The following is a 71,159-nucleotide window of genomic DNA, read 5'->3' on the forward strand; positions in this document are numbered from 1 at the left end:
TGCTTTGAATTTTCTGTTTCAATTTTTTTGATTAAAAACTGCAATCTGTTGAAGTCACAGTCGCTTATATGGTCTGCCCATTATGAAGCAGACAGCAGCAGCTCCAGAGCTGCGTGTTGTTTTCTCACTAATTGACACTACCTCCATGCTGTGTTCAGAGGTCGCTCTTCACAACAGAACAACACCTGGTGCAGCATTCAAAGACTCAGAAAACCCACCATAGGGAATGTGGGAACTCTCACCTGTCTATTCAGAGTGGAATGAAAGAACATCTGAAGAGATGCAGAAATATAAACTTTGACATATACGGAGATGTGCAGGCATCAGAATAAAGTTTGTTGACTGGAACACACTTGAAGATTAAATTTCTACTGACTTTACAGATCTAATATGCAGTTAATACTCATTTCATTGTGTGACCTTAGCTTTTTGCTGTGCTAAAGTGGACTGGGACTCACTTTTAGTTCACAAAAAATTTCTCATTTTTGAGACGTTCTGGTTTGTACGGTTCGTGTTCTCAGTTTAACCGTTTTGGTCGAAAAGATTCCATGTCACGTCTCCTAGACTCGTGAGAAAGAAAAGGAATTTAGAGAACTGAACAAAAAAGACAGAAGTACAATCTTTTTCAGCTATGTCAGCCTGACAGTTGTTTTTACTGTCATGCTTCATTCAATGCAAAACAAGTTGCACATTAAAGCATGAAAAATATGTTAATGTCCTGGAGACACTGAATGATGAAATCTGCACAGTTTCAAGCAAATTCAAGAAAAATTTTCACCGGCTTAAAAGAGGCTTTTTAGCTGGGTACTGAGTAGACAGGCCCCGTCAGGTCCGTCCTGATCCGGCTGTTCTGCTGGAGGGCAAGAGTCATGTTCACAGCTGCTCCGTCACGCTGCACCTGCTCCCCGAAGGCAACTGGACTGGCCTAAAAATGTCAGGTGTGAAAACATCCAAGTCTTACCTACTGTATTTTCACCAGATGCGTCAGGAGTGTGCCTGGGACATGGTGGTATGTTTGACAAGGTTGTATTCACCCACAAGCATCTTTTCTCTTGTTGACCTTCCCTGCTTTACCCTGTGGAGTGTGAGCAGGTGATACTGTGGAGGCAATCGCCATCGACTTCAGGAAAACCAGACACAATGCCAAACTTTCTTTATTCAGTAGTTTTAAAGAAAACCAGTGCTCAGTTTGACTTGAGGTTCTGCAGCACGTTTTTTTTTTATTTACCATTATTTCATGCGTTTTGCAGCAGCCTTTCTGAAACACCAGAGAAAAGCTGTATTCTGCAGCGGCCCAGAACGGTCAACGCCACAACACAACCGCAGAAATCCACAACACAATGGCAAAAAGCCACAATGCGACTGCAAAGTCCACAACTCCACAAACTCCACAATGGAAGTATGCAGCAGTCTTTGTTTCTGGGGGGCAATATTTTCTGACGGAACCAAAGCCGAACGGCTTCATCAAACTCCTCTGTAATCAAAAAGTTTATGATAACCAAGAAGTTGAAGCAAACCGTGAGTGAATGACTGAGTGAGTGAGTGAGGGAGCGAGCGAGCGAGCGAGTGCACATGAAGTATGGAGTCAGCAGGCAGTCATTTTGCTGTGCCAACTGATGACTCTAACCAAAGTCAAATCCAGCATTTCAACTGAGGATCACTGTCTTTTTTTAGTTGTAGTCAAGGAGAGATATTTTTGCAACCAGTCTAAGAAAAAAAGAACCTCTCAGTGAAAAAAAATGTAAATACAGTGAGCGATCCATCTGTTATGTGCATTTACTTTGCAAGTCAAATCCACGTTTCCTCTTCTCTTTGTCTTAGAGACCCTGTCACATGGCTGAATTGGGAACGTGAACCTCTCTGACTTGAAAAGAAAAGAATTTCTTGCTACATATTGTCATCTGGAGCTCTGAGACCTGCTCCACGTGTCCAAACCTTCACAGCAGAGCTGAACAGTGATCAGCAGCAGCAGATCACTGACCGGCAGAACATGAGCAGGTATTCCATCCAAGGACTTCAAGGCAATCCTCACTTCATCAATTTATAACATACAGTAACTTAAACAAGTCAAGGTATAGCAGGAAATGTCTCCTTGTGTGTGTTTCTTCTTTACCCGAAAGGTCTTTTGAGACAACCGATCTCTGTAATGACGACAGACTGGCTGCCAGACTGGCTCTCCTTAGAGCCTCTCACATACTAACACATGTACACACACCGAAAGACACTGAATTATGCATTATTACATGTAGTGCATCAAGAGAGGACATTAAAGACATGCATGTTTGTACTTTCAAGGCGCATCATTGATTTTTTTTTTTCTTCCAAATCTGAAAATGCTCATTATCACTGTTTTCCTTGAAGTGAAAAAGGACGAGCTGCAGCCAACCATCTTTGCTCATTGACCATGTTGAATGCACCATCTCATTCTGTGAGAGCACGTTGAATATGGTCACCATGTTTAATTAGTCCATGTGTCCCCTGGCCTTCTTGACAAATTAGCAGTGGATTCACATGCAAGTGGAGTGGACAGACTCGGTTCTGATCAAGAAATTATTTAACAGTCTGAAACGAAGACATGCAGTCAGAAAATATATGATGAAAAGACCCTCTGGGTTTGTTGCATATGTGTCATTAGGACATGTATGTGAAGATGTGTTGAATTATTACTCAGAATACGATTGCAATGGTTGGTTCATGACGATCCAGCAGCTGTCCCATCAAAAGAATTAGATGCTAAGAAAAAAATAAATCTGGCCCTGGGTTCATGTTATATTCGACACTAGGTTTAGATTCAACAAGTGCATGTTTTAGGAGAAGAAGCACAATGAGACAGAAATCATTAAACTCCACATGAAAGGTCCCCAATCTCTACACTGCACTCGCCTGGGCAAATTCTCATTTTGGGATGAGATTGCTCACAGCTTAACTACAAAGCCCTGATCCTCAAAACATTCACGTTATCACTTGACTTGAAATATTTTGATACAGTTGGTTGATCATTTTTGTGTGTTAATCACAGTTATTTAGTGATATTTTCAGTGTTATCACCTTATTTATCTTTACGTATAGCAACAAGGCATATTGTGAGGTTGTTTGCCCTCTAAATTGAAATAAAGCTACCCAGGAGTGGCAGGAGGCTTCTACATCTGATTTCTCTTGTTTTTTTTCTGTGCTGTAGAAAAATGACGTCTAATGAGGGGATCCTGTTGCTCATTATAAACACAATTAGCAAGTCATTTTCATTATCTGTTATGTTACGCACACACATCAACTTGTTGCTACACCCCCGCCCTGCACAAACACTTCATTCACGTTCTCATGAATGTACAGTAGATTTGTAGACAATCACTTACAAATTGTAATCAAGGACAATTACCACGGGAAAACTGCATCAGAAATGGTAAAAATAAAGCAAAAAAAAAAAAAAAAACCCTCCTCTGCTGTGGCTCATTATTCCACCATTATTAGCAGTCTTTCTCGTAGGATGCAGAGAGCCTTGTTCAGTCTTTCTGCAGAGTCACAAACTTTGACAAAAAGTCACAAAGGAACCCCACTGACGCTCTTCACAGCAAGGGAAGGGGGTTCAAGAGGAGAAACACACAGTTATATGGAAATGAGGTCATACATAACTGAATTGCAAATACATAACATGAATCTGAAAGCTCCCAATGGGAGTAACATCCTTTAAGAATCTTTACAATTTGAATTAAACTTTGTAACGTGGCATAAAAAGCGAGTGTATCATCAACATACGTGTGCTGCACGTGTTATCATTTACTGTGATATAGCATAAAACATGTGCACATGATTGAAAATATATGCTTCTGCAATGTGATTAAAGTTTTTTTTTTTTGTTTTTTTTTTTTTGTCATTATTGTTTTCAGGATCCTGATTTGAAACCTGTCACTTCAAGATACACTGAACACTCCCTGCCACATCAAACTGAACTCTTACAATATAGATATATAATATAAGTCACCAGAAAAGATCAAGAAGTGTAAAATTGTAAAGAAAACTTCTGATGTTTACTTGTCGAATCAAAGCCAACCTGAAGAACGGATCTATGCAGTATTCAGGAGAACTGTTCTTTCAGCCCTTGGTATTTCTCCAGCTCTTTATGTTCCTTCTTTCTGATGTTGCTGTCACTGGGAATTGCTACATCGATCATCACTATTCTCTTCTCATGTTTGTCCATCACCACTCTGTCAGGCTTATTGGCCATCACCAGTCCGTCAGTCTGAATCTTGAAGTGCCACAGGATCTTGGCTTGGTTGTTCTCCACCACTTTCGGGGGTTTTGCTCCATCTAGACTCTGGGGTCTCCAGTCCGTACTCGGCACAGATGTTTCTGCATACTATGCCTACAGCCTGGCTATGGCGTTCCATGTATGCCTTTCCTGCCAGCATCTTGTTTCTTGTTTCTTCTTTCTATGTGAGCTGCTTCTTCAGTTTGTTGGCGGTGCACGTCGTGCAGGGGCTTGTCTTTCCATGATCCCACCTCTTGCTCCTCTTTCTCACGGGGTTTCACTTGTCTGAGACATTCGTGAGCAGGTTGTCATTGGGGGCCATTTTCTGGATGTATTCTTGCAGGGATGTTGGATTTGACGCTCACCAGTCCTCGGCGTCCCTCACTGTGGTTCGTGTACAGCCTGAGGATGCTGGACTTAAGGTGAAACCCTCTGTGCATTGTGAGGAGTTTCCTTGTCTTGATATCTATAGCTTGCAAGATCGGATTACTGGTAGGGCATATATGTTAATGAGTTGGAATACATATATATATATATATATATATATATATGTGTGTGTGTGTGTGTGTGTGTGTGTGTGTATATATATATATATACACGCAACTGTAAACCAGTAAGAGTACAGAAAAACCAAAGAGTGTCGTGAAGCTTAACAGCACAGCTTGGAAATCAATTTTCTCGTAAGTATCAACAAAGTCACAATACAGGACAGGGTTCTCGCACTGCTGGAAGCTTCAGAGTGAAAGAGCTGTGCTTGATGAGTTTTTTTTGTATGCCTGGCCTGGCTTCACGAGGTGTGAAGTGGGGCGCAAAGGGAAATAAATAGAAAGTAAGGAAGAGTTGGATGTTGTCTTTGACAAAACAAGGAGGACATATTGAAGTGACTTCACTGTGGCTTCACTGCTCAGTGCTTTGGTAGAAGGACAGATAATGAAGATTGCCGATATCGGTCTTGTCTGTGGTTCAATAACAGGCGTACATCATTTTTCAGGACAACTTGACTGAAAGGAAGAGTAAAATGGCCAAAGAAGAAAAGAATCGAGCCCACACAATGAAAGGACACTTCCAATTTGGAATTTTTTTATGTTATTATATTTTTATTTTTCAACTAACTGTTGCATGAGATGTTACTAGTTTTGCCAACGCACAGACTACTGTCGTTCTCCATCACTTTTTTGGAAATTACAACAATGAAATTATCTTCAATTTCAATTCATGTGGCAAGTCTCGCGAGATAATTTTTTGTTTTGTAAAACTGCTACTGTACTGGGAATAAAACCCCTGATTTTGGCCGTGTTAAACCCATTTCGTGGATGTTTAGGTTAGAAACATTTTACCACATGAAAACCAACAATGTGTGCTGCCTCCCACACTGGATATATTGATTATCAAGGGATGCAAGGGAGTAAGAGGGCAGAGACGCATGATGGTGGGTGGCATATTTAATACAGAGAGGAGACATGAAAGGATGTGGAACATGGGTGAAAATCTCTGGGGGGAAAATTGGACAAATGAGTCTGATGCGACCACATTTCTTTCACTACCTGCATGTCTTGAGAGGCTGAGCACATGAAATGTGTGGTGAGCAGTGTGCAGGTTTAGCCGAATATTTGAGAGTCACGAAAAACCCTTTCAGGTAATTTGTGACTCATGAACAGAGGTGAGAGGGCTGTGCTGGTGTCGACCTCTATAAAAGCTCCAAAGCAGACTGCTGACTTCTTAAAAAACAGATAAGCCACGACGCAGAGGGGAGTGAAAGATGGAAAAGATTTGGGCTTTGAGAAGTTCACACCGGCAACTTTCGCTCTGATCACAATGACAGTTGTTTCTTTGGGAGCCTTTGGGGGATTTCACCTCAGGCCTCTGCAGAAGCCATCAGATACCCTGTTTATGTGTGTCTTTGGAGGGGTGCACTTTAGAGGAGAGGTTTTCCAGCCATACAATGCGATTCATCAGGGAACAGAACAAGAACTGGAGATAAGAAAGGCCACGTCGACAGTGGTCTACATTTAAGATGGCTTCGCAGCAGAAGCTCCTTTTTTTTCTCTCCAAAACACTCTTCACTGATTATACCATCTCATCTCCGATGTACGTAGCATAAAACAACTCTTTCCCCTTTTTCTCTCTCCTGACCTCATTGACTGTTGATCTATTGATGTTGATGATAGGCTCAATCATGTCAATAGAAGTCTGATTGAACCTTATATATTGCTTGAAGAGACAATCATTGTTCTTACAAATACCCTTTAACAGTGTGCTTAGTGCTTTAAAGTTAAATTTGCACACACTTACTGTGAGCATGACACAAATGTAAAGCTTCCATGTGTTAATCCCGCTGGGATTTTTTAATTATTTCTATTCTACTCTAAAATGCACATTCTTCTCATGTTTTCCAGCTTAGATTAAACAGTGATCAGATTTAAAGAAAAAGTTCTTTCCATGTGGATTTTTGAGACACGCCCTCTATCTTCACATTTACTGTGTGTGTGCATTTGGATCATCCAAGCAGTGGAGCTGATCGTACGTCTTCTTTCCCGATATATCTGAAGACCAGCATGTTCTAAAGGACCATTGAAAATAATGGCTATCCCCCAGCACCCCTCTTGACACCTCGTGCACTTTGCCATCTTAGAGGAGACTGTAGCGCGGAGTGGCAGCACAGGGCGTGCAGGATTCTGATTTTTTACCAGAAACTATCAAGACATCAAATTCCCTCAGTTTCCTGTCCTCTCTTCATGAAGAAACTGTGAGAACAACGAAACTCATCAAACCACTACTGAGAATGTTTAGACATTAGACTACAGTAGCCTGGGGAAGCCATAATAATATTGGTCCTTTCGTCATTAGCGGTGATATTGTAACTAGTATTTTAAGATTGACTGATGAAGACTTTGAAGGCTATGGATACATTTATATGCACTCAATATTGGGGTTAAGGTCAAAATTGTGGTTTCCGACGCATTGGGAATAACCAGTGTGCATGCATGAGCAGACAGAGTGACTCCTGTATACATGGTAATTGTACTCAACTGGAATATCCTCATCTAAACCAATGATGCACAGAGAGCGTTATGAAAATCCCACAACAAAAACACCAACAGGAGCAGCAGCATGGCAGATCCACCAGCAGTCCTCAACATTACAGTTCCTCACGGTCTTCATTCACACAAGGAGAGAACGTGAAGAAGAAACTGGAAACGGAGCCGGAGCTGTGCCATGCACATCTGTTTCTGTTGGTTCTGTCCTCCAGTGACGACAAACAGGACGTTTAAGCTTTACCCCCGTTCACAGGGAACGTTCATTGACAACACTTCTCAGACAGCAGGTTACATTTTGACCTGTCGTCGTAAAAACCCACACCGAGCAGGTCCCATTGCTTCAACATGCATACATCTCTTTCCTCCATTGCTCGCTGTGCTGCGTCTTGCCACGTTTGTTTACCTCTGTGTGTGTTTTTCCAGTGGGTTTGGCACCAGACGCCACATTGAACATGTGCGGAACACAAATGAACATTCCTTTCAATCAGAATATTCCGATACACGTTTATATAGCCAAATATTCGGGTTAGAAAAGGAGTAACCCAGGGGTCTTATGCGGGATTTTAAAAACCAGAATATGAGCATATTTGGGTTTTTGGCAGTGTTCACATGGCCGTGTTTCACTGGATTATTGCCAATATTCCATTTATGAAAGGGTTTTTGACTGCATGTAAACGTAGTCAATCACTCATCAGGCACAGGTGAAAGACAAGAGGGCAGAGAGCAGCAGTCAGACACGAGGAGGGGAAACCAAAGAATTTTAATCAAGAGTCAGAATCTCAAACTAAATGTGAACCATGACAATAATGCAATGAATGAAGATTGTTTTTTTGGGGGGGGTATTAACTCAAAAACAGGCCTATTATTGCAACAAAATTACAAACCCTCTGGAAAATTCATTTCTAACTATTAGAACTTTAATGTGTTTTGAATGACATCGGCATTCAATTAGTCTTCTCCGTCTCAGACATTGACAAAGTCCACACTTTAGTCCACAATTGTGCTCCCTCTAATCTGCTGGATGTGGGTTTTTGTCTGCCTGATATCTAATTATGTTCACTCGGCAGTGGAGATATAATCACACTCCGATTAAATGGAAAAATGGCCCACCACTTCACCGATTCATTGAGATTCACTGAAGCTGTGTTTCAGGACCACCTGATAACTCAGCAACTGCTGATTGTCACGATCATCGCAAAGAAAATTATGAATGCAGTGATCATATCCTCTTTATCATGAGTGTGGGAATGCAGGTGCAAAGCCAAGACACAATTACAACTTTTTTAATTCATATTCTTGAGATTGACTGCAAAAAATTGTGTTGTGTGCCACTAAAACCATGTATAGTTATCTGCACACTTAAAAGGCAATATTTATTAATTCACAAATTAAGGATCTTGACTTCCCTCTTGTACATTTCAAAACCTGCATTTTTTTTGTTCTTTTTTTAACTAACAAAAAAAAAAAAAAAAAAAAAAAAAAAACAGGATTAGTACCTTGATTTTTTTTAAGCACTGAAACCAAAGCTGTATATCAGAGTATTGGAAAAGCAATATTACTTACACAGTTGCACAGCCATTGACTTAAATTTTAATATTGTACTTTCCCAGCACTGTCTATGAAGCTGCCATGAAAAACAGCAGCCTCGGTATGATAACTGCTTAGTTTCATGCAATATTAGACATTCTAATCATACATGCTCTGGATCACAACAAAGAAAAACTTTGTAGTTCAAATCTAATGGTTAAAATGACATAATTATACCGGCCCAGCTCACTCAAGATGAAACTGGGGTGTACGTGGCCCCTGAAATCAAATGTCTTTGACACCCCTGGTGTACAGTGTGGCTCTGTTGACAAAAACGAACCATAAATATTCCTCTTATCCGAAGTAAACATATCTGTAAACTGCTCATAGCTAATCAGGTTAGCCTCTGTTGTTGTATGATCAGACTGATTATAGTGGATATGCTCTGAGAGCTCATTTAGTCCACACTGTGAAAGCTTTGAGAAGCCGCTTTCTACTCGCTGAGCAGAAAGAGGAGCATCAATCACAATCACTATTTTCTAATGATTTCGGTGCTTTCAGATTCATGAACCCTTCTTTGCTTTATGTCCTATAAAATGGACGGATGCATCAACAGGCAGCAGCTGAGATGGATGTAAACAACCTCAAAATTGATGCTTAGCATCATTCGAGTCATTGTGACCGTGTGCTCTTCATATCTCTTACGTACACTTCAACAGCAGCCAGATGCTTTCTGCTTGCTGATTAAAGTACTTCCTTCTTGTTGTGGTTTCTTTTTATACATATATACCACAGCCTTTTGAAGCTGAGAAGGTTGTGGTCTTTTATGACCTCCACACTCACCATTCCTCATCATCAGCTGTAAACCACGTCCCGGTCGTCAATTTCAGTCACACAGTTGGATGCAAATTGATGCTCAGAGAGGTTATCAGTCTTGAGTTAGTGCTGCTTGTTGCACAAGAGGATATGACCCTGCAGAATTGTTGAAAGCTGCTCAGATTATGAGGAAACCCATTGCAGTTGTCTTCGTATTAACATCTTGCTGAATTTTTGTGATGCCAGTGATGCAATTAGGCAGAGTATGAAAGGTAGTGGTGCTCAGCGAGATAAGAGGGTTGGCGAAAGATCAAGGAAGGCTGTAATTGAAGAAGGTGTTGCCAGAGCTGTTCTTCATCTACTTCGGTGGATAAAAGAATTACGTCCAAGAAAGTGTCGGTGTGAACTCACTCAGATACGTGCAAACCAAGGAAAATTAATGAAACTACATAGAAAAATGTGTGTCCAACCTTTCTTTGAGCTGATTGATTTTCCTGCTCCTTTTGTTGAAGGGTGTTTTTTCATCTGTATCCACTTTAAAATAAAAAGGGGGGAAAAAAAACATAAGTTCATTTTTTCAGTCTTTTCATGACGTCTCCACATTGTATCATGTTTGCATTACGGGACATGATTCATGTAAGAAGAACGTTTGTTATCAGGGATTATGTAGTGAAGCATGTTTGTCAGTGAGAACAACAGCTCTGAGAGCCAGCGGCTCTAGCAGCTCGGGAATGCAACTTTTTCCAGAATTAATTGTTTGTGTTCATTCAGCTGTACACAAACTCTGAACAGGCATGAAACCGCGTAGGAGCTGATTGAAAACAAACGTCAGTGTCTGGTGATATCGAGCATGGAAGCTGATCTAGTCAGTAAGAGCAATTTATTACAAAAAAAAAAACACTTCACTGGTGAAAAAAATACAAAGAGCTTTGTAATCAAACACAATAAAAGGTAAAACTCAGTTAATTAAAAGCTTCTCTATATCAAACTGTCTTTAGCTGCTTTTTAAAAGAGGCGATGGAGTCTGGGATACTGACAGAAATCCAGCCTGAAATGTCCGACCTGCACAAGTTGTGAAGTTGGTTCGATTCCACATCTTCCCATGTCCACCTGTCGAAGAGTCCTTGAGCAAGACGCTGAACCCAGAGTTCCCAACATGGCAGCTCTCACCACTGGCTTGGGGCAGCTGAGACTTCTTCCAGTGGTTTGAAGGACTTCCCTCTGGCTTAAACAGGATTTCTGTACTTTTCTGACCAAACGTCTGACCTGTTGATCTTCAACAGCTTTAAGTGCTGAAACTATTCAGGTTGTCATTAAAATGCACAGTATGTATGACCAGGTGTTCTGTTAAAGCAGGGATGAAACTAAAAACAGCAAATTGTTTTGAAACCATCATGAAACTTTATGAATGAATGTCACAGGCTATCAATCGGTCTAAAAAAACTTTTCTGAGCTCTGCAGACAGAGACAGTTTCAACCTTGGCAACAAAAAATGAAGATTGCAAGAATCTTCACTGCTGTCACTTAAACTATTTCTCCCCCATGAAAATGAATGACGAATCAATGTCGGAGTGTATTTATCTAACTCAGTGTCACCTCAACACACCCATGACAGCAACAAACATCCAAAGCAACATATAACATATGAGACACAAGAATGTGGTTTTCCTTTTAATTCTGGTATTTACAGTTGAACAATTGCAAAAGAAAAACCTTGCAGGGACTGAAGCACCGGCTTCCTTTCTTTATTTTATTTCATTCTTCTTTTGTCTGTCCTCAGTTCCATTTTTACTGAAAAGGACGGTGACTGTTGTTGTGTAAAACTTAGAAAAGCTTTTTTTTTTAACAAAGTAAAGACCCTGAAAATCAAGTAGCTAACGTGATCCCTGACCTTTCATGTGAGTTTGTTGAAGACTGATATTGGCATATTGTAACTAACTTAGTGGACCTACAGCTGTGAAGAAGCTCCAAGTGTTTTAAAAATGATGCCAGACAAGAAAAGAGCGCTCACATCAAGATCGATTTGAAATTTGTGATTTGTCGATTTGTGTCCAGACTAAAGCTCTCTGACCTCTGACCATGCACATTGGAAAAAAACATCCAGAGAGCAAAAAGAGCAAATCTGTTGGGCGCATTACAGCAGCCAGACCTCCATTCTGCTGCTTGTTGACATGTTAAAAAAAAGACAACATATATGGTTCCTTTTGCATTCACTATCATCTAACACTGACACAAAATATCTCATTATAGCACTGCAGCTAAATTTCCAAACTTGTGGTAGCATTATGCTTTGTTTTCACAAACCTGGGGGGAAACTGCAATTATTAAGAAAACAAGCAAAACATTGGAAAATTAAGGTTTTCAGGAGGTCCAGGAGACAAATTGCATGAGTTATAGGTCCTTCGACAAAAACGTGTTGCAGCCATGTCAGGTCTGTCTAACTTTACTTTATTAGTGTGGACCAGAACATAACACAAACAGAAAGGACAGGTCACTGAGAACAGTACATGCTGTGCTGAAGTACTGCTCAATGACGCTGTTATGTTATTATTCAGTGCTTCTATTTATTGCCTCTGTGCTTCTTGGTTCAGTTTAGCATTCTGAAATATCCATTTTTCCATTTATGCCGTCTGGCACCTTACATGAAAGCAAGATAAACTTCTCGGCCTGCATCAGTCAACATACATACATCGGCTTGGAGAAGTATGTATTTCAGTGCAGAGCGTGCATTACTCTGCAGGTGCATGGGTTTTCTCCAGGTGCTCCAGGTTTGTGTCACAGTCCAGAAACAGGTATCTGGGCTCACGTGGTGACTCTAAAATAGTCCCAGAGCATGAATGAGAGCATGGCTTTTCTGTCCATAGTCAGCTGGGATTATCATATTGGCTCAACAAAAACAGTTACTGCATAATTATATGAAGTATAAATGATAAACACATGTATCTATCAATTAAACAAAATGTATTTCTTCAATTCAGTTACAGGAGATTGCAGTCATGTTTGAACGGTAATGACAAAATTAGTGGAAATTCAGGTTTCTCGTCAGTCATCCTGGAAATTATCATTTCTCTTGGTGGATTTAGCTCCATCGTCTGGTGCCTGCAGTGCAGTCGGGAAAAAGAACGTTTCTCTGCAGCATTCAAGTCCATAAGCTCAAGATCCAGCATGAATAATAGAAACAGTAAATAAGATGTCCCCACGCTGCCGAGTACAGCCATGCTGGAGGTGAAGGTTTTGCATTATTTATCATAACTAACTGTTTCATGGTACATGTTGATTTTCACATCGTGACAGTTTCTCGGTACTTGTTAATAAATGTTCATTAGCTTGCAATGACATTTGACTTGTCTCTGTGTTTCTCCTATTAAGACTGAAAGACATGTAATCATATACGATTTACTATACTGTCATTCCCAATGCGGTAAAGCCGGTCTCATAAATGTGAAAACAGCCAGAAGGAGCACGCTTGAGGGAAAACATGGCTGTTCAAAGCAAAACAAAGGTTATTACATTTATGATTTATTTCTATATAGACAGGCCCACAGGTATTGAATGCTGCTGAACAGATCATCTTTTATTGCTACTGCATAAGGAATTGCAAAAATGCAAATTTATGTTTGTAATTCCTCAAACTGCTTTAATATGTTGGTTTGAAGTTTTTCAGTAAATATATTTACTTTTAATGTTAAATTGATATAATCTAAATTATGTTTGAAAGCAGAAATATTTTATTTGTAGATTTATCATTCCTAACTTCATCAACTTCTGCAGCCTCAGTGTCAATAACTTTCAAACAAAACAGCCTGAGCAATGCGAGGAGTACATAACAGATATTTGAATTCAAATATTGGGAATGAAAGGAAAAAAACAAAACAAAAAAATGAATATTAAAGGAAAGATAACTAAACACTATACTTAACCACCTCTGCTGCCTGCTCGCTGTGATCACGTGTCTGCAGGAAGCAATCTTCTGTAATGAGAGGAATCGGAATCATTAATTAGCCTCATCTCTCTAAGTCAGAGGGTCAAACTCAAATCAACTCAGGAGCCAGATGAGGCACAGTTTGACGTCAAGTCAGCTGATCGCACACCAAACTTCACCTCAAGATAATTACACACTTTTCTCAGCTTGAGTGCAAAGAGGCAAGAGTGCATGATTTGAAAATGTGTTATTGAACATCTTTTTACAAAATTGAAAAATCATTTAACAACTCACAGAGGAAAACATGGAACATTTCCACTGAGTGCCCTTTTTATTGCTGCATTCTGGTGCAAAACACTGACATGTCTAAAATCTGACTGAGCCTTTATCCCCCATACATGTTCAAACAAAGAAACATGTTAAACTTCTCCTGCAGTTCTCCTGTGAAGCAGTCAGAAACATCGCACACTTCCTTCCTCAGGCCATGGTCAATATGTTCAGTCACATGACCAGTGGTCTTGAATCAGATGTTTCTTCTCACACAGGGCCACCTACTGACACACAGAAGCAAAAGAAGATTGAAGAAGCAAGTGAACAGATCATATTTGGAAAGTCAGCCTTGTATGGTGAAGCCAGACACTCTGGAGGCCCGAACATGAAGGAGAGTTCATACGAGATATCAAGCGGTCATCCATTTCTGTAAGGATGTATCGCAAAAACAAGCATTTCCCATGAGGGGGATTCCCAATGTATTGTCAGTAAGTACAACCTGATATTTTCAATTGGACAAGCGCAACATTTGCTTTGTGTTGCCTCAGGATCCAAAATGTTGTGAGAAGTAAAACACTATGAAGTGAACAGCACTGGAAACAATCTAAAAGTATATATATATATATATATATATATATATATATATATATATATATATATATATATATATATACTGTATATGTACAGTATATGTAGTATAAAGGCATGGAGTTTGGCAGGTAGTGTGTGGTTCAAACTCTAAGTGTTTGAATGAAACTCACCTAAAATGTGTCCTCAGTTATGGTTTCACGCATCAGTTTAACAGCTGTAGTCCTCCAACAGATCTTCTTCTCGACATTCTTGGTCAACTGCCTCTACCCAGTGGACAGTAAGTTGCATTACACAAAGCAGGAGTTCCTCGTGTATTCCTGAACAGCACATTGGCAAATAGGAGTTTTCTTTCAGCAAATGGAACATAAGATGTTTGTGCTGTAACAGTAAATAAATGCAAGTTGTCTCATTCCAGCCTTTTCAGAGTGCTGTCACGCCCCCTGTCTATGTCACAGCAGCTCGGGCCCAGGCCCGAGTGGCCCAATGCCAAATTTATTATTTAGCAACAATGAAGTGGGAATGACTGAGGAAGGCAGCTCAGATGAAAAAGTTAAAATCTTAAAAAGAAAAAAGAAAGAAGCAAAAGCCAAAGCAAATCAGTTTGAATAATTATAGAAAAAAAACTTAGAAAAGCTAAGGTTTGAAAAACCTAACAAATTAAAACTGGACTGCATAAGCTCAGCTAAAACTTTTGTTTAAATAGTTATGAAAAAATATAGATTAAAGAAAAGGAAGCAAAAGCCTGTCAATGGCCTGTACTTCCTTCTCTGTAGAAACAACCATCATCACCTGATGATTGAATTTGTGTCTCTGTTTGTGTGATGAATAGGCAGCTGATTGTAATAATTACATTGTCATTGTGACTTCAGAGAGCCTGCCAGCTTTGGCAGGAAATCTGAAAAGAAAACGCAAGCAGGTATGGTTGACAGGAATCTGATTTTGGCTGTAGGGCGAGATGGACAGGTTAAACAAGACCTGAACACTTACAAGTTTGTTTTCTTACCCATTTACTTTAATCTACAAAGTATGTGTCTCCACCTGCTTTCTTTGTTTTGAGATGACTGTACATTGACTCTGTCGTGTTCAAGAAAGCATGCAGGGATGGTTACACCAGGGGTGTCAGTCATAGGGTTTGGGAACCAAAACTGGCTCAACTGAGGCTGTAATTCAGTCTGCAGTGATGATACTGCAGAAATCATGAGCAAAGACAAGTCCGATGCTGCTGATTGATCAACGAGGAGATATTACTACACTCAATGTTTCCAATTTGGTGACTTTCTTGACATTTGAAAGTATGCATTGCTTTGTAGCCTCTGGCTCCTTTTCTGTGACAAACGGAGTCAGACAGGCTGGGATTCTGTCCCCCATGCTGTTCAATCTCCTGACCTCTGGCTGTGGATCTGCATCCCCACCTCCTCCATGCCTTCTCCTCAGTGAGCTCGGTCCCTCGCTGGGTTTAGCTGTAGAATCCCGGTGTTTAGTTAGTGGTAGCTCCTGGTAGTTTGTTTCCTGTAGTGTCGAATTTTACCATGATTGAACTGGTTTATTATATCAAACTGCATGCATGGGAGAGATTGTGAATGGTGGATCGAGTATTGTGGACTGGTAAACACGAAAACCTGAATATATATGAAATATTAAAGTGTTTCCTTCATTCGCTTGTCCACATTTGAAGTCTGGAAGATTCAGTTTACTGAATCTAATGAATGTACTATTGAATGTAATATTTTAACCATCACAGGAGGCATGCAGGTGATGCTACAGTCCCTGTTTTATCCTCCAAAAGATCTACTTTTCTCTAACAATGCAAAGTTTTGATTTTGTTGTTGTTTTTCAGTTCCACCTTCCAGCATGGGCCACAGAATTCCCCCCTGGCTCTCTGCAGTTCTCCACAGCAAAGTGGGAACACGTTTGGAGCAACCCAGCCTTTCAGAGCAAAGTACATTTAATTGTCAGAAACGACTTTTTCACTTGAGTACATTTATAGATGGTGTCATATATGCAGATGTATGTGCTGTTTGAATTTACCCTTTGACGCAGTTGAGAGGACTACTTCAAACATATTACAGATGGGTCACCCTTCAAGTCACCTGAAAGATTCAGCACACAAGGATGAAATGAGGAAGGGAAAGTTTTTTTTTTTTTTTTTAAATCTGTGCTCCCTCCTCTAGTTCTTCCTGATTGGCTGCTGCCTCTTTCCAGGCTCTTGCTTGCTCCTCCTGTTCGCTCTCCTCTCCTCTGCCTTCATTGATTGTCTACCGCTTCCCTTTAAGGTGGCTGGATCCCAGCTGCTGTGGGCAAAGGCGGGGTTCACCCTGGACAGGTCGCCAGTCTGTCACAAGGCTGACATATACAGACAGACAACCATTCACTCACACATTCATACCTAGGGGCAATTTAGGGTGACCAATTAACCTGACATGCGTGTTTTTGGACCGTGGGAGGAAGCCAGAGTACCTGGAGAGAACCCACGCACACACTGGGAGAACATGCAAACTCCACACAGAGAGGCCCCGAGCCCCGGACGGTATTTGTACCCAGGACCTCTTGCTGTGAGGCATGAGCGCTAACCACTGCACCACCACCGTGAAGTCACAGTGTTTTTTTTTTCTTCTAATATTTGTGAATTTCACAAATATTACAAGAAAAAAAAATAGACTCGGCGGTCTCTTATAGTTGAGAGCAACACAAGGCACATTCAAATAGGCAGGTGTTTAAGACCACAGCATTCTGATAAAGATAATATTTTTGAAGGTTTCACTGACTCACCAGTGGCTCCCATGTTAGGTTTTGGGTAGTACCGCTAGCGGCTAGCAGAGTGTTTAGCATACTGTTTAACTTCCCTCCAAAGAGTTCAGATCAAGTACAAAAAAAAAACTCATTCATGCCGCACAGCCAATCAGCGCTGGCTCACAGCTCTGATGCATTCATGGACAGTCGTAATGTAAGAATTGGCAAATTGGAGCCAACACTCATATGCGTATACCTTCTCTCACACACTGCACATTTTATTATAATAATTTATTTACGAGTAAATGTGAACACATCACATGAAACGGGGCCCTATGACCTTGTGGGGCGACCGCCCCCTTGCCCCCACTCTGGCTCCGCGACAGTATCTGGGGTAGATGTGAGCACAATCTCCAATTGATCATTCAGACTCATCCCATCAGATTCGCTGTGCAAAGCATGGACAATAAGAAAGAATGCGTGAACTCGCACTTGACTAGATGTGCAAGGCGTTTTTTTTGTTTGTTTGTTTTTTTTTGTATGCAGACATCGAATAACATAACTTTGAACATGGGGGAAATGTGTTCTATGTGTTGCTATTCTGTCCTGACCCTGTCCAAGCTGTGTATTAGTGCAAAGCACTTTTTCGTTGCTTTTTTACAGGTGGTTCATGTGTGTGTACATCATCCATGCTAATATATATGTCAATATTTCTGTTAAATGAATACAAAATAAAATATTTTCAATAAAACAATAGTCAGCCTTTAAAAAGCCATTTTTTATTGGCATATCAGTAACAGTTTGTAAAGTAGAATCTGCGATCAAGTGACATTTGTTTACGCCACCATGGTTAACCGGAGAGCCTGCCCAACCTGCTGAAAAAAATCCTTGAGGAAACACTGTCATGAGGCTGTAATAAACTCCTCCCTAAATGTACACATGTATGACTGTATGTCCCAAAAAGCAACTTGAGGTAAGTACTAGGTTAGAAAAGAAAGAAAGAAACCCAGGAAATCTTGTTAACAGAAAAAATCCCACTCTGAAAACAAATAGTCATTTCAGCAGCCACGCCTGCCTGCCACCAAATTTTTATAACCTCAAGGATGGAGACGTGTGGAAAAAAAAAGGGAGGAGTTGAAGAGGAGGACTGAAGAGTTCAAAGAGGCTTTGAAGAGATTAGAAAATATAGAAAAGAAGAAATCCTCCCATGGGAACCCTGAAAACACAAGATTTGGCTCTGTTGTAGCTGATATGCAGGAAATATCTCAGAATAGCAACAGGAATCAGTGAAATTTCATCTGTGTTAATTTTAGTATATTATTCACACCATACTTCTCATGTTAAACCTTTCCTATTGTGAACATTGGAGCGGGATAAACCTGTGCTGTAAACGAGCAAACATGAACTGCAAAATAAAGTTCAAGAATGTGAGAGACATAATACTTTGACAGAAAAGTGACAAACAAAACACTGATTTCTTTAAGAACAAAACAACAAAAAATTTATTTAAAAAAGTTTGAAAAGCGGGAGCAGAGACAGGAAAAACAAGGACAAAGACTTTCAGGTTTATGACTTGGCTATTCCCGCCATGTGGTATTGATAATAACGTGAGCAAACTGTCATATATGAATCACATTAAAGCTGTATAAACTTCTCACATGTCACTGTGATCCACCTGTCCCTGCAAGAATTTTGGCATGTCTTCAAAAATGTACTAATGGGAAGTCTCCGTTAGCCACACCTTTTCAATGATAGATAACGGAAATGTTTTCAGTCATTGGGATGGAAACACTACAATTTCAAAGGACTGGTTATATTAAAAACTTTCTTGCAATCGGGAGACCCATTCTCACCTTTCTTGATGAAATGTGGGATTGAAAATTTAATGGTGCTCTGACCCCCCCCCCCCCCCCCCCCCCCCCCACCCCCCCACCCCCCCACCCCTATCACCACTAACTCAAGTCGATAAATAACTCTACAGTTTACTTCTGAATAAAGAAAAAAAAATTAATCATTCAATGTTTTATTGATATATTGTTCAATTAACTAGACAACAAGTCTGGCAGTCCAGTTTGTGGTTGCTGTCTGGAGGGAAGCCAGGAAGGCTCCTCAGGCAGTGTGCTTTATGTTTTTGTATTTTTGATTTGAAAACAAAACTATGGAAACTCTGAGCAGGCTGGCGTCCTCCCTGCTGTTGAACCCATGGACAGGCAGTAACCTGTCGCGTATATCTTTACGGCAGGAGTCAGAGTTATTTCTTTTACAACACACCAGCCTATAGAGACTGGTGTACAATTCATAAGAACACAACCAGCAACATTATCACGGAATAAATGGAGACCTGCTGAGACCAACTGAAGGAGCTTTTGAGGCTGCAACTTGTGCAAAACTCTGTAGCAAGAATTTTGACCCGCACAAACAGATGGACCCGCATATCTCCCATTTTAAAGGAGCTTAATTGGCGGCCAGTTTCTTACAGAGTTAACGTTAAGATTTTGGTTTTTAACCTTTCGGGCCTTGCATACCCAAGCTCCTTCTTATATTCGCGACCTGCTCCAGCCTTACTCCCCTGTGATGGTTTTAAGGTCTGCGGACCAGAATCTCTTAAAGGCGTCGCATACCTGGTTTAACACCAGAGGAGCCCGATCATTCCAGGCCGTTGCTCCCAGGCTCTAGAATGATCTCCCGCTCTCTCTCTGCTCAGTTGTGTCTGTTGACACTTTTAAGACACAACTTAAAACCTTATTGTTCTCTCAAGCATTTGCTTAGTTTTTTTGGGCCTGTTTTGATCTCATTTTTAAGTGTTGTTTATTTATCTATGTGTATTTATTTGTTGTCTTATTTATTTATGCTGTGAAGCACTTTGTGGCTTTTTTGTCTGTGAAAGGTGCTATATAAATAAACTTTACTGACTGAACTAAGTACAAAAATTAAAGGAATCTGTTTGTTACGCTCCGTCTCTATAAATCTCAACCTGCTGCAAAGTACTATTAATAAAACTATTTTCCTTTGAATGGTGCAAGATGCATGTGTAAAATGAGTGTTGAATTTTTGTTGCACTAATGGGAAATTATCTTTTTTGCCGATGATGTTTTTCTTTGCTGTTGACTCTTGTTTAGTGGATCACTGAAACAAAAGAAATAAAACCCATGGAAAGTTAAAGCTTCATTAATTAAACAAACTGGAGCATCTGAAGTGTGTTGAAGAAGGAAGGGCACAACACGGCCTTCCCCAGTCATGGGGAATTAAAAAACTGTCGATTAAAAACTTCATTTTATCATTTTTTTACATTGGGGTCCTTTGAGTTTTTTTTTCCTTTTCAAGTGAACAAAAAAACTAATGATGTTTGTGCAGCAAAAATAAGATGACAGTAACAAAGGTGACTCTTCACAAAGTTTTCAATACTCTGCCCCACCTCCTTTCTCAAACAGGCCAGCTTGTGTTGCTTCACCTCAGTTCCACAAATTCCTCTGAACAGAGCAGTTCCAGGCTGTGACAACACCTTCAAGGCAAGGTAAGCAGGAAAAGTCTTTTAAAATCTAACCATGCTTCTTTTAAAAGAGCAAAGAGATTAATGTTTTTTAAACATGTTTTTATTTCTTTACTGACATCTACAGCATGTAAGCCCTATTTTTTCAAAGAAAATTTAATTTTTTTTGTCAAATTGAAAAAACATGAAAATCAAGACAACCTTCTATTTTTTTTTATTTATTTTAAAAGATCATCCAATAAAGTATTAATGAAATATGTCTGCTCAGTTAAATCATTTGTTTAAACAAATATGAGGGGAAAAAAACAGCTCAAACTTTAATAAAGACAAGCCTGTCAGTGGCCTGTACTTCTTTCTTTGGTGAAGCCTTTGGGTGTTTCCTCTTGTGCATAATGACTGTGATGAATAGGCAGTTAAAGCAATAATAATACTGTAATGACATCAGCTGTGATGAGCAGTCTCAAAAGAAATAGCGTACAATGAAAACAGGCATGCTTGAGAGGAAATTTGTTTTTGACTGCAGGGTGAGATGGACGGTTTAAACAAGACGCAAATTTTCACTGTTTCTTTTTTTTTTTTTGGTCACCTGTTTCTTAGTGTATGGATCTCCACCTGCTTTCTGTGTTTTGTGATGACTGTAAAATGACTCAACTTGGTGACTCTCCCCACCTATGAAATCATGTATTGTTCTGCAGTGCACTTACTGTTCTCAAGAAGGTTTTCTTTCTCATTCTGAAGCATTTGAGCAAGGTCAACTGGTGGCTCTCTGCATTTCCTGTCAGTCAATGTGTGTGATTGTCTGTCTGTCTGGATTTTACCTGTGATGGACTGGTAGCCTTGTACAGGAATAATCTGCTTTCTCCCAGAGTCAGCTCCAGTTCCTCAGCTGATATGGGAATTCATGAATACATATCAAAGTCAATAAACAATCAAAACAAGTTTCATAGAAACCCCATGACTTGGTTTACAGCACTAACCACTTTTACAGACAGGTCATTTTGAAGAAAGGAATAACAATGTGGAGGATAGTGTGGAGGAGGAAGGTCGCAGGCCCTAAAAGCAGAATGACTGGTTTATTTTTATACTCGACAAACAGGAGCAGAACAAGAAAACCGCGCCAAAGAGTATTAGGACAATGGTTTGGCCATTCCAGCATGTATGTACCAATACTACCTATTGTAACACCATCAGTGTTCACAGTGACAAAAAGGCAGATTGTATTGCTCAGGTTGCATTTATTTTGAACCACACACATATGTCTTTCTCCAAGGGGTGTGCTCACCAGCCACCTCACCTGGACACAGGGTGTAACTAACTCAACACATAAATAAAGTCAGCACTTCCCAACGTCCTTTGCACTGCCCCCGCCCCCTCACTGTATAGTGGCTGCTACACAGCCCCCTCCTGAGGAGTCAGCTGTCCCGCTGACCCCCCACAGTCATAACAAAATTGTAAAAATGGGCCAGATGCCAGCGGGTTGAGACTGGTCTCTGTGCTTAGTGGCGGGATCTCTCACTCTACAGCGGCCGCTTCAGTATGTGAACTTTGCATATGAAAAAACATCTGATTTATGCCTTCATCATCTTTAAATTAAAATTCTGTAGGCGGATGGAGAAAGTCATGATGGAGGTTAGGATGCAGAGCTGGATAGATTTGGTTTTTTGAAGAGGACTTAGGATGAGCATCATACCATACGATTGTATATTTGACCATCAGAGTTGGGGTCCGTTACTCAAAAAAGTAAAGAATTACCCGTTACTTTTGAAAAAAGTAGTGCCTTTACACTACTTGATTACTCCATGGAAATAGTAACGAAGTTACACTACTCGTTACTGCATAGTGCTCTGCGGAGCTGTGCTCCGGTATATCCTTCCGCGGAGCACTGCGCATGCGGATATCTGTGTGTATAAAAACGTTACTTTAACTGATTGAAAAGAAAACACGTCTTTTAAAATGTTTTATAACCATTTGGATTTAGTTCACGTGCTAATACGCCTCCCCTGGACCACTGGAAGGAGTATTTTGTCCACTTGCGTAGTCCGCCTCTGATTGACTTCCGGCTTAGCTTCGAGCTAAGCTAACTACGATGCTAACAGCTGCGTGGCCGTGGCAGTCGGGTCCACCGACCCAGCGGCTCAGCCTCCAGGCCCGGTCGGGCTTTGTGGGCGGGCGACCGCGGATCACACCGCCGGCCGCCCCCGCCGCTCCGACCAGCTCCCCGCCGACCCGCTCGGCAGCGGGACCGAGACGCGCGGTCTCACCCAGTGGTCCTACGGAGCAGGTCCGCCCCCGGCGTCGCACCGAGTCGGTTCCGGAGGTCCGGCAGCGGACCCCCGGGCCCCCCGATGCGGCGCGCCACCCCCAGCTGTGGGCCCGCCGGCGAGCACAAAGTTTCTCACACCCTCCGGGGCCGGGGGCCGGCCAGGACCTTCTTGCTGTGAGGCACGAGCGCTAACCACTGTGTGGCCATAAAAAAACCTCCGCTTAAAATAGTAAGATTTTGGTTGCTCTATTTGCAGTCATTGTAAAAGTAACGATCGTAGCGTTTCATTTTTAACGCTAGTTTAACTAACAGTCTAGAAGGAGTAGTGCTGTTACACTACTCATTCCCATCAAAAGTAATTTAACGACTTGTAATGCTCATTACTTGTCGTTACATACCCAACTCTGTTGACCATACATTTTTGCAAAAGGACTCTGACGTGGTCATCGCTTCATTCAGAACATCAACGACGGGTGTCAAACTGCATTCCTCAAGGGCTGGAGTTCTACATGTTTTGCATGTTTCTCTGCTTCAGCACACCTCAATCTCATGTTGTTCCTCCTCCAGCTTGGAAAAAAGCCCAGTAGCTCTCATTGCAATCAGCTGTATTGCAACTGGGGAGAGACCTAAAACATGCAGGATGTTGGCTCTCAAGACTCGTAGAACACATTTCAAACTCCAGTCAAGTTTGACATGTGCTCTGTGATAAATACTTTTGAGTTACAGAGCCTACTTTTGTGAGTTCTTATTTTTGTTTGTTTACCAATCCTTTAGACAACTATCATGGAGAAAGGACAAGGACCCCCTCCCCAAATTCCAGCACCACCTTACCCTGGCCCTCCTATGGGAATTGCACCTGCAGTTCAACCTGGTAGGAATCAATCACTGTTAATCTGAGTCATTTTACCCGCTTATGCTCCTCTTTTGCTACAAACCTGCATTGTTCTAATTTCTGCACTTAAAGATGCCACATTAGTTGAAGTGACTGAACTATTTCTCTCATTTGTGCAGCTCAACAGCCTGCTTACCAATACAACGCACAGCAGCCAGTGACAGTTCAACCTGGTAAGCATCTTTCTTCAGTGTTTTTCTTCACAATCAAACTTAGTGTTAAATTTGTTTTCTGGTGCTCACAGTGACCCAGGTGGTGGTGGTGAACCCAAACCAGCTGGGAGACGTTCCTGGACATATGGCTTGTCCTTATTGCCACAATAACATTATCACTCGAACTGAACACACAAACGGTCTTCTCACATGGGTGATCTGCGGCACACTCGGAATCTTCCTGTGAGTAGAAGCCATCATCACACACAACCATTAAAACACTGCAACCCACAATCCAGGGACATTTAGGAGTGAAATACAAATAATGTATGTACAAACAAAATTCAGCTTCACATGATCTTCAGAGTGTTTGTGAAACCCAGTTGCTCTCAGCTGAAATAAATGAAATGCCTGTGTTGATAGCAAATAGTAAATCTCAGTTCATTCATAAAACAGGGGTGTGACAATACACTCAGCTTAAAAGACAAGATGAGACACAATAGTAGGTTCATGATGATAATATAATGAAGGTGTTCATATGGATCATATGGATCTCCTAAATGTTTAGGACCTAAATGTGTCTCTCATGGCACAATGCACAGAAGCTCGAGATGTAAATAAGCACCACAAGCCACTTAAATGGCTGCCGCGGTCCACAATGCACTACAGTGGGACGCAGCCTTTCGAGCCCTATATATGACTGGACAAACAGGCTTTTTTATTTAGCAGTCACAAAACAATACGGGTGCATTTTGAAATGTTTTACAATTTGCATGCATCCATAGCCTAAGCATGAGCATGAACTTCTTTCCACAAATAAAATTAAATATTTATTTTTAACAGTGCAATTTGTCATTTTCTGGCAGATTACTTGAAACAAAGGTGCATTCCTGTACCCCCCACAGGTCACAAATAAAAGTTTGGATAACTCCCAATTTGATAGGCCTCTGCTCTATGGCTGCCAGAAAGCTTTTAACTGAAATGAGGAATATCATCATGATTTAATCTCATGAGATATCATGTCATGAGATCTCGTCACACACCTGTAAAAAAAAACAATATTCTCAATGGAAAATCAATGTCTTTAAAACATGTAAAAAAAAAAAAAAAAACTCAACCTGATGAAAATTATCACCATTTCCCCTTCAAATGATGCCAGGTTTATATGGGATATGCAGGTCAGGAATGAGCAGTGACTTTGTGTTGCACCCATGGGAGATTATCCTCTTTGCCGATGACATCTGACTTTTCTTTGCTGTTGACTCTTGATTGGTGAATCATTGGAACTTTAGCGCTTCACAAATTTGATGAACAGGAGCTTCTGCAGTGTGATGAAGAACATTGTTTAGTCACCACGGTATACCTTCTCCTCATGGAGGTCAACACTGCTGTGCAACTGAATTTGTAGATATTCAGGAAAATTCCAAGTGTTGTAGTGGCTCAAATGACAGACTGCCCAGGCAGGCAGCAGAAACTCACAGCTTGAATCAATACTAGTTAGACGGATTTGAAACAACTGACAAAATTGATGTAGATTTAGAAAGAAGGAAAACATATTTCTTTGATTCCACTGAGGAAATTCCTACTCTGTATTCAACCTATCCTAATCCTAGACCCTCCAGAAAAACGCGATTATGCGATTGCATGAATTCACGCATAAATCACCCTTTTGCCGCTGATTATGCAGGGGCCACATATTTTCCAAAAGGGCGCATAATTCCCGCAATAATCTCACATTTACCGTGAAAAAAAAGAGAAATGGTCTTGCTTGAAGTGCTGTGACGTTCAATGAACGAGTCGTTCGTTTGAACGCGTTCTTTAAAGTGAATGATGTGAGCCGGATCACAGCTGTTTGAGAACCGTTCCTTTGTGCAAATAGTCCACGCTTCCTTCACGTGTCTCCTGAGTGTCTCCTGAGTCCAGCTGTCAGCGCTGCCTTCATGTGAATGACGGAGTTTCAGTTTTCCGCAGCTCGCTCCAGTCACCTGAACGCAGCAGCAAACTGGGGGAGGAGGAGTGTCCAGAAACCGGAGCGAAGCCGGTGTTTGGAAGAACTGGTTTCCCTATTAACTGGTGACTGGGTTTGTTTCACGTCCCTTGTTGCTGATAGATGTTAAAAACCAGACAAATAGCCGCTCAGGCCTTTAATGAGTCTGATTTCAACATCTGCTGCTACGAGCAGCAGCAGCAGCAGGAAGTGCTAAAGGAAGTCAGTCACCAGGTAACAAGGAAACCAGTTCATTTGAAACACCGTATTGACGGCTTTCTCAGGTTTTAGCAATTGCACACACACACACACACACACACACACACACACACACTTTACCACAGGTTTTAGCAATTGTGTGTGTGTGTGTGTGTGTGTGTGTGTGTGTGTGTGTGTGTGTGTGTGTGTGTGTGTTCCATTGACGAGCATTGGTGAGTAACAATTTAAGATAAATAACGAACTAATATAAAATTAATGTGATTTAGTGGTGTGTATGTGTGTGTGTGCGTGCGTGCGTGAGAGAGAGAGAGTGAGAGTGTGGGTAACCTACATATCTGGCATCCTTTCGCATATTTTACAGCACACTTCACAACTGTCCGCAATTTTACTGCATAAAATGGCATAAAAACCCTGCATATTCATTTGCATAATCAAGTATTTTCGCTCACATAATCTGGGATTTAAGTACACATAATCAAGAATTTTTGCTCGCGTTTTTCTGGAGGGTCTATAATCCCTATATTCAGAGCAGTGGGTCAGGAGCCACAAAGGAGACCTGCCAGAGGTGATTAGAACCTGCAAACATCCAAATATATAGCCTCCTAAGCCAGCCCCACCCACTCTACATTTGGATTGTGGAGCGACCCACCCAAGCTCCAAAATCCAAATGTGGATGCGAAGTGGGCAGGGTTGGTTTACGAGGCTATCAAACATAAGCTTGCTTCTATAAACTCTTGGTCACATGTAACCCACATCTTCTGTTCAGTTGCTCATCCCACAAATGCATAACCCAAACTGTCACCATTTGAAAAAATATTGTTGAATGTTGTTTTGTTTTTTGTTTTTTTGGGAAAAAAAAAAAAATTTGGGAAAAAATAACAACCCTCCCCCGAGAACTGCCACCTTAACGTGGTGGGGGAGTTTGAGAGCCCGCATGATCCCAGGAGCTATGTTGCCGGGGGGCTTTATGCCCCCTAGTAGGGTCTCCCATGGCAAACAGGTCCTGGGTGATGGGTCAGACTGAGAGCAGTTCAAAACCCCCTATGAGTAGAAAAAGAACAAAGGTCGTTACGTCGCCCGGTATGGCGCAGCCGGGGCCCCACCCTGGAGCCAGGCCTGGGGTTGGGGCTCGTAAGCGAGCGCCTGGTGGCCGGGTCTTTGCCCACGGGGCCTGGCCAGGCTCAGCCCGAATGGACGACGTGGGCCTGACCTCCGGTGGGCTCACCACCCACCGAGGGAACCGTAGGGGCCGGGTGCAGTGTGGATTGGGTGGCAGCCGACGGCAGGGTGCCCGGCGACCCGATCCCCGGACACAGAGACTGGCTCTAGGGACATGGAATGTCACCTCGTTGGCGGGGAAGGAGCCCGAGCTTGTGAGGGAGGTTGAGAGGTACTGGCTAGATATAGTCGGGCTCACCTCCACACATAGCCTGGGCTCTGGAACCCAACCTCTCGAGAAGGGCTGGACTCTCCACTTCTCTGGCGTTGCCCGCGGTGAGAGGCGGCGGGCTGGTGTGGGTTTGCTTATAGCCCCACAGCTCAGCCGCCATGTGTTGGAGTTCACCCCAGTGAACGAGAGGGTTGCATCCCTGCGCCTTCGGGTTGGGGATAGGTGCCTCACCGTTGTCTCGGCTTATGGGCCGAACAGCAGTGCAGAGTACCCGGCCTTCTTGGAGTCCCTGGGAGGGGTGCTGGACAGTGCTCCGACTGGGGACTCCATTGTTCTACTAGGGGACTTCAACGCCCACGTGGGCAGCGACAGTGAGACCTGGAAGGGGGTGATTGGATCGCACGGCCTCCCCGATCTGAACCCGAGTGGTGTTCTGTTATTGGACTTCTGTGCTAGTCACAGTTTGTCCATAACGAACACCATGTTCGAGCACAGGGGTGTCCATAAGTGCACTTGGCACCAGGACACCCGAGGTCGGAGGTCGATGATCGACTTTGTTGTCGTGTCATCTGACCTCCGGCCGCGTGTTTTGGACACTCGGGTGAAGAGAGGGGCAGAGCTGTCGACCGATCACCACCTGGTGGTGAGTTGGATTCGCTGGCGGAGGAGGAAACCGGACAGACTTGGCAGACCCAAATGTGTTGTGAGGGTCTGCTGGGAACGTCTGGCGGAACCCTCTGTCAGCATGACTTTCAACTCCCACCTCCGGGAAAGCTTTTCTCATGTCCCGAGGGAGGCTGGGGACATTGAGTCCGAGTGGACCATGTTCTCCACCTCCATTGTCGAAGTAGCTGCTCGGAGCTGTGGTCGTAAGGTCTCCGGTGCCTGTCGTGGCGGCAACCCCCGAACCCGGTGGTGTACACCGGAAGTAAGGGCTGCCGTCAAGCTGAAGAAGGAGTCCTATCGAGCCTTGCTGGCTCATGGGACTCCCGAAGCAGCTGACGGGTACCGGCAGGCCAAGCGAACTGCAGCCCGAGCAGTTGTGGAGGCAAAAACTCGGGTCTGGGAGGAGTTCAGGGAGGCCATGGAGGAGGACTATCGGTCGGCCTCGAAGAAATTCTGGCAAACCGTCTGGCGCCTCAGGAGGGGAAAGCAGGTCTCCGCCAACACTGTTTACAGTGGAGGTGGGGAGCTGCTGACCTCAACTGGGGATATTGTTGGACGGTGGAAGGAATACTTTGAGGACCTCCTCAATCCCGTCGCCACGTCTTCCGTGGAGGAAGCATAGGCTGAGGTCTCAGAGGTGGACTCGTCCATCACCCAAGCTGAAGTCACTGAGGTGGTTGGCAAGCTCCTTGGTGGCAAGGCACCGGGGGTGGACGAGATTCGCCCTGAGTACCTTAAGTCTCTGGATGTGCAGGGACTGTCTTGGTTGACACGTCTCTGCAACATCGCGTGGCGGTCGGGAACAGTGCCTCTGGATTGGCAGACCGGGGTGGTGGTTCCCCTGTTTAAAAAGGGGGACCGGAGGGTGTGCTCCAACTATAGGGAGATTACACTCCTCAGCCTCCCCGGGAAAGTCTATTCCAGGGTACTGGAGAGGAGGATCCAACCGATAGTCGAACCTCGGATCCAGGAGGAACAATGCGGTTTTCGTCCTGGTCGTGGAACAGTGGACCAGCTCCATACCCTACACAGTGTGCTCGAGGGTTCGTGGGAGTTTTCCCAACCAGTCCACATGTGTTTTGTGGATTTGGAGAAGGCATTCGACCGTGTCCCTCGTGGTGTCTTGTGGGGGGTGCTCCGGGAATACGGAGTCCGGGGCCCCTTGTTAAGGGCCGTCTGGTCTTTGTATGACCGGAGTAGGAGTCTGGTCCGCATTGCCGGCAGTAAGTCGGACCTGTTCCCGGTGCATGTTGGACTCCGGCAGGGCTGCCCTTTGTCACCGGTTCTGTTCATAATCTTCATGGACAGAATTTCTAGGTGCAGCCTGGGGCCGGAGGGGGTCCGGTTCGGGAACCACAGGATTTCATCTCTGCTTTTGCAGATGATGTTGTCCTGTTGGCTTCATCGAACCCGGACCTACAGCATGCACTGGGGCAGTTCGCAGCCGAGTGTGAAGCGGCAGGGATGAGGATCAGCACCTCCAAATCCGAGGCCATGGTCCTCGACCGGAGGAAAGTGGCTTGCCCCCTCCAGGCTGGTGGAGAGACCCTAGCCCAAGTGGAGGAGTTCAAGTATCTTGGGGTCTTGTTCACGAGTGGGGGACGGATGGAGCGTGAGATTGACAGGTGGATTGGTGCAGCGGCTGCAGTGATGCAGTCGTTGTATCGGTCCATCGTGGTGAAGAAGGAGCTGAGCCGAAAGGCGAAGCTCTCGATTTACCGGTCAACCTACGTTCCCACCCTCACCTATGGTCATGAGCTTTGGGTCATGACCGAAAGGACAAGATCCCGGATACAAGCGGGAAATGAGCTTCCTCCGTAGGGTGGCTGGGCACTCCCTTAGAGATAGGGTGAGGAGCTCAGTCACCAGGGAGGAGCTCGGAGTAGAGCCGCTACTCCTCCACATCGAGAGGAACCAGCTGAGGTGGCTCGGACATCTGTTTAGGATGCCTCATGGACGCCTCCCTAGGGAGGTGTTCCGGGCATGTCTCACTGGGAGGAGACCCCGGGGAAGACCCAGGACACGCTGGAGAGACTATGTCTCTCGGCTGGCTTGGGAACGCCTTGGGATCCTCCCAGAGGAGCTGGAGGAAGTGTCTGGGGACAGGGAAGTCTGGGCATCCCTGCTGAGACTGCTGCCGCCGCGACCCGGCCCCGGATAAGCAGTAGAAGATGGATGGATGGATGGAAAATAACAACCGATTCAACAGTATGATAATTGTTAGACAAGATGCAGCCTTATACAAAGAAATAACCTATTCATCCATCTGCTCTCCCCTGCGACCTGCGACCTGCGACCTTAAAGTAGTGGGAGAGTTTGAGTGCCTGCGTGATCCCAGGAGCTATGTTGACCGGGGCTTTATGCCCCTTGTAGGGTCTCCCATGGCAAACAGGTCCTGGGTGATGAGCCAGATTAAGGGCAGGGCAACAGCCCCTATGAAGAATATTAAATCTGGGACTGTGATGTCACCCGTTATGGCACAGTCCTGGCCCCACCCTGAAGCCAGGCCTGGGGTTGGGGCTCGGAAGCAGGTGCCTGGTGGCCGGGCATTTGCCCATGAGGTTCGGCCGGACTCAGTCCAAAGGTGCGGTGTGGGCCCACCCTCCGGCGGACCCACCACCCACCGAGGGAACTGTAGGGGCCGGGTGCAATGTGGATTGGGTGGCAACTGACAGCAGGGTGCCCGGCGACCCAATCCTCGGAGACAGGGAATAGCTCTATGGACATGGAATGTCAACTCGTTGTGGGGGGGTGGAGCCTGAGTTTGTGAGGGAGGTTGAGAGGTACCGGCTAGATATAGTCAAGCTCACTTGCACATACAGCCTGAGGTCTGGAACCCAATCTCTGGAGAAGGGCTGGACTCTCCACTTCTCTGGCATTGCTCGCGGTGGAAGGTTGCGCACTGCTGTGGGTTTGCTTATAGCCAACAGCTGCTATATGTTGGAGTTCACCCCAGTGAACGAGAGGGTCGCATCTCTGCGCCTCCAGGTTGGAGATAGGTGCCTCACTGTTGTCTCGGCTTACGGACCGAACAGCAGTGCAGAGTACCCGGCTTTCTTGGAGTCCCTGGGAGGGGTGCTGTACAGTGCTCCATCTGGGGACTCCATTGTTCTACTGGGGGAATTCAACACCCACGTGGGCAGAGGACATTGAGTCTGAGTGGACCATGTTCTCCACCTCCATTTTCGATGCAGCTGCCTGGACCTGTGGTTGCGAGGTCTCCGGTGCTTGTCATGGTGGTAACTCCTGAACCCAGTTGTGGACACCAGAAAGTAAGGGCTGTTGTCAAGCTGAAGAAGGAGTCCTGTCAAGTCTTGTTGGCTTGTGGGACTCCAGAAGCAGCTGACAGGTGCTGGTAGGCCAAGTGAACTGCAGTCCGAATAGTTATGGAGGCAAAAACTCGGGTCTGGGAGGATCTTGGGGAGGCCATAGAGGAGGACTACCAGTCGGCCTCCAAGAAATTCTGGCAAACCGTCCAGCGCCTCAGGAGGGGAAAGCAGGTCTCTACTAACACTGTTTACAGTCGAGGGAATACCTCGATTATCTCCTCAATCCCGTCACCACATCTTTCGTGGAGGAAGCATAGGCTGAGGTCTCAGAGGTGGACTCATCCATCACCCAAGCTGAAGTCACCGAGGTGGTTTTTAAGCTCCTCGGTGGCAAGGCACCGAGAGTGGATGAGATTTACTCTGACTACCTTAATTTTCTGAATGTGCAGAGGTTGTCTTGGTTGACGCGTTTCTGCAACACCACTTGGCAGTCGGGGACAGCGCTTCTGGATTGGCAGACTGGGATGGTGGTTCCCCTTTTTAAAAAAGAGGACCGGAAGATGTGCTCCAACTATAGGGGGATCACACTCCTCAGCCTCCCCGGAAAGTCTGTTTCAGAGCACTTGAGAAGAGGATTCGACTGATAGTCAAACCTCTGATGCAGGAGGAACAATGTGGTTTTCGTCCTGGTCACTAAACACTGGGCCAGCTCTATACCCTCCATAGGGTGCTCAAGGGTTCATGGGAGTTCACCCGACCAGTTCACATGTGTTTTGTGGAGTTGGAGAAGGCGTTCAGCCGTGTCCCTCGTGGTATCTTGTGGGGGGTGCCCCGGGAGTACGGAGTCCAGGGCTCCTTGTTCAGGGCTATCCAGTCTCTGTATGACCAGAGTCATACAGATGGTCCCCATTGCCGGCAGTAAGTCGGACTGTTAATGGTGCATGTAGGACTCCAGCAGGGCTGCCCTTTGTCACTGGCTCTGTTCATAATCCTTATGGACAGAATTTCTAGGTACAGCCAGGGGCCAGAGGGAGTCAGGTTTGGTAGCCACAGGATTTCATATTTGCTTTTTGCAGATGTTGTCCTGTTGGCTCCACAGAACCTGACCTACAGCATGCACTGGGGCGATTCGCAGCCGAGTGTGAGGCGACCGTGATGAGGATCAGCACCTCCAAATCCAAGGCCATAGTCCTCGACAAGAAGACTCTGGCCCAAGTGGAGGAGTTTAAGTATCTTGGAGTCTTGTTCATTACTTGGGGACAGATGGAGCATGAGATTGACAGATGGATCGGTGCAGCGTCTGCAGTGATGTGGTCATTGTATCGGTCTGTTGTGGTGAAGAAGGAGCTGACCCGAAAGGCGAAGCTCTTGATTTACCAGTCAATCTACATCCCCACCCTCACCTATGGTCATGAGCTTTGGTTCATGACTGAAAGGACAAGTTCCTGGATACAAGCAACTGAAATGAGCTTCCTCTGTGGGGTGGCTGAGCGCTCCCTTCGTCATAGGGTGAGGCGCTCAGTCACCAGAGAGGAGCTCGGAGTAGAGCCGCGACTCCGCCACATCGAGAGGAACCAGCTGAGGTGGCTTGGGCACCTCAGATCTTTAGGATGCCTCCTGGACTCCTCCCTGGGGAGGTATTCAGGCATATTCCACCAACAGGAGGCCCTGGGGGAGGCTCTGGGGAAGACCCAGGACACACTGGAGAGACTTTGCCTCTCAGCAGGCCTGTGAACGCCTTGGGATCCGCCTCAAAGAGCTGGAGGTGTCTGGGGACAGGGGACAGTCTGGGCATCTGCTTTGACTGCTGCCCCCGCGACCCGGTCCCAGCTAAGTGGTGGAAGATGGATGGATGGATTGTTGGACAAAGACGCTGGCTTTCAACAAAGAAATAACCCATCAAAACAGAAGTTTACTTGCTGTGGTTTAATGTGATTTAAATCTGAGAGTATAATATTCAGTTAAATAAAATTCAATCTCGATGGATAAAATTGAGTTTACCTACACACATCATGTTTAATGGTTTTAACTTTTTTTTTCCATGCTCTACCAACAGCATCTGGCCTTGCTGCTTGATCCCCTTCTGCGTGAATTCTTGCAAAGACGTGGAACACTACTGCCCCATCTGTAACAACGTCATTTACAAATACAAACGCATGTGAGCAGAACTGCATTGTAAACTATTCAGATCGCATCATCTTGAAGGCAGCACTCCTGTGTCATATGGTTATTCCTGTATTACTGCATTGTCTATATACTGAGCTGCACTACCTTATGTGACATAAGAGTGAACTTCATTATCTGGACTTTAACCAATTCATATGCCAACATACACGTATATTTTCTGTAGTTAATATAATGTTCCAGCATATCAGTAGATGAATATAAGAGCATAAGTATGTGATCTAATAGAAATGTGATATTTCAGACATAAATGTTGTATTTCATAACATCTTGAAATGTATCTTGTGTGTTTTTTTAATTTTAGATAAGTTTGTGAAAATGTCAAAAATGAAAATATTTTATAAATATGAATGTCATGTTTGCTTCAAAGATTCAATCTATTGATCAGCTTGTCATTGAGTTTTTCTCTTAAACCCTTGGCAGTTGCACTCTTCAGCAGAAACTTCTACATCGTAGACGCTAAGAAATTATCAAATGTGCATCAAAGAAATACTGACAGGGGCAGTGAAAAGAACATCGATTTAGATTTGGACATTAACCAGGTAAAACAGCCATTTGTAATCAAAGTTAAACCGGTGAACTACCAAGGACACTAGCAGATACAGGGGTATGCAGCATTCGTGTAATTCGGAACTGTGACAATTCTCAGGAGAGAAGTTATATTTTTTACTTTAGAGCGTAAAATGAGAATTAACAACAAAAACAATAAATAAGCCTATCCTTAAAGGTGCATTAAGGAGTTTTACAACCTTAAAAATACTTATTTTCCACCATAAATATGTTACACATTTTTAATGATGTGTACAATGTGTCCTGACATATTCATTACAAGTACCTCTAACAGCGCTAAATTGTCACTTGAAAGTTGCAGTGCCGGTCTGGCACCAGAGTTTTTTGGGGAGAATTTGAAAGGAATGACGTAATGCGCGCTCCGGCTGGATAGGTTTCGATTTGTCCGCCATTACTCCACCAGATGCTTAGTGAGCAACAACTGAGCAGGAGCTTCCAGAAAGTAAGAAAAGACTGGCTTCTTGCACTGCCACAGCTCCAGCACAGACTCCACCAGGTAAAAGAAACTTAAATCTCACTTGAGCGCTTCTAAACGAGCGAAGACGGAGTTCCCCTCTTTCGTGCACGCGAGCCCCCCTCTTCCCTGCACGCGAGCCACAGGGACGAGTTTTTCACTAAGCTGCATTACGCCCAAGGCCTGCAGGGGGCACTGTTTCGCATAAAACATGCAAACTCCTCAATGCACCTTTAAACACTGCAATAGTGGAAAATGCAATCAAGGTGTCATACCAAATTTTATATTTGCAATTGAACAGAAATCATATGCACCACTTTTATGATGATTAATAAGATTTACTAATTACTGTATTCAGTAAAAGTAAGATGAAGAAAGAAATGCACAATAACCAAAACAATTAAGCATTGTATTTCTTCTCAGTAATCAGAATTTCATCACTTTTTGGGTCACTGTTTAGAATTAAGCATGAAAGATGTGTCCACCTCTTGCTCTGGGAGTTTGTAATAAATATAATTTTTGTGATAAATCAAACTTTTTGAATGAAGCAACACCCCCCCCCCCCCCCCCCCCCCCCCCCCACACACACACACACACACACACACACACACACACACACGCACACAACGTTTTGTGACCTGTCCTGTGCTCAATGCTGTGACATTGTTTATTGTCTATAAATTGTGTTGCCATAGTTAGGGGCCGTGGCCACGAGAGGGCACTGTGACACAGCTAAGGGAGTTTACTCGTCGAGTCCAGTGCAATGCATTGCTGTTGTTGTGCTTTGTGTTACAGCTTAAATAAAAGACAGTTTAATCAGGACCTACACCCATGTCTTGCCTCATAACATGACAGTACACTTTTTGGGTGTTTTTGACAGCTGATGACAACTTCATATATGAAAGCAAAGTCTTGAACAGGCTGCACAAAGGCCTGTAAGAAACTAATGTCACTGATCCCAAATGAAAAAAACACCTTATTTTCTGATTTTAGCCATTGTGTCTGTACAGAGGAGAGTACACTTAAAGAGTAGAGTCACTTAAAGAACAACTTCGGTTTTTTGACATCTGGACCTTATTTCTAGGTGTGTGCATGCTCAAATACTCAGACAAACATTGTGCAGCACGGAGTCCTTCAGAAGTTATTTAGATCCAAACGATTTAGCTGCACTTGGCGGGGGCCACGGCAAGGGAGCTTCAGCGCGGGACATAATCTCTGCAAAGTCGCTCATTTCGGCTATATTTTTTCATCCATTGCCAGTGTTATAAAGTCAGCTCATCTACCATCTTCAGGTGGGTCAGCTCAGCTGTCGAACTGACAGTTTTCACTAACTTAGCCACAATTACCTCGGATGGAAACTTCGCGGAGCTCCTCTCCCCAGCAGAGAGGCACTTTGGCTGGGCCTCGGCTGTCACGTCGTGCGGGCGTCTGACTTCCAGGGCCGAGTTGGTCCGAGTCGGATAGGCGCACAGGTGGAAAAAACGTAATTTAATAGAATTAAATGGAGCAACTAAAAAACAGTATGCACAGATCAGCAGCGCTGATCCAACGTGATCATTAACCACATTGCTAAAAAGCACAAATGGTAACAAAAGAAATGATAAAATAACCAGCTCTCACCTTTAGCAGAGCTGGAGTCTCCTCTTTCTTTGAATTTTGAATAGCACAGCACTTTATATTGATATGACCAAGCCAGCGGAGTTTGCTGTTGTTTTTTAAGCACATAATATACTGAAAACTTTATTTTTTTTCATGAAATACTGTACTTTGACTGAGGGGGCGGGGGAGTCTGGGTGAGGGGGCGACGCCCCCACACACCCCCCTTGACGCAGGGTCCAGATGTGGCTGCACACATCTTTAAGTAACCTTTAGTGTGGACAGGGCAATAACAGTAAAAATGGTTATTACCTAAGTTTCTGGATGAAAGAACAATAGTATATACATCGTTTAATTGTGAGAGGGTGTGGCCAGGCGACTGTCATTGAAATGTATTAGTTTAAAAAGAGAGGCGTGGGACACGAAAAGACTGCAAATCGTGCAGAATGCGATTCAAAAGATTAAATTACGCGACTCATAGCATGAATTGAGCTCATCCCATCTGCTGCTCACTCTCCAGCAGGCTCACGTGATAAAAATAGGCTTTGGGCCGAGTTGGTAAGCAGCGGGTTTACACGGGTTATTTGGCCAGTGTGAAAGGGGCTTGAGAAACTACAACATCAGTTCTCAGTCAACAACACTGCCTCTGTTTGGAAGGAGCTCAGGCAGATCACTAACTGCAAGCTGAGAGCATCCAAAGCTCAAAATGACCTGCGTCTGGCCAACAGCCTGAGTTTTATCGTAGATTCGAAAGACAGACAATGGGACAGTCCTGACCACATCCCCCACCACTGACCAGCCACAACCCTCCGTCTGCCTCCCTCACATCAGCAGGAGAGACTCCACAGCTGCCCGTATCAATAGCTCCACACCCCCCCGTCCCCCCTCCCTCAGCGACACCTCTCTCCATCCAGGAGGATGTCAACAGACTTTTCAAGAGACAGAATCCCACAAGGCCAGCGGGCCAGGTTCTGTTTCTCCATCCATCCTCATGTGCTGTGCTGATCAGCTGTCTCCAGTGTTCACAGACACCTTCAACACCTCACTGGAGACATGCCATGTTCCCGCCTGCTTCAAGGCCTCCACCATCATTCCTGTTCCCAAGAAACCCAGCATAACAGGACTCAATGACTACAGACCTGTCGCCCTGACCTCAGTGATGATGAAGTCATTTGTGCGCCTCATGCTGTCACACATAAAGGACTTTACTGACATCACCTGGACCCCCTGCAGTTCGCCTACAGAGCCAACAGGTATGTAGACGATGCAATAAACTTCACCCTCCAGCACCTGGACTCTCCAGGATCCCACGCCAGGATTCTGTTTGTTGATTTCAGCTCTGCCTTCGACACTGTCATCCCTGGTCTCCTGCAGGACAAGCTCCACCAGTTTGTTATAGAGTTAACCTTAAGATTTTGGTTTTTAACCTTTCGGGCCTTGCATACCCAAGCTCCTTCTTATATTCGCGACCTGCTCCAGCCTTACTCCCCTGTGATGGTTTTAAGGTCTGCGGACCAGAATCTCTTAAAGCTGCTGCATACCTGGTTTAATACCAGAGGAGCCCGATCATTCCAGGCCGTTGCTCCTAGGCTCTGGAATGATCTCCCGCTCTCTCTCTGCTCAGTTGTGTCTGTTGACACTTTTAAGACACAACTTAAAACCTTATTGTTCTCTCAAGCATTTGCTGAGTTTTTTGGGCCTGTTTCGATCTCATTTTTAGTGTTTATTTGTCTATGTGTATTTAATTGTTGTCTTATTTATTTATGCTGTGAAGCACTTTGTAGATTTTTTGTCTGTGAAAGGTGCTATATAAATAAACTTCACTGACTGAACTAAGTACAAAAATTAAAGGAATCTGTTTGTTACGCTTCGTCTCTATAAATCTCAACCTGCTGCAAAGTACTATTAGTAAAACTATTTTCCTTTGAATGGTGCAAGATCCATGTGCAAAATGACTGTTGAATTTTTGTTGCACTAACGGGAAATTATCTTTTTTGCCGATGATGTTTTTCTTTTCTGTTGACTCTTGTTTCGTGGATCACTGAAACAAAAGAAATAAAACCCATGGAAAGTTAACGCTTCATGAATTAAACAAATTGGAGCATCTGAAGTGTGTTGAAGAAGGAAGGGCACAACACGGCCTTCCCCAGTCTTGGGGATTCAAAAAACTTTTGATTAAAAGCTTCATTTTATCATTTTTTTTACATTGGGGTCCTTTGGGGTTTTTTTCCTTTTCAAGTGAACAAAAAAACTAATGATGTTTGTGCAGCAAAAACAAGATGACAGTAACAAACACAAGGTGACTCTTCACAAAGGTTTCAATACTCTGCCCCACCTCCTTTCTCAAACAGGCCAGTAACGTGTGTTGCTTCACCTCAGTTCCACAAATTCCTCTGAACAGAGCAGTTCCAGGCTGTGACAACACCTTCAAGGCAAGGTAAGCAGGAAAAGTCTTTTAAAATCTACGAATGCTTCTTTTAAAAGAGCAAAGAGATTATTCTTTTTTAAACATTTTTTTTTCTTTACTGACATCAACAGCATGTAAGCCCTATTTTTTTTTAAGAAAATATAATTTATTTGTCGAATTGAATAAAACATGAAAATCAAGACAACCTTCTATTTTTTTTTTTATTTTAAAAGATCATCAAATTAAGTATTACTGAAATATGTCTGCTCAGTTAAATAATTTCTTTAAACAATTATATGGGAAAAAAACAGCTCCAACTTTAACAAAGACGAGCCTGTCAGTGGCCTGTACTTCTTTCTTTGGTGAAGCCTTTGGGTGTTTCCTCTTGTGCATAATGACTGTGATGAATAGGCAGTTAAAGCAATAATAATACTGTAATGACATCAGCTGTGACGAGCAGTCTCAAAAGAAATTGCGTAAAATGAACACAGGCATGCTTGAGAGGAAATTTGTTTTTGACTGCAGGGTGAGATGGACGGTTTAAACTTTTTTATGCCCCTTTTTTTTTTTTTTTTTTTTTTTTTTTTGGTCACCTGTTTCTTAGTGTATGGATCTCCACCTGCTTTCTATGTTTTGTGATGACTGGAAAATGACTCTGTGGTGCTGAAGAAAACATCCAGACAAGGACACATCTTGTCAAACTAGTGTCAAACATATGGTCAATGATATCTGCAGAGGTCACGAGAGACAAACAAGTCTGATACTCCTGATTGGTAAACAAGGACGTCATACCACACTCAGCATTGCCAACTTGGTGTGTCTCCCCACCTATGAAATCATGTATTGTTCTGCAGTGCACTTACTGTTCTCAAGAAGGTTTTCTTCCTCATTCTGAAGCATTTGAGCAAGGTCAACTGGTGGCTCTCTGCATTTCCTGTCAGTCAATGTGTGTGATTGTCTGTCTGTCTGGATTTTACCTGTGATGGACTGGTAGCCTTGTACAGGAATAATCTGCTTTCTCCCAGAGTCAGCTCCAGTTCCTCAGCTGATATGGGAATTCATGAATACATATCAAAGTCAATAAACAATCAAAACAAGTTTCATAGAAACTCCATGACTTGGTTTACAGCACTAACCACTTTTACAGACAGGTCATTTTGAAGAAAGGAATAACAATGTGGAGGACAGTGTGGAGGAGGAAGGTCGCAGGCTCTAAAAGCAGAATGACTGGTTTATCTTTATACTCAACAAACAGGATCAAAACAATAAAACCACGCCCAAGAGTATTAGGACAATGGTTTGGCCATTCCAGCATGTATGTACCAATACTACGTATTGTAACACCATCAGTGTTCACAGTGACAAAAAGGCAGATTGTATTGCTCAGGTTGTATTTATTTTGAACCACACACATATGTCTCTCTCCAAGGGGTGTGCTCACCAGCCACCTCACCTGGACACAGGGTGTAACTAACTCAACACATAAACAAAGTCAGTACTTCCCAACGTCCTTTGCACTGCCCCCGCCCCCTCATTCGATAGCGGCTGCTACACAGCCCCCTCCTGAGGAGTCAGCCATCCCACTGACCCCCACAGTCATAACAAAATTGTAAAAATGGGCCAGATGCCAGCGGGTTGAGACTGGTCTCTGTGCTTAGTGGCGGGCTCTCTCACTCTACAGCGGCCGCTTCAGTATGTGAACTTTGCATATGAAAAAACATCTGATTTATGCCTTCTTTGTCTTTAAATTAAAATTCTGTAGGCGGATGGAGAAAGTCATGATGGAGGTTAGGATGCAGAGCTGGAGAGATTTGTTTTTTTGAAGAGGAGTTAGGATGAGCATCATACCATACGATTGTATATTTGACCAATGACCATACATTTTTGCAAAAGGACTCTGACGTGGTCATCGCTTCATTCAGAACATCAACGACGGGTGTCAAACTGCATTCCTCAAGGGCTGGAGTTCTACATGTTTTGCATGTTTCTCTGCTTCAGCACACCTCAATCTCATGTTGTTCCTCCTCCAGCTTGGAAAAAAGCCCAGTAATGAGCTCTCATGCAACTGGGGAGAGACCTAAAACATGCAGGATGTTGGCTCTCAAGACTCGTAGATCACATTTCAAATTCCAGTCAAGTTTGACATGTGCTCTGTGATAAATACTTTTGAGTTACAGAGTCTACTTTTGTGAGTTCTTATTTTTGTTTGCCTACCAATCCTTTAGACAACTATCATGGAGAAAGGACAAGGACCCCCTCCCCAAATTCCAGCACCACCTTACCCTGGCCCTCCTATGGGAATTGCACCTGCAGTTCAACCTGGTAGGAATCAATCACTGTGTTTTAATCTGAGTCATTTTACCCGCTTATGCTCCTCTTTTGCTACAAACCTGCATTGTTCTAATTTCTGCACTTAAAGATGCCACATTAGTTGAAGTGACTGAAGTATTTCTCTCTTTTGTGCAGCTCAACAGCCTGCTTACCAATACAATGCACAACAACCAGTGACAGTTCAACCTGGTAAGCATCTTTCTTAGTGTTTTTCTTCACAATCAAACTTTTGTTAAATTTGTTTTCTGGTGCTCACAGTGACCCAGGTGGTGGTGGTGAACCCAAACCAGTTGGAAGACGTTCCTGGACATATGGCTTGTCCTTATTGCCACAATAACATTATCACTCGAACTGAACACACAAACGGTCTTCTCACATGGGTGATCTGCGGCACACTCGGAATCTTCCTGTGAGTAGAAGCCATCATCACACACAACCATTAAAGCGATACTTCAACATTGTGGCATATTGGCCCATTTAGCGCAATTCCTTAGTCATTTCGAACAGCATACTTACTTTTTTTTGTGAGGGTGAGCTATTGTTTATTCAGAGGTGAGTCGGGGAAGGTTTTCGGGACGGACACAATTGAAGTGGATGGTATTTTTGTTCCCCCTTGTCAAACTCATCAAATACACAATCCAACAACCCCAAAACACTTTGGTGGACACGTTGGTGGACACGACTCACCTCTGAATAAACAATAGCTCGCCCTCACAAAAAAGTAAGTATGCTGTTCGAAATGACTAAGGAATTGCGCTAAATGGGCCAATATGCCAAAATGCTGAAGTATCGCTTTAAAACACTGCAACCCACAATCCAGGGACATTTAGGAGTGAAATACAAATAATGTATGTGCAAACAAAATTCAGCTTCATATGAACTTCAGAGTGTTTGTGAAACCCAGCTGCTCTCAGCTGAAATAAATGAAATGCCTGTGTTGATAGCAAATAGTAAATCTCAGTTCATTCATAAAACAGGGGTGTGACAATACACTCAGCTCAAAAGACGAGATGAGACACAATAGTTGGTTCATGATGGATGATAATATAATGAAGGTGTTTATATGGATCATATGGATCTCCTAAATGTTTAGGACCTAAATGCATCTCTCATGGTACAATGCACAGAAGCTCAAGATGTAAATAAGCACCACAAGTCACTTAAATGGCTGCCGCGGTCCACAATGCACTGCAGTGGGACGCAGCCTTTCGAGCCCTATATATGACTGGACAAACAGGCTATTTTATTTAGCAGTCACAAAACAACACAGGTGCATTTTGAAATGTTTTACAATTTACATGCATCCATAGCCTAAGCATGAGCATGAACTTCTTTCCACAAATAAAATTAAATATTTATTTTTAACAGTGCAACTTGTTTCTGGCAGATGACTTGAAACAAAGGTGCATTCCTGTACCCCCCACAGGTCACAAATAAAAGTTTGGATAACTCCCAATTTGATAGACCTCTGTTCTGTGCCCACCAGAAAGCTTTTAACTGAAATGAGGAATATCATCATGATTTAATCTCATGAGATATCATGTCATGAGATCTCGTCACACACCTGTAAAGAAAAAATAATATTCTCATTGGAAAATCAATGTCTTTAAAACATGTAAAAAAAAAACAAACCCTCAACCTGATGAAAATTATCACCATTTCCCCTTCAAATGATGCCAGGTTTGTATAAGATAAGCAGGTCAGGGATGAGCATTGAATTTGTGTTGCACCCATGGGAGACTATCCTCTTTGCCGATGATATCTGACTTTTCTTTGCTGTTGACTCTTGATTGGTGAATCATTGGAACTTTAGCACTTCACAAATTTGATGAGCAGGAGCTTCTGCAGTGTGATGAAGAACATTGTTTAGTCACCACGGTATACCTTCTCCTCATGGAGGTCAACACTGCTGTGCAACTGAATTTGTAGATATTCAGGAAAATTCAAAGTGTGGTTGTGGCTCAAATGACAGACTGCCCAGGCAGGCAGCAGAAACTCACAGCTTGAATCAATACTAGTTAGACGGATTTGAAACAACTGACAAAATTTATGTAGATTTAGAAAGAAGGAAAACATATTTCTTTGATTCCACTGAGGAAATTCCTACTCTGTATTCAATCTATCCTAATCCCTATATTCAGAGCAGTGGGTCAGGAGCCACAGAGGAGACCTGCCAGAGGTGATTTGAACCTGCAAACATCCAAATATATAGCCTCCTAAGCCAGCCCTGTAATATGTTTGAAGTAGTTCCAGAGGCGTTCTGGGAGCGAAACAAGATGTTTATTTCCAAGCAGGCATCCACAGAAAACATGCATCAGCATCGGCCGTCACAAAAAACACAGCAGGCTTCCATCGCTCCGGCTTACAGCATAGACCTATATATATAGAACTCTAGATATAGGTCTATAGAGACGTGTGCTCCTCTCAACTGCGTCAAGGGTAAATTCAAACAGCACATACATCTGCATATACGACATCTCCCTCCTTCTGAAGTGTTATTTAGACTTCCTAAATAAGCACTAATTGAAGAATCTACACTTTTAAGCTACACCAAATGCAATGTAATATTGAGGAATAAAGAAGAACTGAAAGCATGCATAAATGCACAATTAGCTTATTTTAGCTGGTAAAACTTCACAAATTAAATCACTTCACAAAACTTGAGTGAACATACAAATGTATTTCTTTTGTCTTTTTTTTTTTTTTTTTTTTTACACACACCTTCCCCCTTTTTTTTTTTTTTTTTTCATGTGTGTTGAACACCCCCCCAAAGGCCATGAGGTAGACATGATTGTCTACAGGTCCATCCTGTGGACCGGCTTGCAGACGCGCCCAGACCTTGCAGACGCGCCCAGGGGCGGCTGTGGTTCAGTGGGGAGAACAGTTGTCTTGCAATCAGGAGGTTGTTAGTTCGATTCCTGTCTCCCCCTGTCTGCATGTCGAAGTGTCCTTGGGCAAGACACTGAACCCTAAATTGCCCCCAGTGGGTGGACTGAGCGCCTTGCATGGCAGCCGCCTCCACTGGTGTGTGAATGTGAGTGTGAATGGGTGAATGTGTTAATGCAGTGTAAAGCGCTTTGGGCTCTGTCAATGCAGTGTAAAAGCGCTATATAAGTGTAGACCATTTACCATTTACCTGGTCACAGTCTGACTGGGTGCAAGTGTCGCAGGTGAAGTCACACTCTGGTTGACAGGAACAGTATCAGTCACGGATACAGAAGGATGTGACTGTGCTGCTCTGTTGTCCTCAGATGTTGACAAGGTGGGGCGTTGAAATGGCGCAGGCTGAAGATGGCGGCGGTTACGTCTCAGCTCTGTGCCTTGCGATGTTGTGATGATGATGGATCTTGGCGTTGAACCGTCGCGCTGAACCGTCGCTGGCAGTGACCATGACTTCTCGTGATCCAGCTTGGAAAGTACAGCATCTCCTGGCTGCAAGACAGGCAGTGCCCTCGCTCCGTGGCGACGATTGAAGTAGTAGGCATGCTTGATCTTTTCTTTGCTGTCTTTGTTCTTGACCACAGCCCTGTTTGGCCACTTTGGAAGAAGAGTTTTCTCCAAAACAGGAAGCGTAGTGCGAATCTTCCTCCCCATTAACAGTTCCGCAGTACTGTAACCTGTGCTGGAGCAAGGTGTGGATCTGTAGCACATTAAAGCCATTAGTGGATCATCTTGCTTCAGAATTTTCTTCGCGGTCTGCACCGCTCGCTCCGCATGGCCGTTTCCCTGTGGGTGATGAGGACTGGATGTGCAGTGCTTGAAGTCAAATTGTTTTGCAAAGTCCTTGAACTCTGCACTTGAGAACTGCGGCCCATTATCACTAACGACCTCATCCGGGATGCCATAGCGTGCAAAGACCCCTTTGATCTTCTGGATGACTTTACTGCTGGTCGTGGAGGGAAGATCCAGGATTTCGAGGAACCTGGAATAGTAGTCTGAAAGAACCAGGTAAGTGTGTTGGTTATGCTCACAGAGATCCATTGCGACTCTCTTCCAGGGACGCTCAGGCAGTGGTGTAGGGATGAGTGGTTCTCTTTGCTGGGTTCTCCTCGTTTCACAGCATGACTCACAGGACATCACCAGATTGTTTATCTCTGTAGTGGTCCCAGGCCACCACACCGAAGACTGTGCTCGCTCCCTACACTTTACAAGTCCCTGGTGACTTTCATGGATTTTGTGTAAAATCTTCGCTCTCAGTGATTTTGGAACTACTATCCTGCTCCCCTTCAGGATGAGTCCACTGTATTCAGACAGTTCTGCTCTGACCTGGAAATATGCCCTGGCGTCAGAAGGCACACTCTGGGAATGATCTGGCCATCCATTCTTAATCAGCTGCTTCACTGACAGCATTTCTGCATCTTGAGCTGTTGCTTGTCTGATTTCATCCATTTTGCTTGTGGACGCTGGAATAGCGCTTAACACACTTTCCACATAATGAGCGACTTCGCTATCTGTTTCACTCACATTGGGAGAGTTGGTCAGAGGGCTTTGGGACAGCGTGTCTGCCACCAGCAGGGTCTTCCCTGGAGCGTACTCAGCCACTGCATTGAATCTCATGAGCCTCATGAGAAGACGCTGACACCGGATGGGGACATTGTCCAAGCTGCGGCTGTTGATGAGAGGCACAAGCGGTTTATGGTCAGTCACTAGTTTGAACTGCTTCAGGCCGACGAGGTATCGATCAAATCTCTCGCATGCCCACACACCAGCGAGCTGCTCCTTCTCTATTTGAGCATAGCGGGTTTTTGCCTCAGTGAGCCGCCTGGAACAATACGCTACAGGTTTCCATTGTTCACCATGTAGCTGCAGCAGCACACCACCCAACCCATAGCTGCTTGCATCAGCCGACACTGCAGTGGGTTTTGTGACATCATAGAATGCGAGCACTGGTGCAGTTGTGAACAGTTGTTTTATGCGATCAAATGCAGCTTGTTGTGCGTCACCCCACGTCCACATGTTCTTCTGTCTCAGGAGTTCATACAGCAGCTCTCCCACAGTTGCGAGGTTGGGGACATATTTACCGAGATAGTTTACCATCCCCAAAACTCTCTTCAGATCATGCACATCTGTGGGTGCTGCAAGCTGCTGGATGGCTTCCACTTTATCTGGGTCTGGCCGAACTCCCGACTGGTCAATGAGATGTCTGAGAAACCGCAGCTCTTTCTGCTTGAACAGGCACTTCTCACGGTTGAGTTTCAGGCCAGCAGCCTCAATGCGCTGCATCACTTTTTCCAGCCGGCTGTCATGCTCTGCTTCGGTAGCACCGTGCACGAGAATGTCATCCATGAAGACTTCCACTCCTTCCAAACCTTGAAGTGTTTCAATCATCTTCCTTTGGAAAATTTCGGGTGCGCTTGTGATTCCGAACAGCAGTCTCTTGAATTGGAATCTGCCAAACGGCGTAATGAAAGTAGTCAGCTTACAGCTATCAGGGTGGAGAGGAATCTGGAAAAATCCACTAGCTGCATCCAGGGAGGTGAAGAGTGTGGCACCGCTGAGCTTTGCAGTAATCTCGTCAGTCATAGGTAAGATGTAGTGTTCCCTCTTGACGGCTTCATTCAGTCTCTTGAAATCCACACAGATGCGTGCTTTTCCTGTCGCTTTCTTCAGCACAGGAACCATTGGTGCGCACCACTCTGTCGGTTGTGTGACCTTCTCGATGACGCCATTTTGCTCCATCCTCTCTAACTCCTCCTTTACTTTGGGCAGCATTGGAAGAGGAACACGACGTGCTGCATACACGGCATATGGTTGGGCATCACTTTTCAGTTGTATTTTAACAGGGTCTGTGTCCAACGTCCCATGATCGCCGTATGCGCCTGTGCTTGTCTGTGCAACTTTCCGCACTGTTTCGTCCACTCTTCGGACCAGATTTAATTGCACAGATGTCTCTCGACCAAGAAGATTGTTCACAGTTGGTCCGCTGACAATGTAGGCTGTGAGGGGTAGAGTTCTGCTTTTGTGTGTGACAGTACTCTCAATGCACCAATGCACTTTAGCTTGCCTCCAGGCCCCACTAGTGGAATGTGTGCAGGCTCGAGTGGTGCGTTTGGAGTGAGCGAATGGTAGGTCGCCTCGCTGATGACGGTCACATCAGCACTAGTGTCAATCTTGAAATCAACTGGTTTGGATCCCACTAGCAACTCAACAACCCATTGTTCTGCTGTTGGCTCTGCTTTCGTTACAGCGCCCAGGAAATATGGCTGTGACTGCTGCTGCTCTGGTGGTTCTGCGACCACTTCTCTCACTGACTTTTTGCTTCTGCACACTGAGCCCCAATGTCCAACTTTTGCGCATTTGTTGCACGTTGACTTTTTGGCTGGGCAGGTTTCATTTTCATTGGGCCTCTTTTTTCCACATCGTCCACATTGACCTTGCCACTTATTTCCTCCTTTTGACTTCAGGGAACGATTGGTGTGTCTGCCTTGCTTCTGTGCTACCTCTTGGACTGAGCCTGACGCCCCGGCTGCTCCGCCTTGAATGCTGATCTGAGCCATCACTTCTTCAGCCTGCCTGACTGTCTCAATAGTCAGCGCTAATGTGAGGTCTTTGGTCAGCTGCAATTTGCGAGAGACATCTTTATCCAGCACCCCCACAACAATGCGATCGCGGATATTTTCTTCCCTGCTTGCACCAAATTCACAATGCTCAGAGAGGTCATACAATGCCCTGATGAAAGTTTCTGCCTTCTCACCGGGCCTCTGTACACGTTGATGGAAACACGCACGTTCGTGTATCACATTTCTTCTTGGAACAAAATATTCGTCATATTTGCCCAAAACCACATCAAAGTCATCTTGCTGTGCAGCAGAAGTGAAGACAAAGGAGCAGAAAATATTTTCAGACTCATTTCCCATTGAGTAGATTAGACAACTCACTTGGACGGCGCCATCTTCTTTGTCCAGCTTCGTAGCCGTTCTGTACCGCATGAAGCGCTGACGCCATTCCGGCCACTCACTTGGTTTGTCGAATGAAAAGTTCGAAGGCGGGTTAAACTTCGCCATCTTGACTCCTTACTTTGCAGGTAAATCCAGCGTTTTTACTTCTGACACCATGTAATATGTTTGAAGTAGTTCCAGAGGCGTTCTGGGAGCGAAACAAGATGTTTATTTCCAAGCAGGCATCCACAAAAAACATGCATCAGCATCGGCCGTCACAAAAAACACAGCAGGCTTCCGTAGCTCCGGCTTACAGCATAGACATATATATATAGAACTCTAGATATAGGTCTATAGAGACGTGCGCTCCTCTCAAATGCGTCAAGGGTAAATTCAAACAGCACATACATCTGCATATATGACAAGCCCCACCCACTCTACATTTGGATTGTGGGACGAGCCACCCAAGCTCCAAAATCCAAATGTGGATGCGAAGTGGGCAGGGTTGGTTTACGAGGCTATCAAACATAAGCTTGCTTCTGTAAACTCTTGGTCACATGCAACCCACATCTTCTGCTCAGTTGCTCATCCCACAAATGCATAACCCAAACTGTCACCATTTGAAAAAATACTGTTGAATGTTATTTTATTTTATTTTTTATTTTTGGAACAAACCACAACCGATTCAACAGTATGATGATTGTTGGACAAGATGCAGACTTATACAAAGAAATAGCCTATTCATCCAGCTGCTCTCCCCTGGGACCTGCGACCTTAAAGTGGTGGGAGAGTTTCAGTGCCTGTGTGATCCCAGGAGCTATGTTGTCCGGGGCTTTATGCCCCTTGTCGGGTCTCCCATGGAAAACAGGTCCTGGGTGATGAGCCAGATTAAGGGCAGGGCAACAGCCCCTATGAAGAAGTTTAAATCTGGGACTGTGATGTCGCCCTTTATGGCACAGTCCTGGCCCCACCCTGAAGCCAGGCCTGGGGTTGGGGCTCGGAAGCAGGTGCCTGGTGGCCGGGCATTTGCCCATGAGGTCCGGCCGGACTCAGTCCAAAGGTGCGGCGTGGGCCCACCCTTCGGCGGACCCACCACCCACCGAGGGAACTATGGGTGCACTATGGGTATACTAGGGTGCAATGTGGATTGGGTGGCGTCGCCCGCGGTGGAAGGTTGCGCACTGCTGTGGGTTTGCTTATAGCCAACAGCTGCTATATGTTGGAGTTCACCCCAGTGAACGAGAGGGTCGCATCTCTGCACCTCCAGGTTGGAGATAGGTGCCTCACTGTTGTCTCGGCTTACGGACCGAACAGAGGTGCAGAGTACCCAGCCTTCTGGGAGTCCCTGGGAGGGGTGCTGGACAGTGCTCCATCTGGGGACTCCATTGTTCTACTGGGGGACTTCAACGCCCACGTGGGCAGAGGACGTTGAGCCCGAGTGGACCATGTTTTCCACCTCCATTTTCGATGCAGCTGCCTAGAGCTGTGGTTGCGAGCTCTCCGGTGCTTGTCATGGTGGCAACTCCTGAACCCAGTTGTGGACACCAGAAAGTAAGGGTTGCCGTCAAGCTGAAGAATGAGTCCTGTCAAGTGTTGTTGGCTTGTGGGACTCCAGAAGCAGCTGACAGGTGCTGGTAGGCCAAGTGAACTGCAGTCCAAATGGTTGTGGAGGCAAAAACTCGGGTCTGGGAGGATCTTGGGGAGGCCATAAAGGAGGACTACCAGTCAGCCTCCAAGAAATTCTGGCAAACCGTCCAGCGCCTCAGGAGGGGAAAGCAGGTCTCTCCTAACACTGTTTACAGTCGAGGTGGGGAGCTGCTGACCTCAACTGGAGATAATATAGGACGGTGGAAGGAATACCTCGACTATCTCCTCAATCCCGTCACGACGTCTTTCATGGAGGAAGCATAGGCTGAGGTCTCAGAGGTGGACTCATCCATCACCCAAACTGAAGTCACCGAGGTGGTTTTTTAGCTCCTCGGTGGCAAGGCACCAAGAGTGGATGAGATTTACTCTGACTACCTTAATTCTCTGGATGCGCAGAGGCTGTCTTGGTTAACACGTTTCTGCAACACCGCTTGGCGGTCGGGGACAGTGCTTCTGGATTGGCAGACTGGGATGGTGGTTCCCCTTTTTAAAAAAGGGAAGATGTGCTCCAACTATAGGGGGATCACACTCCTCAGCCTCCCCGGAAAGTCTATTTCAGAGCACTTGAGAAGAGGATTCGACTGACAGTCAAACCTCTGATCCAGGAGGAACAATGTGGTTTTCGTCCTGGCCACTAAACACTGGACCAGCTCTATACCCTCCATAGGGTGTTCAAGTGTTCGTGGGAGTTCACCCGACCAGTGTTTTGTGGATTCGGAGAAGGCGCTCGACCTTTGTCAGTCGTGGTATCTTGTGGGGGGTGCCCCGGGAGTACGGAGTCCAGGGCTCCTTGTTCAGGGTTATCCAGTCTCTGTATGACCAGAGTCATACAGATGGTCCCCATTGCCGGCAGTAAGTCGGACTGTTCCTGGTGCATGTAGGACTCCAGCAGGGCTGCCCTTTGTCACTGGTTCTGTTCATAATCCTTATGGACAGAATTTCTAGGTACAGCCAGGGGCCAGAGGGAGTCGGGTTTGGTAGCCACAGGATTTCATATTTGCTTTTTGCAGATGTTGTCCTGCTGCGATTCGCAGCCGAGTGTGAAGCGACAGCAATGAGGATCAGCACCTCCAAATCCATGGCCATAGTCCTCGACCAGAAGACTTTGGCCCAAGTGGAGGAGTTTAAGTATCTTGGGGTCTTGGTCACGACTTGGGGACAGATGGAGCGTGAGATTGACAGGTGGATCGGTGCAGCGTCTGCAGTGATGTGGTCAATGTATCGGTCTGTTGTGGTAAAGAAGGAGCTGACCCGAAAGGCGAAGCTTCTGATTTACCAGTCAATCTACGTCCCCACCCTCACCTATGGTCATGAGCTTTGGTTCATGACCGAAAGGACAAGTTCCTGGATACAAGCAACTGAAATGAGCTTCCTCTGTGGGGTGGCTGAGCACTCCCTTAGTCATAGGGTGAGGAGCTCAGTCACCAAGGGAGGAGCTCGAAGTAGAGCCGCTACTCCGCCACATCGAGAGGAGCCAGCTGAGGTGGCTTGGGCACCTCAGATCTTTAGGATGCCTCCTGGACTCCTCCCTGGGGAGGTATTCAGGCATATTCCACCAACAGGAGGCCCTGGGGGAGGTTCTGGGGAAGACCCAGGACACACTGGAGAGACTTTGCCTCTCAGCAGGCCTGTGAACGCCTTGGGATCCGACTCAAAGAGCTGGAGGTGTCTGGGGACAGGGGATAGTCTGGGCATCTGCTTAGACTGCTGCCCCCGCGACCCGGTCCCAGCTAAGCGGTGGAAGATGGATGGATGGATTGTTGGACAAAGACGCTGGCTTTCAACAAAGAAATAACCCATCAAAACAGAAGTTTACTTGCTGTGGTTTTATGTGATTTAAACCTGAGAGTATAATATTCAGTTAAATAAAATTTAATGCAGATGGATAAAATTGAGTTTACCTACACACATCATGTTTAATGGTTTTAACTTTTTTTTTTTCCATGCTCTACCAACAGCATCTGGCCTTGCTGCTTGATCCCCTTCTGCGTGAATTCTTGCAAAGACGTGGAACACTACTGCCCCATCTGTAACAACGTCATTTACAGATACAAACGCTTGTGAGCAGAACTGCATTGTAAAACCTTCAGATCACATCATCTTGAAGGCAGCACTCCTGTGTCATGTGGTTATTCCTGTATTACTGCATTGTCTATATACTTAGCTACACTACCTTATGTGACATAAGAGTGAACTTCATTATCTGGACTTTAACCAATTCATATGCCAACATACACGTATATTTTCTATAATTAATATAATGTTCCAGCATATCAGTAGATGAATATAAGAACATAAGAATGTGACCTAATAGAAATGTGATATTTCAGACATAAATGTTGTATGTCATAACAACTTGAGATGTATCTTGTGTGTTTTTTAATTTTAGATATGTTTGTGAAAATGTCAAAAATGAAAATATTTTATAAATATGAATGTCATGTTTGCTTCAAAGATTCAATCAATTGATCAGCTTGTCATTGGGTTTTTCTCTTAAACCCTTGGCAGTTGCACTGAGAAGTTATATTTTTCTACTTTAGAGAATAAAATGAGAATAAACAACAAAAACAATAGTGCAATAGTGCAATAGTGGAAAATGCAATCAAGGTGTCATACCGAATTTTATATTTACAATTGAACAGAAATCATATGCACCACTTTTATGATGATTAATAAGATTTACTAATTACTGTATTCAGTAAAAGTAAGATGAAGAAAGAAATACACAATAACCAAAACAATTAAGCATTGTATTTCTTCTCAGTAAACAGAATTGCATCACTTTTTGGGTCACTGTTTAGAATTAAGCATGAAAGATGTGTCCACCTCTATTTTTGTGATAAATCAAACTTTTTGAATGAAGCTACCCCCCCCACCCCACACACACACACACACACACACACACCTTTTTGTTTTGTGACCTGTTCTGTGCTCAATGTTGTGACATTGTTTATTGTCTATAAATTGTGTTAGTTGTGTTAATTGTGCATAGTTAGGGACCGTGACCACGAGATGGCACTGTGACACAGCTAAGGGAGTTTACTAGTCGAGTCCAGTGCAATGCATTGCTGTTGTTGTGCTTTGTGTTACAGCTTAAATAAAAGGCAGTTTAATGAGGACCTCCACCCATGTCTTGCCTCATAACATGACAGTACACTTTTTTGGTGTTTTTGACAGCTGATGACAACTTCATATATGAAAGTAAAGTCTTGAACAGGATGCACAAAGGCCTGTAAGAAACTAATGTCACTGATCCCTAATGAAAAAAACACCTTACAGTCTTTTCTGATTTTAGCTATTGTGTCAGTACAGAGGAGCTGTAGAGTCACTTAAAGGGCAACTTCGGTTTTTTGACATCTGGACCTTATTTCTAGGTGTGTGCATGCTCAAATACTCACTCAGACAAAGATTGTGCAGCACGGAGTCCTTCAGAAGTTATTTCGATCCAACCGATTTAGCTGCACTTGGCGGGGGCCACGGCAAGGGAGCTTCAGCGCGGGACATAATCTCTGCAAAGTTGCTCATTTCGGCTATATTTTTTCATCCATCGCCAGTGTCATCATAAAGTCAGCTCATCTACCATCTTCAGGTGGGTCAGCTCAGCTGTCGAACTGACAGTTTTCACTAACTTAGCCACAATTAGCTCGGATGGGAACTTCGCGGAGCTCCTCTCCCCAGCAGAGAGGCACTATGGCTGGGCCTCGGCTGTCACGTCGCACGGGCGTCTGACTTCCAGGGCCGAGTTGGTCCGAGTCGGCGCATAGGTGGAAAAAATGTAATTTAATAGAATTAAATGGAGCAACTAAAAAACAGTATCCACAGATCGGCAGCGCTGATCCAACGTGATCATTAACCACATTGCTAAAAAGCACAAATGGTAACAAAACAAATGATAAAATAAGCAGCTCTCACCTTTAGCAGAGCTGGAGTCTCCTCTTTTTTTGAATTTTGAATAGCACAACACTTTATATTGATTTGACCAAGCCAGCGGAGTTTGCTGTTTTTTTAAGCACATAATATACTGAAAACTTTTTTTTTCATGAAATACTGTACTTTGACTGAGGGGGCGGAGGAGTCTGAGTGAGGGGGCGATGCCCCCTCACGCCCCTCCTTGACACCGGGTCCGGGTGTGGCTGCACACATCTTTAAAGTTACCTTTAGTGTGGACAGGGCAATAACAGTAAAAATGGCTATTACCTAAAGCTAGGTTTACACTTGCACGACTTTTAGCCACGATGTTGTCGTGGCAAGGTGTGCCAATCTGGAGTCACGAACCGGCAGGTTCCCGCACTGTTCACGACTAGTTCACGCACAGTTCATGACCAGTTCACGGCCAGTTGGCGCACAGTTCACGGACAGTTCACGAATGCACCCGTGTCACGAACTGGCACGATGCATTCACGACGCATTCACGCATAGTTTGCGCATAGTTTACGAGCTTCCCGCACTGGCACGACGTGGTTGCGCGCGCAATTACGCACGTCATATACAAGTAAAAAGGGGGCTTCCCCAACCCCAGGTCATATTTGGATTTGCTGTGGAACAGAAAACATGCTGACTGCCAGAGATGCCGTCACTGTGGAGAAGAGAAGATCCTGTACCTGCAGCTGCTCTGTGTTGAAGAGCAGCAGAAAAGGCGCTGCCGAGGGCCCCGAGCTGAAGGGGGCCCCTACGGACGGCTGACATCAGTCAATTTCAATGACAAATTAAAGACGCTACATTTGATGTTGCAGCGACAGTGGGTCAAAAATCCCCCGCATGGGGCCCTTTTCCGGGTACTCGCCGGTAGACAGGACTGGCACGCATTCTCCGGCATTGTCCCGACGTGTTCACAAGGAGTTCACGGACAGTTGGCGCATAGTTCACGGCCGGTTCGCGATATTTTGTCGTGACCAAAATTTTGAACATTTCAAAATTTTCGTCCCGACATGGCACGCAGTCCCGACGGGTTTACGCACACTTCACGCCACTTTACGAGTGGTTTGCGACCGTTTGCGACTCGATTCGTGGCAATACGTGCCACAGAATCGTGCAAGTGTAAACCTGGCTTAAGTGTCTGGATGAAAGAAACAATATTATATACATCGTTTAATTGTGAGAGGGTGTGGCCAGGCGACTGTCATTGAAATGTATTAGTTTAAAAAGAGAGGCGTGGGACACGAAAAGACTGCAAATCGTGCTCCTGGATGCGATTCAAAAGATTAAATTACGCGACTCATAGCATGAATTGAGCTCATCCCATCTGCTGCTCACTCTCCAGCAGGCTCATGTGATGAAAATAGGCTTTGGGCCGAGTTGGTAAGCAGCGGGTTTACACGGGTTATTTGGCCAGTGTGAAAGGGGCTTGAGAAACTACAACATCAGTTCTCAGTCAACAACACTGCCTCTGTTTGGAAGGAGCTCAGGCAGATCACCAACTGCAAGCTGAGAGCACCCAAAGCTGAAAATGACCTGCGTCTGGCCAACAGCCTGAGTTTTATCGTAGATTCGAAAGACAGACAATGGGACAGTCCTGACCACATCCCCCACCATGGACCAGCCACAACCCTCCATCTGCCTCCCTCGCATCAGCAGGAGAGACTCCACAGCTGCCCGTATCAATAGCTCCACACCCCCCCGTCCCCCCTCCCTCAGCGACACCTCTCTCCATCCAGGAGGATGTCAACAGACTTTTCAAGAGACAGAATCCCACAAGGCCAGTGGGCCAGGTTCTGTTTCTCCATCCATCCTCATGTGCTGTGCTGATCAGCTGTCTCCAGTGTTCACAGACACCTTCAACACCTCACTGGAGACATGCCATGTTCCCGCCTGCTTCAAGGCCTCCACCATCATTCCTGTTCCCAAGAAACCCAGCATAACAGGACTCAATGACTCCAGACCTGTCGCCCTGACCTCAGTGGGGATGAAGTCATTTGTGAGCCTCATGCTGTCACACATAAAGGACTTTACTGACATCACCTGGACCCCCTGCAGTTCGCCTACAGAGCCAACAGGTATGTAGACGATGCAATCAACTTCACCCTCCAGCACCTGGACTCTCCAGGATCCCACGCCAGGATCCTGTTTGTAGATTTCAGCTCTGCCTTCAACACTATCATCCCTGGTCTCCTGCAGGACAAGTTCCACCAGCTGAACGTGCCACTCTCCACCTGCAGGTGGATTACACACTTCTTGACAAACAGGAGGCAGCACGTGAAGCTGGGTGAACTCACTTCTGACTCCCGGACCATCAGCACTGGATCCCCACAGCGCTGTGTTCTCTCTCCCCTGCTCTTCTCTCTGTTTAACAACAGCTGCACCTCCAGTCACCAGTCTGTCAAACTCCTGAAGTTTGCGGACGACACCTCCATCCCTTATCAGGTTCATCACTGATGGAGATGAGTCCGCCTACAGGAGGGAGATAGACCACCTGGTGCCCTGGTGCAGGCTGAATAACCTGGAGCTCAACGCTCTAAAGACAGTGGAGATGATTGTGGACTTTAGGAGGACCACAGCCCCACTCACCCCCATCTCCCTGAGAGACTCCCCAGTGGAAACTGTGGAGTCCTTCTGCTTCCTGGGCTCCATCAGCACACAGGACCTCAAGTGAGAGCTGAACATCAGCTCCCTCACCCTAAAAGCCCAGCTCTGCATTACCTGTCAGTCAATGTGCGTGATTGTCTGTCTGTCTGGGTTTTACCTGTGATGGATGCTGGCCTTGTGCAGGAATATGTCACGACAGGTGAAACAGAAGCTCAGACGCAGATTGGCAAACCGACACCGTAGGACTGGGTTTAAAGGCTTTATTGACCTGGCCTGGTCCAAGGCCCGAGTCCGAGGCACTGGCTGCGGCACCGGCAGGTGTGGACGGGTCTGAGGTTCTGGAGGCCTGGTGAGCAGGTGGCGGGCAAGGAGGTTAAACGAGGTGGTCCAGGCTGCAACAGTGAAAGGTACGGGGTCAAGGCACAAAATCCAACCCAGACTAGGGAAACTCACAGACAGAAAAACTGACTGAGGTGGAACAACGATCCCGCATCGGAGAGTGGACTGCAGCCAGCCTTAAGGCCTCAGTATACTCCCCCGTCGCCGCCATGGCGTTCCTACGCCGGCAGCCCTACGCCGCTGCTGAACATATCTTGCTCCTGCATCAAGGGAACGCCCTCCTCTGCCAAGCCGCTAGCAGTCACAACAACAATGCGGCTTCCGTAGCTCCGGCTTTACCGAGACATAGATCTATAGACATAGATTTCTAGACGTACGTATCTAGACACGCGTGCATTTACCGAACATATATCTGCATATATGACATATCTGGTGACACCGGGCTGTGGAGGAGGAGAGGCTGAGCAGACCGTGATGAAATATTGGTGAAACTAATGAGCTTTTGGACGATTAAAGCCGTTTGAGGAGCGGCTATACACATAGCCCCGTCTGCTAACAGTGCTAACACTGCTAACAGTATAGGGATGTGCGCCGCTCAATTTTGGATCTAAATTTCTCCCGAAGCTCTGTTCGGATCAGAAAAGCATTCCGGGTGAGTTCTACTTTATTCTATTAACAACGCGAAAGCGGACCAATCACAGCCCTCGACGTTCACGTCATCACGCGTCGAAACGACGCGAAGTCACAATTTTCGGGAGGCGCACGTCAAGCCCCGACGTAGCCCATCGTAGGGCTACGACGTCGACGGGGGAGTATACTGAGGCCTTTAGTCGGCAGCATCACAGGTGTAACAAATGAGGCCACTCCCCGGACAGGTGATGCCAATGCACTGATGAGCCGCCCACACAACCTGCTCACCTGCAGGAGAGGGGAGAGAGAGAGAGCAGCAAGGCAGACCCACTCCTGAGTAACAGAGGAGTGGGCATGACAGAATAATGAGCTTTCTCCCAGACTCAGCTAGGTCCAGTTCACTCAGCAGTTCCTCAGCTGATTACAGGAATTCACAAATACTTATCAAAGTCAATAAACAATTAAAACAAGTTTCATGGAAACCCAATTACTTGGTTTATAGCACTAACCACTTTTGCAGACTGGTCATTTTGAAGAAAGGAATAGCAATGTGGAGGATAGTGTGAAGGACGAAGGTCCCACGCCCTAAAGGCAGAATGACTGATTTATCTTTATACTGAACAAGCAGGAGCAGAAACAAGAAAACCAGGCCAAAGAGTATAAGCCTGGCCATTCCAACCATGTACGTATGTACCAATACTATGTATTGTAACACCATCAGTGTAAACAGTGACGAAGAAGAATTGTATTGTTCAGTTTGCCTTTATTTTGAACCACACACATGTTTCACTCCAAGGGTGCTCACTGGGGATGAAATAGAACTCATTCTGTGAGATGGCTTGTGAATTCAGTGATTTGAGGAACAATCAAGGACTGAGCCACAAGCTTTTCTTATGTGGTATTTTTCATTGATCAGGAGAACCCTAGTTTGAACCATCCTGAAAGAAGCTTTGGAAGGTTTTTCATTTTCAAGTGAACATGCAACTAAAAAAACTAGTGATGTTTGTGCTGCAATAATAAGATGACAGTAAACAAGCACAAGGTAAAGTTTCATAAAGTTTTCAATATTCTGCCCCACCTCCTTTCTCAAACAGGGCAATAAAATGAGTTGCTTCACCACAGTTCCACAAATTCATCTGAACAGAGCAGTTCCAGGCTGTGACAACACCTTCAGAGCAAGGTAAGCAGAAAAGGTGTCTTTTAAAATGTAACCATGCTTCTTTTAAACGAACAAAGAGGTTAATGTTTTTGAATTCATTTTATTCTTTACTGACATCTACAGCATGCAACCTCCTTTTTAAAGAAAGAAATTTGTCAAATTGAATAAAACATGAAAATCAAGACAACCTTCTATTTTTTTTTTTTAATTTTAAAAGATCATCAAATTAAGTATTACTGAAATATGTCTGCTCAGTTAAATCATTTGTTTAAACAATTATGGGGAAAAAAACAGCTCAAACTTTAACAAAGACAAGCCTGTCAGTGGCCTGTACTTCTTTCTTTGGTGAAGCCTTTGGGTGTTTCTTCTTGTCCAGAATGAATGTGACGAAAAGGCAGTTAAAAGCAATAATAATACTGTAACGGCATCAGCTGTAACAAGCCGTCTCAAAAGAAATAGTGTAAAATGAAAACAGACATGTATGATAGGAAGGCTGTTTTTGACTGCAGGGTGAGATGGATAGTTTAAACAAGATGCGAAGTTTCACCTTTTTTGTCACCTGTTTCTTTATGTATGGATCTCCACCTGCTCTCTATGTTTTTTGATGACTGTAAAATGACTCTGTGGTGTTGAAGAAAACATACAGAAAAGGACACATCTATATCAGGCGTGTCAAACATATGGTCCACGATATCTGCAGAAATCATGAGAGTCAGTCTGATACCGGTCTCATACTCCTGATTGGTAAACAAGGACATCGTACATCACTCCGTGTTGCCAACTTGGTGACAGTCTCAACACATGAAATCATGTGTTGTTCTGCAGTGCAGTCACTGTTTGCAAGAAGGTTTTCTTCCTCAGTCTGAAACATTTGGGCGAGGTTGACTGGTGGCTCTAAATTTTCTGCCAGTCAATGAGTGTGATTGTCTGTCTGTCTGGGTTTTACCTGTGATGGACTGGTGGCCTTGTCCAGGAATAATCTGCTTTCTCCCACAGTCAGCTCTGTCCAGTCAGCTCCAGTTCCTCAGCTGATTATGCGAATTCATAAATACATATCAAAGTCAATAAACAGTTAAAACAAGTTTTATGGAAACCCCATGACTTGGTTTACAGCCTTAACCACCTATGCAGACTGGTCATTTTGAAGAAAGGAGTAGCAATGTCGAGGATAGTGTGGAGGACGAAGGTCGCAGGCCCTAAAGGCAGAATGACTGGTTTATGTTTATATTTCCAGGCGCAGCTCCTGCAGAAGACGGTGGAACTCACCGAGCTCATACCGCCTCCGTAGTGTAGCATGCATCCAGAAGCGATGCCGGCGCCTCGCCCGCAGCCGACGCTGACTCCTCCATGCTAAATACAGAGCAGCGATAGTGGCAGTCGGAGCCATCTGAATCTCAGTATTTATTTGTAAAAGCATTTTTCATATTCATTAAAACAACGCAAAGCGCTGAACAGTAAAAATAGTTATAAAAACACAAAAGACCAAAAACCGCACCATCGATCAGTATGCACACAAACACACACACACACACACACACACACACACACACACACAGATAGCCGGGTGCAGACACACACACACATACAAACAGTCACACTCCCATTATGTGCCATGTTCGACAGTGAAATGATTGGTGCGCTTGTAGTGACGTGATGCTGCAGCGAGCGGCGAACAGTTTTTTGCATATTTGTACCAGCGATAACACTTGCCGTCTCGCGCGGCGCGATTTCATTTGTTGCGCGAATGCAGTCACGTTCACCGCGTCCGGTGGAAACATGACGTAAAGCTTGGAAAAAAGCCCAGTAATGAGCTCTCATTGCAATCAGCTGTGTTGCAACTGGGTAGAGACCTAAAACATGCAGGATGTTGGCTCTCAAGACTCGTAGATCACATGTCAAGCTCCAGTCAAGTTTGACATGTGATCTATGATAAATACTTTTGGGTTACAGGGCCTATTTGTGATTTCTTGTGTGTTTGTTCACCAATCCTTTAGCCAACTATCATGGAGAAAGGACATGGACCCCCTCCTCATATTTCAGCACCACCTTACCCTGGCCCTCCTATGGGATTTGCACCTGCAGTTCGACCTGGTAGGAATCAATCACTGTGTTTTAATCTGAGTCATTTTACCCGCTTATGCTCCTCTTTTGCTACAAACCTGCAATGTTCTAATTTTTGCACTTAAAGATGCCACATTAGTTGAAGTGACTGAACTATTTCTCTCTTTTGTGCAGCTCAACAGCCTGCTTACCAATACAATGCACAGCAGCCAGTGACAGTTCAACCTGGTAAGCATCTTTCTTCAATGTGCTTCTTCACAATCAAACTTTTGTTAAATTTGCTTTGTGGTGCTCACAGTGGCCCAGGTGGTGGTGGTGAACAACAACCAGCTGGGAGACGTTCCTGGACATATGGCTTGTCCTCATTGCCACAGTAACATTATCACTCGAACTGAGCACACAAGCGGTCTGCTCACATGGCTGATCTGCTGCACACTCGGACTTTTCCTGTGAGTAGAAGCCATAATAACACACAACCATTAAAACACTGCAACCCACAATCCAGGGACATTTGGGAATGAAATACAAATAATGTATGTGCAAACAAAATTCAGCTTCACGTGATCTTCAGAGTGTTTGTGAAACCTAGTTGCTCTCAGCTGAAATCATTGAAATGCCTGTTTTGATAGCAAACAGTAAATCTCAGTTCATTCATTAAACAGGGGTGTGTAGCGCCGTATTATGTAATAACACCGCATTATGTAATAATGTAATAAATGTTCACATCATTACGTAATAACTTGCCGCATTTTGTAATAAAATTCTTGAGGACATTATGTAATAAAGTTTGCCATATTTTGTAATAAGTTGTTACATCTTGCACCGGTTATTACAAAATACGGGTGTAAAAATTGTTTTTATTTTTTTTATTATTTTTTTTATTTTTATTTAATTTTTTTAATCTGGTGCATTATGTAATAAACCACAAAAATTGAAGTTTTCATTTAAAAAACTTGATAACATCAGAACAAAATTGATTTTAAGCATGCTAGCATGACTCATAACTAAGAATTACGTTTACAAACTAGTAAGATGTTTCATTAGTCAACACTTATTTAAATATACCCGTTTATTATAATCATAGAGAATGTGTTTGAAAGTTCAGAGACAAAAACTGCATTAAATGCATGTTACAGACAGAAACATTATCAGTGCACTGAAATATCAGAAGACACACACACACACATCTTGATTATGTTATGCATATATATGTGATAGAAAGCGGGTGAAGTGTGCCTACACAGGTGTCGGAGTGCAGCACAGTGCAGAGCGGTGCTCACGGGCGCCTATGCCTACAGTCGGCCCTGATTGCACTAATAATAAAAAAATTAAACAAAACAAAACAAAAAAAACCCGAAAACAATGAAAAAAAAAACAGCGCAGGCAGGTAAAACAACACTTATTTTTTTTCCTACACACTGAAAGACAGACTGGAACAAAGTGTCGGTGACTCTAAACATCAAACAAATGAAGTATAGTTCAAATGACCAGAACCACACCCACTTCTAACAAACGGGCTAAAGCATGTCATTTATTTATACCTATAATCTCTGCAGATAAGCTCACATTTTTTGGCTAAACAACTTCTCATATTATCTGCTCAAATTAAATGAAACAGGCTTAATTGCACTGTGTCGGTCTGTTTGGCAGCGCAACATCCATGCAAAAACAAACACTAAATTAAATAGAGTTAGCCTTTTAGATAAATAAAAATAATAATATAATAATAACCAAAAATATTACAATTAAACGAAATAAAAGTCAGCATTAAAAATGAGAAATGAGTAAGAGAACCGTCTTTTATCAACCCAATTATCTGGCTACTGACCCGTTTAAGGTGGAAAGCCATGTTGTTGTGAAGTGATATGAAAGGACACAATCTGCATTTGACTTTTTTTTTGGATCATCTTTGACTTGGTCTGAAGTTCTGTTTTTTTTTCCGACTTTGTGAGCCTTTTAAAGTTCAGCCAAATCACCACCGAGATGCTGCTCTGTGAGGAGCTCCGCGCAAAATCGGATTGTGCCACTCACCATGGTGGTTGATTCACAGACACTAAATAGATAGAATATTGAATAAAAGTACAAGTACATTTTTCCACAGTATATTTGATAGGCTAACATGTATATCAAATATGCTTTATATCATGTTTATTTGGAAAAAAAAACAAGCAATTCTATGTAGAATCAGTCATTCAGCACCCCCATACAGCTGTGATGGAATGGTCCTCGTTTAATAACCACATTTTTTCGATGCTTCGACTGCGTGATTGGTAGTCGAATCAGGCCCCTTCGAACGAATCGTCAAATCGTCGACTATCTGAGGACACCCCGAATGAGCATGAACATCTTTCCACAGATAAAACTAAATATTTATTTTTAACAGTGCAGGTTGTCAGTTTCTGGCAGACTACATGAAACAAAGGAGCATTCCTGCCCTCACACAGGTCACAAATAAAAGTTTAGATAACTGACACTTTCATAGGCCTCTGCCCTATGCCCGCCAGACAGCTTTTCACTTAAACAAGAAATATCATCATGATTTAATCTTAAAAGATATCGCAGCATTAGATCTCATCACACACCTGTAAACAAACATCACATTTTCAATGGAGAACCAATGTCTTTAAAACATGTAATGATAATAAAACTCAACCTGATATAAAGTATAACCATTTCCCCTTCAAATGATGCCAGGTTTATATGGGATATGCAGGTCAGGGATGAGCATTGACTTTGTGTTGCACCCATGGGAGATTATCCTCTTTGCCGATGATATCTGACTTTTCTTTGCTGTTGACTCTTGATTGGTGAATCATTGGAACTTTAGCGCTTCACAAATTTGATGAACAGGAGCTTCTGCAGTGTGATGAAGCACATTATTTAGTCACTACAGTATACCCTCTCCTCATGGATGTCAACACTGCTCTGGAACTGAATTTGTCGATATTCAGGAAAATTCCAAGTGTGGTAGTGGCTCAAATGACAGACTGCCCAGGCAGGCAGCAGAAACTCACAGCTTGAATCAATACTAGTTAGACGGACTTGAAACAACTGACAAAATTGATGTAGATTTAGAAAGAAGGAAAACATATTTCTTTGATTCCATTGAGGAAATTCCTACTCTGTATTCAACCTATCCTAATCCCCATATACAGAGCAGTGGGTCAGGGGCCACAGAGGAGCCCTGCCGGAGGCGATTTGAACCTGCAAACAACCAAATATAAGCTTGCTTCTTTAAACTCTTGGCCACATGTAAACCACATCCTCCACTCAGTTGCACATCCCCCAAATGCATGGCCCAAAGTGCCACTGTTTGGTATATACTTTAATTTGCACTTCTGCCATGAAACAGCTACATTAACTGCATATCAGGCCATTGTGACACTTGTTCCTGGGACAACTGCACCTTAAGTTTATAAGATGTTCTGCTAAAGTGTAAACATATCCACAAGTTCTGGAGATATCAACAAACACACTAGTGTTCCAAACATCCTCGATAAAGATAAAGATGTCAGCTGACATCAATAGCAAATTGTGAAATTCAATTCAGATAGATAACATTGAGTTAATCCACATGCACACATCATGTTTAACGGTTTTAACTTTCTTTCCATGCTCTACCAACAGCATCTGGCCTTGCTGCTTGATCCCCTTCTGCGTGGATTCTTGCAGAGACGTGGAACACTACTGCCCCGTCTGTAACAACGTCCTTTACAGATACAAACGCCTGTGAGCAGAACTGCAGTGTAAAACCTTCAGATCGCATCATCTTGACAGCAGCACTCCTGTGTCACTTGATTATTCCTGTATTATTGCATTGCATATGTGTTTATCTGCACTACCTTATTTAACACAAGACTGTACTTTAACCAATTGATATGCCAACATAGATTTTCTATAATTAATACCGTATTGGCCCGAATATAGGAAGACTCTGATTGTAAGATGATCCCTATTTTTCAAATATTTTTCATCATTTTGTGAAATAAGCAACAAATAATTAGCCTCAAAGGTTCAATAACTGCATTAATGATGTAAGTAATGTAAATTACCATCAATTTAAAGTTGGCATCAAAACTTCACCTCTGTTGTTTGCTCACTTGTCTAGCTTTCGAGCCCTTTCGTTCCAGATGGTCCTCCATTTTTCATCAGATCCTGCTTTTTAGCAACAGACAAGCATACATTCACTGTGACGCTCCATTCGCTTACTGGTCACCAGTACTTTGGCTCCGTCTAGCAGCGCGGATGTGCAACGACAATTTCGTCCTTGATTATAATAAGACCGCATTTTTGAGAGTACAAATTCTGGAATAAAATATCATCCTATATTCGGGCCAATACAGTATACTGTTCCCAGCATATCAATAAATGAATCTAAGGGCAAAAGAATGTAATCCAAGAGAAATGTGGTGTTTCAGACATAAATGTTGAAATGCGTCTTGTGTGTTTTTATCAGATATGTTTGTGAAAATGTTAAGAATGGAAATGTTTCATGAATATGGATGTCATGTTGGCTTCAAAGATTCAATCTTTTGATCAGCTTGTGATTGGGTTTTTCACTTGAGCACTCTGCAGTATCACTCTTCAGCAGAAATGTCCACACCAAAATCCAGCCAAGAGATCGTCAAATGTGCATCAAAGAAATACTGACAGGGGCAGTGAAAAGAACATAGATGGAGATGTGACCACTAACCAGGTAAAACAGCCATTTGTAATCAAAGCTAAACAGATGAACTACCAAGGACACAAGCAGATACAGGGGTAAAATACAATCAAGGTGTCACGCCCAAGTTAATATTTGCAATTGAACATTACGAAATCGTATGCACCCTTTTTATGATTGTTAATAATATTGACCAATTACTGCAATTAGTAAAAGTAAGACGAAGACAGAAATACACAATAACCACAACAATTTAGTATAGTATTTCTTCTCAGTAATCAGAATTTCATCACTTTTTCGGTCACTGTTTAGCATCAAGCATCAAAGACGTGTTCCCCTCTTGCTCTGGGACTTTTTGATAAATGTAACTTTTGTGATAAATCAAACTTTTTGATGCTGTTTTTATTTCCTCCCACCTTTTTGTGACCTGGGCGCGAGATTGTGAGATTGTTCATGGTCTATAAATAGAGTTGCCATAGTTTGGGACAGTTACCAGGAGAGGGCACTGTAACACAGCTAAGAGAGTTTACTGATCCAGTCCAGTGCAATGTATTGCTGTTGTTGTGCTTTGTATTACAATTTAAATAAAAGGCAGTTTAATGAGGACCTACACCTATGTCTTGCCTCATAACATGGCAGTACACTTTTTTTTTTTTTTGTATTTTTGACAGCTGATGACAACTTCATGTGTGAAAGCAAACTCATGAACAGGCTACACAAAGGCCTGTGAGAAACCAATGTCACTTTTCCCTAACAAAAAAAAAAAAAAAAAGATCAGCAAAATTCTGGAAAATTCCTTACAAGCATATATTCATAGAGTTGTGCATCCTGATCAAACATGTTTATTTTTTCTAAAAAGGCATATTTACTTTAATCTAAGGCGTTTGCATTCTTGCAGGCATAAAACAGAAACAGTGGTAATATCAGTAGATGCTCTTCAGACCTTTAACCAGATCATATGGCCTTATATGGATGAGACCTAAAATGCATATGGCTTAAAAAATTATTTCCAGACTGGATACAGATTTTGTATGCTCATCGTACCGCAAGTGAAATGACCAATTTGACCGTCTCTTCTGAATTCCCACTGTGACGTAGAACTAACAGGGAGACCCAATTTCCCCTCACCGATGGTCATCAATATACTACCCACAAAAATACACCACCATTCTAGCATATCGCCTGTCTCAATTAAAGGACAGCAACACTCCTGTGTGGTTTTATGGGTCACATGTTTTCTGTGACCAGTTTGTAGTGGAAGGGCTTGCGTGGTCTAGTGATCTTCAGAGCTACGCTATCCGGAGCACATGGTCCGGGTAGGGTCACCCACGGCGGACAGGTCTGGAGTGAAAGCCACAACGAACACATAATAACCTCATCCACGAAAATAAGACATTGAAGATCGTGTACCCTGCCCCAATGAGGGTCACCGGGACACACCCCTGGAGGCAGGCCTGGAGGTGGTGTTTGCCAGCAAGCAACTCTGTCACCCCACCATCCAAGAAGTCCAACATGGGGGAGTAGTGCATTGCTTTCACAAACCATATGTTGCACGGGCAACACTCTGACCACATCTTTAAACCTTACATAGAACGGAGAGGTAGGCACATCTCTCCCTGAAGATTCTACTGTGACTCTCATCGCCGAAGCCCATAGTCCTCAGCCCAACTTAGAGTTGCATGCTCATTAGGATGTACTGCTGTACACACAAACTCAATACAAACAATGCATCTCCAGTCAGAAAACGTGTATATTGTGCCTCTCCAAAAATGCAAACATTGAAACACATGTAGATGTTGGAAAAACAATTGGTGGAATTCAGTCACAGTCCCTGGTTGGTGGTCGGGAAAAAAGATGGCATATGGTATTTTTTTGTTGATTACAGAGGCTTAAATATAGTCACTGTTCAAGATGCACATCCTCTACCCAGAACAGATGACACCCAGGATGCTCTCAGAGGCTCGGCCATGTTCAGCACGATGGATCTGTCATCAGGATACTGGCAAGTGCACCTCCAGGAGAAAGACAAGTAAAAGACTGCATTCACCACAAGCAGAGGACTCTACCAGTACCATGTGATGCCAATGGGCCTGGTAAACGCTCCTCCCACTTTTCAACATCTCATACAGCTAGTGTTACACGGTCTATCACGGAAAACGTGTCTAGTATATCTTGATGACATTGTTGTGTATAGTCCCAGCTTCTCTCTCCACCTTCAGTATTTGAGAGGTGTTGAACCACCTCCGAGCTGCCAATCTGAAATTCAGACCTTCAAAATGCAGCTTTGCTCCACAGAAGTGTGATTTTTGGGACATATTGTCTCATCTGAAGGACTGAAACCTGACCCCAAGAACACTGATAAAGTCAGCGACTGGCCTGCGTCTGAAAAGTCAACTGAAGTCATTTTTAGCACTATGCTTTTACTATCTACGCTTCATCTAGCAGTTTGCGAAAATGTCAAAGCCCTTACATGCACTTATTCAGACAGGGAGGAAGTTTGTATGGACTGAAGTTGAACAGATGGCATTTGAAAAACTCCATCATTGCTCTGTGTCACACACCCATCTTTTCCTATCCAGATTTCTCACGTGAGTTTTTGGCTACTTTCAACACTATGTGACAAGGTATTCCTTTCGCATAACCACAGACCAGAAACCGCTTCTCTCTCTCTCTCTCTCTCTCTCTCTCTCTCTCTCTCTCTCAGAAAGTTGTCACTGTATTGTGATCCTACAGGTTGCAGAGTCAGATGGGCTCTTTAGATTGATCCTACGGCTGGACTATTGAATACAAACAAGAAAAACAACATGCTAATGTTGATGCCATGTCACACCGCCCTTTTCCAGCTGATAATGCTGGTGAGATCCTTGTAGCTACCAAGGTGAGATGTTTTTCCATCCACACTCAAGAGGAGACTCTCTCATATCAATTCAAGAGCCCTGCTCAGAGACTGTTGTCCACTGTATCACCTGCTGTAGACTTCGTATCACACATGCAGTCACCCCCATCAGCCGATGCAGCAGCAGCTAGTGACATGTCACCTCTGAAGATTGACAGACAACATGTCATCCAAGAACAAACAGCTGATCATCACCTGCAAATACTCATGAACTGGGTGTCGACTGACAGTAGACCATTGTCACACATTGTAAAGGTCGTGTCCCACACTACATTTATTCACTGTTCTTGCATGCGCCCTCAAGGGGGCGCAGGACAATGACAATCCACCTATCAAAAAAGTATTGGGGGATGGCAATTGTGCCGTACATGGCGCTCTAGACAGCCATCTAGGTCGTCTATGCACCTTGAAGATGTATTTTGGAAGTAGACAAGTGGGTCTACATGGCACTTGATTTTGAAAGAAAATACTAAAAGGTCAGAAATCTAATAATTTCATTGTGTTCATTTAATTCCCAATTCAGACACTGATAAGAAATGCTTTACATTATGGGCTTAAAACTACCTTGAACTGCAAAATACAACATTTTAAACATGCACAATAAAATATGATTAATCGCAATTAACTACAGAAATTATCTGATCGATCATTATAAAAAACTATTTTTTTGACAGCCTGAGTTTGTTATGTATGTTTGTATGTCAACAGTTCTCACCTTAGGGTTGTGCTGTTGTCGCTCATGACAACGAGGGAGCTACAAAGAGAGAAAACTCAGGGTGTGAGTTGGTTTAGAAGGGAATTCAGTGAGTTGATAAATTATCAAGTACAGGACCACATGCTTTCTTATGTGGTATTTTTCATTGAACATTACTTTGAACCATCCTGTTAGAGGATTTAAAAAGCTAAAGATCCAACAAACAGTGTTTGTGCTGCAACAATAAGATGACAATAAACAAACACAAGGTGACTCATCATAAATTTTTCTGGATGCTGCCGCACCTCCTTTAAAAAGCATGCCAGTAACATGTGTTGTTTCACTTCAGTTCCACAAATACCTCAGAACAGAGCAGTCCCAGGCTGTGACAACACCTTCAGAGCAAGGTAAGCAGGAAAAGTGTCTTTTAAAATCTAATCATGCTTTTTTTAACAAGCAGAGAGGTTAATGTTTTTGAATTAATTCTATTTGCTGTGACACCGATAGCTAATAATTAAATCGGATTTATATAAAAGCAGAAATAAATGTGGAAGGACTGTCAGTTCAGAGGAGAAGTTAGGCTCTTTTTCAAAGACAGAAAATGTATTTGTCTAATTTAATTAAAGGTGCTGTAGGCAGGATTCAGCATCTCCGCCATCTTGCGTAGGTTTACCTAAGCAAGATGGCGTTTTGACCCATCTAAGATGGCGATTTGAAACCCAGCACAGCCAATCCTGTCCTGTTTTCTCTGACATCACGCCCGTACGCAAGTTAAGCCCCTCCCACAAAGACGTGTGACGAACGCCCCTCGACCAATCACGGTTAGAGCCTCAGGGGCTCTTCTGATTGGTCAAATATACCTGGAGCTGTGGAGATTCCTTTTCAGCTCAGAACAGAGACAGATGGAAACGCTGCGCCCTCGTGGTAGTGCAATTATGCTACACTCCTAAAGGATTATCAATGGATACTCAGAAAAAGTAGCATTGACTAGCAAAATCCTGCCTACAGCACCTTTAAATGTAATTTTTTTTTTTGATGAATCAAAAAATTATTAAGACAACCTTCTGTTTTTCATTTTGAAAGACCATCCAATAGATTATTACTGGAATAGGTCTGCTCAGTTAAATCTTTTGTCTCAATAGTTAGGAGAATGAAAAAAAAAACAGCATAAACTTAAATAAAGACAGAGAATTTTACTTAAATCAAGCCTTTTTAGCTTGATCAAATATAAAATTTAAGTAAATTTATCTTAAATCAAGTAAAATTAGACATTTTCACTCAAAACAAGTTGAAAAAACTTGCTCAGATTTGGACTTTTTGCAGTGTGTGACGTGGTAATTGCTTCATTCAGAACATCAACGATAAATACTTTTGGATTACAGAGCCTATTTGTGATTTCTTGTTTATGTTTATTTTCCAATCCTTTAGAGCATTATCATGGAAATTCCAGCACCACCTTACCCTGGCCCTCCTTTGGGATCTGAGCCTGTAGTTCAACCTGGTAGGAATCATTCACTATGTACTAATCTGTCATTTCATTTGCTTATGCTCCTCTTATATACTAGTACCATTTTCATTCTTGCACTTATAGATGGTTTAGGTGATTGAACTATTTCTCTCTTTTGTGCAGCTCAACAGCATGCTTACCAATACATTGCACAGCAGCCAGCGACAGTTCAACGTGGTAGGAATCATTCACTGTGCACTAATCTGTCATTTCGCCTGCTTATGCTCCTCTTATATACTAGTATCATTTTCATTCCTGCACATATAGATTGTTTAGATGATTGAACTATTACTCTCTTTTGTGCAGCTCAACACCCTGGTCGTCAATACAATGCACAGCAGCCAGTGACAGTTCGACCTGGTAGGAATCATTCACTGTGCACTAATCTGTCATTTCGCCTGCTTATGCTCCTCTTATATACTAGTACCATTTTCATTCTTGCACTTATAAATGGTTTAGGTGATTGAACTATTACTCTCTTTTGTGCAGCTCAACACCCTGGTCGTCAATACAATGCACAGCAGCCAGTGACAGTTCGACCTGGTAGGAATCATTCACTGTGCACTAATCTGTCATTTCGCCTGCTTACGCTCCTCTTATATACTAGTACCATTTTCATTCTTGCACTTATAGATGGTTTAAGTGATTGAACTATTTCTCTCTTTTGTGCAGCTCAACAGCATGCTTACCAATACAACGTACGGCAGCCAGCGACAGTTCAACCTGGTAGGAATCAATCACTGTGCACTAATCTGTCATTTCGCCTGCTTATGCTCCTCTTATATACTAGTACCATTTTCATTCTTGCACTTATAAATGGTTTAGGTGATTGAACTATTTCTCTCTTTTGTGCAGCTCAACAGCATACTTACCAATACAATGCACAGCAGCAGCCAGTGACAGTTCAACCTGGTAAGTGTCTTTCTTCAATGTTTTTCTTCACGATCAAAGTTTTATTAAATTTGCTTTGTGGTGCTCACAGTGACCCAGGTGGTGGTGGTGGACCACCACCAGCTGGGAGACGTTCCAGGACAGATGGCTTGTACTCATTGCCACCACAACGTTATCACTAGAACTGAGCACAAAAACGGTCTGCTCACATGGCTGATCTGCGGCATACTCGGAATCTGCCTGTGAGTAGAAGTCATCAACA

At 43.8% G+C, this 71,159-nt stretch overlaps 4 protein-coding genes across 7 annotated transcripts in view; all 4 read left to right on the forward strand.

The window, feature by feature from the left end:
- Window positions 1-20,581: 20,581 nt before the first annotated feature.
- Window positions 20,582-33,918, forward strand: LOC115390916 (LITAF domain-containing protein-like). Of its 2 annotated transcripts, XM_030094963.1 has the most exons (5): window positions 20,582-20,654; window positions 23,668-23,764; window positions 23,905-23,958; window positions 24,030-24,180; window positions 33,525-33,918. In XM_030094963.1, exons 2-5 carry the CDS (start codon window positions 23,677-23,679, stop codon window positions 33,628-33,630), a joined length of 399 nt encoding a protein of 132 aa, XP_029950823.1. In that variant the 5' UTR covers window positions 20,582-20,654; window positions 23,668-23,676; the 3' UTR covers window positions 33,631-33,918. The 2 variants fall into 2 exon arrangements, with proteins under 2 accessions (XP_029950823.1, XP_029950824.1); XM_030094964.1 differs by lacking the exon at window positions 23,905-23,958.
- A 4,718-nt stretch (window positions 33,919-38,636) lies between these two features.
- On the forward strand, window positions 38,637-52,657 carry LOC115390913 (LITAF domain-containing protein-like). The gene is made up of 5 exons (XM_030094959.1): window positions 38,637-38,709; window positions 40,905-41,001; window positions 41,146-41,199; window positions 41,269-41,419; window positions 51,494-52,657. Exons 2-5 carry the CDS (start codon window positions 40,914-40,916, stop codon window positions 51,597-51,599), a joined length of 399 nt encoding a protein of 132 aa, XP_029950819.1. The 5' UTR covers window positions 38,637-38,709; window positions 40,905-40,913; the 3' UTR covers window positions 51,600-52,657.
- A 5,541-nt stretch (window positions 52,658-58,198) lies between these two features.
- Window positions 58,199-64,015, forward strand: LOC115390918 (LITAF domain-containing protein-like). Its single transcript, XM_030094966.1, has 5 exons — window positions 58,199-58,206; window positions 60,180-60,276; window positions 60,421-60,474; window positions 60,545-60,695; window positions 63,874-64,015. The coding sequence occupies exons 2-5, from the start codon at window positions 60,189-60,191 to the stop codon at window positions 63,977-63,979; spliced, it is 399 nt and encodes a 132-aa protein (XP_029950826.1). The 5' UTR covers window positions 58,199-58,206; window positions 60,180-60,188; the 3' UTR covers window positions 63,980-64,015.
- Window positions 64,016-68,853: 4,838 nt separating this feature from the next.
- LOC115390902 (lipopolysaccharide-induced tumor necrosis factor-alpha factor homolog) overlaps window positions 68,854-71,159 on the forward strand; it is a 3,502-nt gene continuing 1,196 nt past the window's right edge. The window contains exons 1-8 of one of the 3 annotated variants that reach the window (XM_030094945.1): window positions 68,854-68,906; window positions 69,928-70,000; window positions 70,130-70,183; window positions 70,313-70,366; window positions 70,496-70,549; window positions 70,679-70,732; window positions 70,862-70,918; window positions 70,989-71,139. In XM_030094945.1, the coding sequence (XP_029950805.1) occupies window positions 69,937-70,000; window positions 70,130-70,183; window positions 70,313-70,366; window positions 70,496-70,549; window positions 70,679-70,732; window positions 70,862-70,918; window positions 70,989-71,139 (488 nt within the window). In that variant the 5' untranslated portion in view covers window positions 68,854-68,906; window positions 69,928-69,936. The remainder of the gene's footprint in view (window positions 68,907-69,927; window positions 70,001-70,129; window positions 70,184-70,312; window positions 70,367-70,495; window positions 70,550-70,678; window positions 70,733-70,861; window positions 70,919-70,988; window positions 71,140-71,159) is intronic. The other 2 variants (XM_030094946.1, XM_030094947.1) reach the window with 2 other exon arrangements.

This window comes from Salarias fasciatus, chromosome 6 (assembly GCF_902148845.1).
Source record: "Salarias fasciatus chromosome 6, fSalaFa1.1, whole genome shotgun sequence".
Taxonomy (NCBI): Eukaryota; Metazoa; Chordata; class Actinopteri; order Blenniiformes; family Blenniidae; genus Salarias; species Salarias fasciatus.

Coding starts and splice junctions, on each gene's coding strand:
- LOC115390916 (XM_030094963.1), top strand. CDS start 23,677: ATGGAGAAAGGACAAGGACCCCCTCCCCAAATTCCAGCACCACCTTAC. Junction 23,959..24,029: donor GCCAGTGACAGTTCAACCTG/GTAAGCATCTTT, acceptor TGGTGCTCACAG/TGACCCAGGTGGTGGTGGTG. Junction 24,181..33,524: donor GGCACACTCGGAATCTTCCT/GTGAGTAGAAGC, acceptor CTCTACCAACAG/CATCTGGCCTTGCTGCTTGA.
- LOC115390918 (XM_030094966.1), top strand. CDS start 60,189: ATGGAGAAAGGACATGGACCCCCTCCTCATATTTCAGCACCACCTTAC. Junction 60,277..60,420: donor TGCACCTGCAGTTCGACCTG/GTAGGAATCAAT, acceptor TCTTTTGTGCAG/CTCAACAGCCTGCTTACCAA. Junction 60,696..63,873: donor TGCACACTCGGACTTTTCCT/GTGAGTAGAAGC, acceptor CTCTACCAACAG/CATCTGGCCTTGCTGCTTGA.
- LOC115390913 (XM_030094959.1), top strand. CDS start 40,914: ATGGAGAAAGGACAAGGACCCCCTCCCCAAATTCCAGCACCACCTTAC. Junction 41,002..41,145: donor TGCACCTGCAGTTCAACCTG/GTAGGAATCAAT, acceptor TCTTTTGTGCAG/CTCAACAGCCTGCTTACCAA. Junction 41,420..51,493: donor GGCACACTCGGAATCTTCCT/GTGAGTAGAAGC, acceptor CTCTACCAACAG/CATCTGGCCTTGCTGCTTGA.